Source organism: Nothobranchius furzeri, chromosome 1 (genome assembly GCF_043380555.1).
Source record: "Nothobranchius furzeri strain GRZ-AD chromosome 1, NfurGRZ-RIMD1, whole genome shotgun sequence".
Classification (NCBI taxonomy): Eukaryota; Metazoa; Chordata; class Actinopteri; order Cyprinodontiformes; family Nothobranchiidae; genus Nothobranchius; species Nothobranchius furzeri.
Genome location: NC_091741.1, coordinates 2689597 through 2759700, shown reverse-complemented (window position 1 = coordinate 2759700; position 70104 = coordinate 2689597).

Below are 70104 nucleotides of genomic sequence, written 5' to 3'. Positions count from 1 at the left end.
TTCTCCGGGCGCATCTTGCTTGGGCCTCTCTCCTGGAGGCCCTCAGTAAGACCCATTGTATACATGTGGCAAGACGCTCCTCGGGGCGCGTCTTGCTTGGGCCTCTCTCCAGAAGGCCCTCAATCAGACCCAGTGTTGACATGTGGCAAGACGCTCCTCGGGGCGCGTCTTGCTTGGGCTTCTCTCATGGAGGCCCTCAGTCAGACCCAGTGTTGACATGTGTCAAGACGCTCCTCGGGGCGTGTCTTGCTTGGGCCTCTCTCCTGGAGGCGCTCAAACAGACCGAGTAGTGACATGTGGCAAGACGCTCCTCGGGGCGCGTCTTGCTGGGGCTTCTCTCATGGAGGCACTCAGTCAGATCCAGTGTTGACATGTGGCAAGACGCTCCTCGGGGCGCGTCTTGCTTGGACCTCTCTCCCTGAGGCGCTCAGTCAGACCGAGTAGTGACATGTGGCAAGACGCTCCTCGGGGCGCGTCTTGCTTGGACCTCTCTCCCTGAGGCGCTCAGTCAGACCGAGTAGTGACATGTGGCAAGACGCTCCTCGGGGCGCGTCTTGCTTGGACCTCTCTCCCTGAGGCGCTCAGTCAGACCCAGTGTTGACATTTGGCAAGACACTCCTCGGGGCGCGTCTTGCTTGGGCCTCTCTCATGGAAGCCCTCTGTCAGACCCAGTGTTGACATGTGTCAAGACGCTCCTCGGGGGGCGTCTTGCTTTGGCCTCTCTCCTGGAGGCGCTCAGTCTGACCGAGTGCTGACATGTGGCAAGAAGCTCCTCGGGGCGCGTCTTGCTTGGGCTTCTCACCTGGAGGCCCTCAGTCAGACCCATTGTTGACATGTGGCAAGACGCTCCTCGGGGCGCGTCTTGCTTGGGCCTCTCTCATGGAGGCCCTCTGTCAGACCCAGTGTTGACATGTGGCAAGACGCTCCTCGGGGCGCGTCTTGCTTGGGCCTCTCTCATGGAGGCCCTCTGTCAGACCCAGTGTTGACATGTGTCAAGACGCTCCTCGGGGCGCGTCTTAATTTGGCCTCTCTCCTGGAGGCGCTCAGTCAGACCGAGTGCTGACATGTGGCAAGAAGCTCCTCAGGGCGCGTCTTGCTTGGGCTTCTCTCCTGGAGGCCCTCAGTAAGACCCATTGTTGACATGTGGCAAGACGCTCCTCGGGGCGCGTCTTGCTTGGGCCTCTCTCCTGGAGGCGCTCAGTCAGACTGAGTAGTGACATGTGGCCTGACGCTCCTCGGGGCGCGTGTTGCTTGGGCCTCTCTCCTGGAGGCGCTCAGTCAGACCAAGTGGTGACATGTGGCAAGACGCTCCTCGGGGCGCGTCTTGCTTGGGCTTCTCTCCAGAAGGCCCTCAATCAGACCCAGTGTTGACAAGTGGCAAGACGCTCCTCGGGGCGCGTCTTGCTTGGGCCTCTCTCCTGGAGGCGCTCAGTCAGAATGAGTAGTGACATGCGGTCTGACGCTCCTCGGGGCGCGTGTTGCTTGGGCCTCTCTCCTGGAGGCGCTCAGTCAGACCAAGTGGTGACATGTGGCAAGACACTTCTCGGGGCGCGTCTTGCTTGGGCCTCTCTCCTGGAGGCCCTCTGTCAGACCCAGTGTTGACATGTGGCAAGACACTCCTCGGGGCGCGTCTTGCTTGGGCCTCTCTCATGGAGGCCCTCTGTCAGACTCAGTGTTGACATGTGTCAAGACGCTCCTCGGGGCGCGTCTTGCTTTGGCCTCTCTCCTGGAGGCGCTCAGTCAGACCGAGTGCTGACATGTGGCAAGACGCTCCTCGGGCCGCGTGTTGCTTGGGCTTCTCTCCTGGAGGCCCTCAGTCAGACCCATTGTTGACATGTGGCAAGACGCTCCTCGGGGCGCGTCTTGCTTGGGCCTCTCTCCTGGAGGCGCTCAGTCAGACCGAGTGCTGACATTTGGCAAGACGCTCCTCGGGGCGCGTCTTGCTTGGGCCTCTCTCATGGAGGCCCTCTGTCAGACCCAGTGTTGACATGTGTCAAGACGCTCCACGGGGCGCGTCTTGCTTGGGCTTCTCTCCTGGAGGCCCTCAGTCAGACCCATTGTTGACATGTGGCAAGACGCTCCTCGGGGCACGTCTTGCTTGGGCCTCTCTCCTGGAGGCGCTCAGTCAGACCGAGTTGTGACATGTGGCAAGACGCTCCTCGGGGCGCGTCTTGCTTGGACCTCTCTCCTGGAGGCGCTCAGTTAGACCGAGTAGTGACATGTCGCAAGACGCTCCTCGGGGCGCGTCTTGCTTGGGCCTCTCTCATGGAGGCCCTCTATCAGACCCAGTGTTGACATGTGGCAAGACACTCCTCGGGGCGCGTCTTGCTTGGGCCTCTCTCCTGGAGGCCCTCTGTCAGACCCAGTGTTGACATGTGGCAAAACGCTTCTCCGGGCGCATCTTGCTTGGGCCTCTCTCCTGGAGGCCCTCAGTAAGACCCATTGTATACATGTGGCAAGACGCTCCTCGGGGCGCGTCTTGCTTGGGCCTCTCTCCAGAAGGCCCTCAATCAGACCCAGTGTTGACATGTGGCAAGACGCTCCTCGGGGCGCGTCTTGCTTGGGCTTCTCTCATGGAGGCCCTCAGTCAGACCCAGTGTTGACATGTGTCAAGACGCTCCTCGGGGCGTGTCTTGCTTGGGCCTCTCTCCTGGAGGCGCTCAAACAGACCGAGTAGTGACATGTGGCAAGACGCTCCTCGGGGCGCGTCTTGCTGGGGCTTCTCTCATGGAGGCACTCAGTCAGATCCAGTGTTGACATGTGGCAAGACGCTCCTCGGGGCGCGTCTTGCTTGGACCTCTCTCCCTGAGGCGCTCAGTCAGACCGAGTAGTGACATGTGGCAAGACGCTCCTCGGGGCGCGTCTTGCTTGGACCTCTCTCCCTGAGGCGCTCAGTCAGACCGAGTAGTGACATGTGGCAAGACGCTCCTCGGGGCGCGTCTTGCTTGGACCTCTCTCCCTGAGGCGCTCAGTCAGACCCAGTGTTGACATTTGGCAAGACACTCCTCGGGGCGCGTCTTGCTTGGGCCTCTCTCATGGAGGCCCTCTGTCAGACCCAGTGTTGACATGTGTCAAGACGCTCCTCGGGGGGCGTCTTGCTTTGGCCTCTCTCCTGGAGGCGCTCAGTCTGACCGAGTGCTGACATGTGGCAAGAAGCTCCTCGGGGCGCGTCTTGCTTGGGCTTCTCACCTGGAGGCCCTCAGTAAGAACCATTGTTGACATGTGGCAAGACGCTCCTCGGGGCGCGTCTTGCTTGGGCCTCTCTCCAGAAGGCCCTCAATCAGACCCAGTGTTGACACGTGGCAAGACGCTCCTCGGGGCGCGTCTTGCTTGGGCCTCTCTCCTGGAGGCGCTCAGTCAGACCAAGTGGTGACATGTGGCAAGACACTCCTCGGGGCGCGTCTTGCTTGGGCCTCTCTCCTGGAGGCCCTCTGTCAGACCCAGTGTTGACATGTGGCAAGACACTCCTCGGGGCGCGTCTTGCTTGGGCCTCTCTCATGGAGGCCCTCTGTCAGACCCAGTGTTGACATGTGTCAAGACGCTCCTCGGGGCGCGTCTTAATTTGGCCTCTCTCCTGGAGGCGCTCAGTCAGACCGAGTGCTGACATGTGGCAAGAAGCTCCTCAGGGCGCGTCTTGCTTGGGCTTCTCTCCTGGAGGCCCTCAGTAAGACCCATTGTTGACATGTGGCAAGACGCTCCTCGGGGCGCGTCTTGCTTGGGCCTCTCTCCTGGAGGCGCTCAGTCAGACTGAGTAGTGACATGTGGCCTGACGCTCCTCGGGGCGCGTGTTGCTTGGGCCTCTCTCCTGGAGGCGCTCAGTCAGACCAAGTGGTGACATGTGGCAAGACGCTCCTCGGGGCGCGTCTTGCTTGGGCTTCTCTCCAGAAGGCCCTCAATCAGACCCAGTGTTGACAAGTGGCAAGACGCTCCTCGGGGCGCGTCTTGCTTGGGCCTCTCTCCTGGAGGCGCTCAGTCAGAATGAGTAGTGACATGCGGTCTGACGCTCCTCGGGGCGCGTGTTGCTTGGGCCTCTCTCCTGGAGGCGCTCAGTCAGACCCAGTGTTCACATGTGGCAAGACGCTCCTCGGGGCGCGTCTTGCTTGGGCCTCTCTCCTGGAGGCGCTCAGTCAGACCCAGTGTTGACATGTGGCAAGACGCTCCTCGGGGCGCGTCTTGCTTGGGCCTCCTTCCTGGAGGCGCTCAGTCAGACCGAGTGCTGACATGTGGCAAGACGCTCCTCGGGGCGCATCTTGCTTGGGCTTCTCTCCTGGAGGCCCTCAGTCAGACCCAGTGTTGACATGTGGCAAAACGCTCCTCGGGGCGCGTCTTATTTGGGCCTCTCTCCTGGGGGCCCTCAGTCAGACCCAGTGTTGACATGTGGCAAGACGCTCCTCGGGGCGCGTCTTGCTTGGGCTTCTCTCCTGGAGGCCCTCAGTCAGACCCATTGTTGACATGTGGCAAGACGCTCCTCGGGGCACGTCTTGCTTGGGCCTCTCTCCTGGAGGCGCTCAGTCAGACCTAGTAGTGACATGTGGCAAGACGCTCCTCGGGGCGCGTCTTGCTTGGACCTCCCTCCTGGAGGCGCTCAGTCAGACCGAGTAGTGACATGTGGCAAGACGCTCCTCGGGGCGTGTCTTGCTTGGACCTCTCTCCTGGAGGCGCTCAGTTAGACCGAGTAGTGACATGTGGCAAGACGCTCGTCGGGGCGGGTCTTGCTTGGGCCTCTCTCCTGGAGGCGCTCAGTCAGAACTGGAAGATATGTTGCGTCATAAGCCTCTGATGGTTTACCAGGTGCACGGTCCACTCGAAATCCTAATGCTGTATTTGTAGTACATACACTAAGTCTTCTCTGTTGATGTCAGACTAGAGTTTTATTAGAGTTTTACTTTGCAACAATGGGATTCGAGCAATTGATGTGTATATTTTTAATAGTGCACAATGCTACTATTCCTAGGCTGAATGTATGACATGGCTCTTATGTATCATTATGTATCGTTTCCATTAAGTACTAATTTAAATAAAGTCCCTCTGTCCTCAGTGCTAGGTTGTGGGTTTAATACACATTATTATGATCAACCTGTTGAATAGTATAAGCCCCATACAATGTGACGGTCCGTGTGACGTACCGGTGTGTTACGACCCGACTAACGAAACGTACCAGGTGATAACATTGCATCTGCCCATTACAGCGGAGCGAGCGTTTCGCCACACTCCCAAACCAAGGTTAATAGTTGTAGCGCACGCCTTTTCGGACCTCGGTGCACGCGAAACACTGGTGTACACTCACAACATCACGCTCGAGACAGCTCAAGCGTTACGCGAAACAAAGGACGTGTTCAAATCCATAGAGAATATACGGTCTTTAGCGTATGCGTATATAAAGAAGGTCGATGACATTTACAGACCCGGCGGCGTGGGCACCACAGTAGAACAACAAGGTGCTCTCAAGCGCACACAGATACTGGCCGCATTATCACTCGCGATGTCTATCCTGACATACCCGTTTCTGATTTCTATCTATATTAAATTATGACAAGAGCTACTTTAGGTGGTTACGATTACACTCTGACCACGTGCCTTAGTTTCTGCAAGTGACCTATAAATACATTTGCCCACTTGCTCTCACTGCCAATAAAGCGGCTGTACCCACACGTACAACACCCAAGAAAAAAAATTGATCTCGCTGTCTATACTGGGTGTACTCTCAGTAGTCGCAGTTGCTCAGGCCATGGTGGTACGCTCACATAACGCCTCTGAGATACGTTCCATCACACCACCTCCTAGACTACTCGCGAAGGAGTATTCAACACCCCCTTTGTACGAAGACAACCATTATAACGAGCACAGCACAACGCTTGCCGCACGCGAAGACAACATGCAGGAGACAACGCTACCACCTGTCGTGAGAACAACGGATTCGAGTGACAACGATCGCGACTTTGACGAGCACATTACAACACCCTCTGTGCACGAAGACCAGGTGCAGGAGACAACGCTACCACCTGTTGTGAGAAACAAGAGTTTGGTTAACAATGATCATCGCCGTGTCCCATTGTAAACGGGCGCGCCATCGCACACATCGTACATGTGTGTTAACCCACCTGTATGCGACAGACTTTGTGTGTTGCATGACATCGAGATGTATTGACGTCTGTGTCAATACAGGACTCTCTATAAGCCAGGAGCTGGACGCTAACCACCCGTGCATGCGCCACACAAAAGGTATCGTACATGTGTTAACCCACCTGTATGCGACAGACTTTGTGTGTTGCATGACATCGAGATGTATTGACGTCTGTGTCAATACAGGACTCTCTAAGCTGGGAGCTGGACGCTAACGACCCGTGCATGCGCCACACAAAAGGTAACTCGACTAACTACAAAACGCATATTGTGATGTAGAAAGTTGGCTCGACTGTTTGAATCAGCTGCAGCTGCGGTTTACTCACGAAGTGAATCGCACGCTTGTTAGAAGTCTATTCGGAGCACTTAAAAAATACATCGCTCTCATCGAGTTCCGTCTCAGCATTCACCGGCTGATGGGCAAGAGCGTGACATGGGATCGCCAGGAACTTACTTAAGGACTATCATCTCATTTGGCATTTACTCACGGACCCAAGAAACCAGTTCCGAAAAATGGTCGAGAATTATAACTTGTCTAATAGCAACTGGAAGATATGTTGCGTCATAAGCCTCTGATGGTTCACAAGGTGCATGGTCCACTCGAAATCCTAATGCTGTATTTGTAGTACATACACTAAGTCTTCTCTGTTGATGTCAGACTAGAGTTTTATTAGAGTTTTACTTTGCAACAATGGGATTCGAGCAATTGATGTGTATATTTTTAATAGTGCACAATGCTACTATTCCTAGGCTGAATGTACGACATGGCTCTTATGTATCATTATGTATCGTTTCCATTAAGTACTAATGGCATTTACTCACGGACCCAAGAAACCAGTTCCGAAAAATGGTCGAGAATTATAACTTGTCTAATAGCAACTGGAAGATATGTTGCGTCATAAGCCTCTGATGGTTCACAAGGTGCACGGTCCACTCTAAATCCTAATGCTGTATTTGTAGTACATACACTAAGTCTTCTCTGTTGATGTCAGACTAGAGTTTTATTAGAGTTTTACTTTGCAACAATGGGATTCGAGCAATTGATGTGTATATTTTTAATAGTGCACAATGCTACTATTCCTAGGCTGAATGTGTGACATGGCTCTTATGTATCATTATGTATCGTTTCCATTAAGTACTAATTTAAATAAAGTCCCTCTGTCCTCAGTGCTAGGTTGTGGGTTTAAGTGGCAAGACGCTCCTCGGGGCGCATATTGCTTGGGCCTCTCTCCTGGATGCCCTCTGTCAGACCGAGTGTTGACATGTGGCAAGACTCTCCTCGGGGCGCGTCTTGCTTGGGCTTCTCTCATGGAGGCCGTCAGTCAGACCCAGTGTTGACATATGTCAAGACGCTCCTCGGGGCGTGTCTTGCTTGGGCCTCTCTCCTGGAGGCGCTCAGTCAGACCCAGTGTTGACATGTGGCAAGACGCTCCTCGGGGCGCGTCTTGCTTGGGCTTCTCTCCTGGAGGCCCTCAGTCAGACCCATTGTTGACATGTGGCAAGACGCTCCTCGGGGCACGTCTTGCTTGGGCCTCTCTCCTGGAGGCGCTCAAACAGACCGAGTAGTGACATGTGGCAAGACGCTCCTCTGGGCGCGTCTTGCTGGGGCTTCTCTCATGGAGGCACTCAGTCAGACCCAGTGTTGACATGTGGCAAGACGCTCCTCGGGGCGCGTCTTGCTTGGACCTCTCTCCCTGAGGCGCTCAGTAAGACCGAGTAGTGACATGTGGCAAGACGCTCCTCGGGGCGCGTCTTGCTTGGGCCTCTCTCATGGAGGCCCTCTGTCAGACCCAGTGTTGACATGTGTCAAGACGCTCCTCGGGGGGCGTCTTGCTTTGGCCTCTCTCCTGGAGGCACTCAGTCAGACCGAGTGCTGACATGTGGCAAGAAGCTCCTCGGGGCGCGTCTTGCTTGGACTTCTCTCCCGGAGGCCCTCAGTAAGAACCATTGTTGACATGTGGCAAGACGCTCCTCGGGACGCGTCTTGCTTGGGCCTCTCTCCAGAAGGCCCTCAATCAGACCCAGTGTTGACACGTGGCAAGACGCTCCTCGGGGCGCGTCTTGCTTGGGCCTCTCTCCTGGAGGCGCTCAGTCAGACTGAGTAGTGACATGTGGCCTGACGCTCCTCGGGGCGCGTGTTGCTTGGGCCTCTCTCCTGGAGGCGCTCAGTCAGACCAAGTGGTGACATGTGGCAAGACAATCCTCGGGGCGCATCTTGCTTGGGCCTCTCTCCTGGAGGCTCTCTGTCAGACCCAGTGTTGACATGTGGCAAGACACTCCTCGGGGCGCGTCTTGCTTGGGCCTCTCTCATGGAGGCCCTCTGTCAGACCCAGTGTTGACATGTGTCAAGATGCTCCTCGGGGCGCGTCTTGCTTTGGCCTCTCTCCTGGAGGCGCTCAGTCAGACCCATTGTTGACATGTGGCAAGACGCTCCTCGGGGCACGTCTTGCTTGGGCCTCTCTCCTGGAGGCGCTCAGTCAGACCTAGTAGTGACACGTGGCAAGACGCTCCTCGGGGCGCGTCTTGCTTGGACCTCCCTCCTGGAGGCGCTCAGTCAGACCGAGTAGTGACATGTGGCAAGACGCTCCTCGGGGCGTGTCTTGCTTGGACCTCTCTCCTGGAGGCGCTCAGTTAGACCGAGTAGTGACATGTGGCAAGACGCTCGTCGGGGCGGGTCTTGCTTGGGCCTCTCTCCTGGAGGCGCTCAGTCAGAACTGGAAGATATGTTGCGTCATAAGCCTCTGATGGTTCACCAGGTGCACGGTCCACTCGAAATCCTAATGCTGTATTTGTAGTACATACACTAAGTCTTCTCTGTTGATGTCAGACTAGAGTTTTATTAGAGTTTTACTTTGCAACAATGGGATTCGAGCAATTGATGTGTATATTTTTAATAGTGCACAATGCTACTATTCCTAGGCTGAATGTATGACATGGCTCTTATGTATCATTATGTATCGTTTCCATTAAGTACTAATTTAAATAAAGTCCCTCTGTCCTCAGTGCTAGGTTGTGGGTTTAATACACATTATTATGATCAACCTGTTGAATAGTATAAGCCCCATACAATGTGACGGTCCGTGTGACGGACCGGTGTGTTACGACCCGACTAACGAAACGTACCAGGTGATAACATTGCATCTGCCCATTACAGCGGAGCGAGCGTTTCGCCACACTCCCAAACCAAGGTGATTAGTTGTAGCGCACGCCTTTTCGGACCTCGGTAAACGCGAAACACTGGTGTACACTCACAACATCACGCTCGAGACAGCTCAAGCGTTACGCGAAACAAAGGACGTGTTCAAATCCATAGAGAATATACGGTCTTTAGCGTATGCGTATATAAAGAAGGTCGATGACATTTACAGACCCGGCGGCGTGGGCACCACAGTAGAACAACAAGGTGCTCTCAAGCGCACACAGATACTGGCCGCATTATCACTCGCGATGTCTATCCTGACATACCCGTTTCTGATTTCTATCTATATTAAATTATGACAAGAGCTACTTTAGGTGGTTACGATTACACTCTGACCACGTGCCTTAGTTTCTGCAAGTGACCTATAAATACATTTGCCCACTTGCTCTCACTGCCAATAAAGCGGCTGTACCCACACGTACAACACCCAAGAAAAAAAATTGATCTCGCTGTCTATACTGGGTGTACTCTCAGTAGTCGCAGTTGCTCAGGCCATGGTGGTACGCTCACATAACGCCTCTGAGATACGTTCCATCACACCACCTCCTAGACTACTCGCGAAGGAGTATTCAACACCCCCTTTGTACGAAGACAACCATTATAACGAGCACAGCACAACGCTTGCCGCACGCGAAGACAACATGCAGGAGACAACGCTACCACCTGTCGTGAGAACAACGGATTCGAGTGACAACGATCGCGACTTTGACGAGCACATTACAACACCCTCTGTGCACGAAGACCAGGTGCAGGAGACAACGCTACCACCTGTCGTGAGAAACAAGAGTTTGGTTAACAATGATCATCGCCGTGTCCCATTGTAAACGGGCGCGCCATCGCACACATCGTACATGTGTGTTAACCCACCTGTATGCGACAGACTTTGTGTGTTGCATGACATCGAGATGTATTGACGTCTGTGTCAATACAGGACTCTCTATAAGCCAGGAGCTGGACGCTAACCACCCGTGCATGCGCCACACAAAAGGTATCGTACATGTGTTAACCCACCTGTATGCGACAGACTTTGTGTGTTGCATGACATCGAGATGTATTGACGTCTGTGTCAATACAGGACTCTCTAAGCTGGGAGCTGGACGCTAACGACCCGTGCATGCGCCACACAAAAGGTAACTCGACTAACTACAAAACGCATATTGTGATGTAGAAAGTTGGCTCGACTGTTTGAATCAGCTGCAGCTGCGGTTTACTCACGAAGTGAATCGCACGCTTGTTAGAAGTCTATTCGGAGCACTTAAAAAATACATCGCTCTCATCGAGTTCCGTCTCAGCATTCACCGGCTGATGGGCAAGAGCGTGACATGGGATCGCCAGGAACTTACTTAAGGACTATCATCTCATTTGGCATTTACTCACGGACCCAAGAAACCAGTTCCGAAAAATGGTCGAGAATTATAACTTGTCTAATAGCAACTGGAAGATATGTTGCGTCATAAGCCTCTGATGGTTCACAAGGTGCATGGTCCACTCGAAATCCTAATGCTGTATTTGTAGTACATACACTAAGTCTTCTCTGTTGATGTCAGACTAGAGTTTTATTAGAGTTTTACTTTGCAACAATGGGATTCGAGCAATTGATGTGTATATTTTTAATAGTGCACAATGCTACTATTCCTAGGCTGAATGTACGACATGGCTCTTATGTATCATTATGTATCGTTTCCATTAAGTACTAATGGCATTTACTCACGGACCCAAGAAACCAGTTCCGAAAAATGGTCGAGAATTATAACTTGTCTAATAGCAACTGGAAGATATGTTGCGTCATAAGCCTCTGATGGTTCACAAGGTGCACGGTCCACTCTAAATCCTAATGCTGTATTTGTAGTACATACACTAAGTCTTCTCTGTTGATGTCAGACTAGAGTTTTATTAGAGTTTTACTTTGCAACAATGGGATTCGAGCAATTGATGTGTATATTTTTAATAGTGCACAATGCTACTATTCCTAGGCTGAATGTGTGACATGGCTCTTATGTATCATTATGTATCGTTTCCATTAAGTACTAATTTAAATAAAGTCCCTCTGTCCTCAGTGCTAGGTTGTGGGTTTAAGTGGCAAGACGCTCCTCGGGGCGCATATTGCTTGGGCCTCTCTCCTGGATGCCCTCTGTCAGACCGAGTGTTGACATGTGGCAAGACTCTCCTCGGGGCGCGTCTTGCTTGGGCTTCTCTCATGGAGGCCGTCAGTCAGACCCAGTGTTGACATATGTCAAGACGCTCCTCGGGGCGTGTCTTGCTTGGGCCTCTCTCCTGGAGGCGCTCAGTCAGACCCAGTGTTGACATGTGGCAAGACGCTCCTCGGGGCGCGTCTTGCTTGGGCTTCTCTCCTGGAGGCCCTCAGTCAGACCCATTGTTGACATGTGGCAAGACGCTCCTCGGGGCACGTCTTGCTTGGGCCTCTCTCCTGGAGGCGCTCAAACAGACCGAGTAGTGACATGTGGCAAGACGCTCCTCTGGGCGCGTCTTGCTGGGGCTTCTCTCATGGAGGCACTCAGTCAGACCCAGTGTTGACATGTGGCAAGACGCTCCTCGGGGCGCGTCTTGCTTGGACCTCTCTCCCTGAGGCGCTCAGTAAGACCGAGTAGTGACATGTGGCAAGACGCTCCTCGGGGCGCGTCTTGCTTGGGCCTCTCTCATGGAGGCCCTCTGTCAGACCCAGTGTTGACATGTGTCAAGACGCTCCTCGGGGGGCGTCTTGCTTTGGCCTCTCTCCTGGAGGCACTCAGTCAGACCGAGTGCTGACATGTGGCAAGAAGCTCCTCGGGGCGCGTCTTGCTTGGACTTCTCTCCCGGAGGCCCTCAGTAAGAACCATTGTTGACATGTGGCAAGACGCTCCTCGGGACGCGTCTTGCTTGGGCCTCTCTCCAGAAGGCCCTCAATCAGACCCAGTGTTGACACGTGGCAAGACGCTCCTCGGGGCGCGTCTTGCTTGGGCCTCTCTCCTGGAGGCGCTCAGTCAGACTGAGTAGTGACATGTGGCCTGACGCTCCTCGGGGCGCGTGTTGCTTGGGCCTCTCTCCTGGAGGCGCTCAGTCAGACCAAGTGGTGACATGTGGCAAGACAATCCTCGGGGCACATCTTGCTTGGGCCTCTCTCCTGGAGGCTCTCTGTCAGACCCAGTGTTGACATGTGGCAAGACACTCCTCGGGGCGCGTCTTGCTTGGGCCTCTCTCATGGAGGCCCTCTGTCAGACCCAGTGTTGGCATGTGTCAAGACGCTCCTCGGGGCGCGTCTTGCTTTGGCCTCTCTCCTGGAGGCGCTCAGTCAGACCCATTGTTGACATGTGGCAAGACGCTCCTCGGGGCACGTCTTGCTTGGGCCTCTCTCCTGGAGGCGCTCAGTCAGACCTAGTAGTGACATGTGGCAAGACGCTCCTCGGGGCGCGTCTTGCTTGGACCTCCCTCCTGGAGGCGCTCAGTCAGACCGAGTAGTGACATGTGGCAAGACGCTCCTCGGGGCGTGTCTTGCTTGGACCTCTCTCCTGGAGGCGCTCAGTTAGACCGAGTAGTGACATGTGGCAAGACGCTCGTCGGGGCGGGTCTTGCTAGGGCCTCTCTCCTGGAGGCGCTCAGTCAGAACTGGAAGATATGTTGCGTCATAAGCCTCTGATGGTTCACCAGGTGCACGGTCCACTCGAAATCCTAATGCTGTATTTGTAGTACATACACTAAGTCTTCTCTGTTGATGTCAGACTAGAGTTTTATTAGAGTTTTACTTTGCAACAATGGGATTCGAGCAATTGATGTGTATATTTTTAATAGTGCACAATGCTACTATTCCTAGGCTGAATGTATGACATGGCTCTTATGTATCATTATGTATCGTTTCCATTAAGTACTAATTTAAATAAAGTCCCTCTGTCCTCAGTGCTAGGTTGTGGGTTTAATACACATTATTATGATCAACCTGTTGAATAGTATAAGCCCCATACAATGTGACGGTCCGTGTGACGGACCGGTGTGTTACGACCCGACTAACGAAACGTACCAGGTGATAACATTGCATCTGCCCATTACAGCGGAGCGAGCGTTTCGCCACACTCCCAAACCAAGGTTAATAGTTGTAGCGCACGCCTTTTCGGACCTCGGTAAACGCGAAACACTGGTGTACACTCACAACATCACGCTCGAGACAGCTCAAGCGTTACGCGAAACAAAGGACGTGTTCAAATCCATAGAGAATATACGGTCTTTAGCGTATGCGTATATAAAGAAGGTCGATGACATTTACAGACCCGGCGGCGTGGGCACCACAGTAGAACAACAAGGTGCTCTCAAGCGCACACAGATACTGGCCGCATTATCACTCGCGATGTCTATCCTGACATACCCGTTTCTGATTTCTATCTATATTAAATTATGACAAGAGCTACTTTAGGTGGTTACGATTACACTCTGACCACGTGCCTTAGTTTCTGCAAGTGACCTATAAATACATTTGCCCACTTGCTCTCACTGCCAATAAAGCGGCTGTACCCACACGTACAACACCCAAGAAAAAAAATTGATCTCGCTGTCTATACTGGGTGTACTCTCAGTAGTCGCAGTTGCTCAGGCCATGGTGGTACGCTCACATAACGCCTCTGAGATACGTTCCATCACACCACCTCCTAGACTACTCGCGAAGGAGTATTCAACACCCCCTTTGTACGAAGACAACCATTATAACGAGCACAGCACAACGCTTGCCGCACGCGAAGACAACATGCAGGAGACAACACTACCACCTGTCGTGAGAACAACGGATTCGAGTGACAACGATCGCGACTTTGACGAGCACATTACAACACCCTCTGTGCACGAAGACCAGGTGCAGGAGACAACGCTACCACCTGTCGTGAGAAACAAGAGTTTGGTTAACAATGATCATCGCCGTGTCCCATTGTAAACGGGCGCGCCATCGCACACATCGTACATGTGTGTTAACCCACCTGTATGCGACAGACTTTGTGTGTTGCATGACATCGAGATGTATTGACGTCTGTGTCAATACAGGACTCTCTATAAGCCAGGAGCTGGACGCTAACCACCCGTGCATGCGCCACACAAAAGGTATCGTACATGTGTTAACCCACCTGTATGCGACAGACTTTGTGTGTTGCATGACATCGAGATGTATTGACGTCTGTGTCAATACAGGACTCTCTAAGCTGGGAGCTGGACGCTAACGACCCGTGCATGCGCCACACAAAAGGTAACTCGACTAACTACAAAACGCATATTGTGATGTAGAAAGTTGGCTCGACTGTTTGAATCAGCTGCAGCTGCGGTTTACTCACGAAGTGAATCGCACGCTTGTTAGAAGTCTATTCGGAGCACTTAAAAAATACATCGCTCTCATCGAGTTCCGTCTCAGCATTCACCGGCTGATGGGCAAGAGCGTGACATGGGATCGCCAGGAACTTACTTAAGGACTATCATCTCATTTGGCATTTACTCACGGACCCAAGAAACCAGTTCCGAAAAATGGTCGAGAATTATAACTTGTCTAATAGCAACTGGAAGATATGTTGCGTCATAAGCCTCTGATGGTTCACAAGGTGCATGGTCCACTCGAAATCCTAATGCTGTATTTGTAGTACATACACTAAGTCTTCTCTGTTGATGTCAGACTAGAGTTTTATTAGAGTTTTACTTTGCAACAATGGGATTCGAGCAATTGATGTGTATATTTTTAATAGTGCACAATGCTACTATTCCTAGGCTGAATGTACGACATGGCTCTTATGTATCATTATGTATCGTTTCCATTAAGTACTAATGGCATTTACTCACGGACCCAAGAAACCAGTTCCGAAAAATGGTCGAGAATTATAACTTGTCTAATAGCAACTGGAAGATATGTTGCGTCATAAGCCTCTGATGGTTCACAAGGTGCACGGTCCACTCTAAATCCTAATGCTGTATTTGTAGTACATACACTAAGTCTTCTCTGTTGATGTCAGACTAGAGTTTTATTAGAGTTTTACTTTGCAACAATGGGATTCGAGCAATTGATGTGTATATTTTTAATAGTGCACAATGCTACTATTCCTAGGCTGAATGTGTGACATGGCTCTTATGTATCATTATGTATCGTTTCCATTAAGTACTAATTTAAATAAAGTCCCTCTGTCCTCAGTGCTAGGTTGTGGGTTTAAGTGGCAAGACGCTCCTCGGGGCGCATATTGCTTGGGCCTCTCTCCTGGATGCCCTCTGTCAGACCGAGTGTTGACATGTGGCAAGACTCTCCTCGGGGCGCGTCTTGCTTGGGCTTCTCTCATGGAGGCCGTCAGTCAGACCCAGTGTTGACATATGTCAAGACGCTCCTCGGGGCGTGTCTTGCTTGGGCCTCTCTCCTGGAGGCGCTCAGTCAGACCCAGTGTTGACATGTGGCAAGACGCTCCTCGGGGCGCGTCTTGCTTGGGCCTCTCTCATGGAGGCCCTCTGTCAGACCCAGTGTTGACATGTGTCAAGACGCTCCTCGGGGGGCGTCTTGCTTTGGCCTCTCTCCTGGAGGCACTCAGTCAGACCGAGTGCTGACATGTGGCAAGAAGCTCCTCGGGGCGCGTCTTGCTTGGACTTCTCTCCCGGAGGCCCTCAGTAAGAACCATTGTTGACATGTGGCAAGACGCTCCTCGGGACGCGTCTTGCTTGGGCCTCTCTCCAGAAGGCCCTCAATCAGACCCAGTGTTGACACGTGGCAAGACGCTCCTCGGGGCGCGTCTTGCTTGGGCCTCTCTCCTGGAGGCGCTCAGTCAGACTGAGTAGTGACATGTGGCCTGACGCTCCTCGGGGCGCGTGTTGCTTGGGCCTCTCTCCTGGAGGCGCTCAGTCAGACCAAGTGGTGACATGTGGCAAGACAATCCTCGGGGCGCATCTTGCTTGGGCCTCTCTCCTGGAGGCTCTCTGTCAGACCCAGTGTTGACATGTGGCAAGACACTCCTCGGGGCGCGTCTTGCTTGGGCCTCTCTCATGGAGGCCCTCTGTCAGACCCAGTGTTGACATGTGTCAAGACGCTCCTCGGGGCGCGTCTTGCTTTGGCCTCTCTCCTGGAGGCGCTCAGTCAGACCCATTGTTGACATGTGGCAAGACGCTCCTCGGGGCACGTCTTGCTTGGGCCTCTCTCCTGGAGGCGCTCAGTCAGACCTAGTAGTGACATGTGGCAAGACGCTCCTCGGGGCGCGTCTTGCTTGGACCTCCCTCCTGGAGGCGCTCAGTCAGACCGAGTAGTGACATGTGGCAAGACGCTCCTCGGGGCGTGTCTTGCTTGGACCTCTCTCCTGGAGGCGCTCAATTAGACCGAGTAGTGACATGTGGCAAGACGCTCGTCGGGGCGGGTCTTGCTTGGGCCTCTCTCCTGGAGGCGCTCAGTCAGAACTGGAAGATATGTTGCGTCATAAGCCTCTGAATGGTTCACCAGGTGCACGGTCCACTCGAAATCCTAATGCTGTATTTGTAGTACATACACTAAGTCTTCTCTGTTGATGTCAGACTAGAGTTTTATTAGAGTTTTACTTTGCAACAATGGGATTCGAGCAATTGATGTGTATATTTTTAATAGTGCACAATGCTACTATTCCTAGGCTGAATGTATGACATGGCTCTTATGTATCATTATGTATCGTTTCCATTAAGTACTAATTTAAATAAAGTCCCTCTGTCCTCAGTGCTAGGTTGTGGGTTTAATACACATTATTATGATCAACCTGTTGAATAGTATAAGCCCCATACAATGTGACGGTCCGTGTGACGGACCGGTGTGTTACGACCCGACTAACGAAACGTACCAGGTGATAACATTGCATCTGCCCATTACAGCGGAGCGAGCGTTTCGCCACACTCCCATACCAAGGTTAATAGTTGTAGCGCACGCCTTTTCGGACCTCGGTGCACGCGAAACACTGGTGTACACTCACAACATCACGCTCGAGACAGCTCAAGCGTTACGCGAAACAAAGGACGTGTTCAAATCCATAGAGAATATACGGTCTTTAGCGTATGCGTATATAAAGAAGGTCGATGACATTTACAGACCCGGCGGCGTGGGCACCACAGTAGAAAAACAAGGTGCTCTCAAGCGCACACAGATACTGGCCGCATTATCACTCGCGATGTCTATCCTGACATACCCGTTTCTGATTTCTATCTATATTAAATTATGACAAGAGCTACTTTAGGTGGTTACGATTACACTCTGACCACGTGCCTTAGTTTCTGCAAGTGACCTATAAATACATTTGCCCACTTGCTCTCACTGCCAATAAAGCGGCTGTACCCACACGTACAACACCCAAGAAAAAAAATTGATCTCGCTGTCTATACTGGGTGTACTCTCAGTAGTCGCAGTTGCTCAGGCCATGGTGGTACGCTCACATAACGCCTCTGAGATACGTTCCATCACACCACCTCCTAGACTACTCGCGAAGGAGTATTCAACACCCCCTTTGTACGAAGACAACCATTATAACGAGCACAGCACAACGCTTGCCGCACGCGAAGACAACATGCAGGAGACAACGCTACCACCTGTCGTGAGAACAACGGATTCGAGTGACAACGATCGCGACTTTGACGAGCACATTACAACACCCTCTGTGCACGAAGACCAGGTGCAGGAGACAACGCTACCACCTGTCGTGAGAAACAAGAGTTTGGTTAACAATGATCATCGCCGTGTCCCATTGTAAACGGGCGCGCCATCGCACACATCGTACATGTGTGTTAACCCACCTGTATGCGACAGACTTTGTGTGTTGCATGACATCGAGATGTATTGACGTCTGTGTCAATACAGGACTCTCTATAAGCCAGGAGCTGGACGCTAACCACCCGTGCATGCGCCACACAAAAGGTATCGTACATGTGTTAACCCACCTGTATGCGACAGACTTTGTGTGTTGCATGACATCGAGATGTATTGACGTCTGTGTCAATACAGGACTCTCTAAGCTGGGAGCTGGACGCTAACGACCCGTGCATGCGCCACACAAAAGGTAACTCGACTAACTACAAAACGCATATTGTGATGTAGAAAGTTGGCTCGACTGTTTGAATCAGCTGCAGCTGCGGTTTACTCACGAAGTGAATCGCACGCTTGTTAGAAGTCTATTCGGAGCACTTAAAAAATACATCGCTCTCATCGAGTTCCGTCTCAGCATTCACCGGCTGATGGGCAAGAGCGTGACATGGGATCGCCAGGAACTTACTTAAGGACTATCATCTCATTTGGCATTTACTCACGGACCCAAGAAACCAGTTCCGAAAAATGGTCGAGAATTATAACTTGTCTAATAGCAACTGGAAGATATGTTGCGTCATAAGCCTCTGATGGTTCACAAGGTGCATGGTCCACTCGAAATCCTAATGCTGTATTTGTAGTACATACACTAAGTCTTCTCTGTTGATGTCAGACTAGAGTTTTATTAGAGTTTTACTTTGCAACAATGGGATTCGAGCAATTGATGTGTATATTTTTAATAGTGCACAATGCTACTATTCCTAGGCTGAATGTACGACATGGCTCTTATGTATCATTATGTATCGTTTCCATTAAGTACTAATGGCATTTACTCACGGACCCAAGAAACCAGTTCCGAAAAATGGTCGAGAATTATAACTTGTCTAATAGCAACTGGAAGATATGTTGCGTCATAAGCCTCTGATGGTTCACAAGGTGCACGGTCCTCTCTAAATCCTAATGCTGTATTTGTAGTACATACACTAAGTCTTCTCTGTTGATGTCAGACTAGAGTTTTATTAGAGTTTTACTTTGCAACAATGGGATTCGAGCAATTGATGTGTATATTTTTAATAGTGCACAATGCTACTATTCCTAGGCTGAATGTGTGACATGGCTCTTATGTATCATTATGTATCGTTTCCATTAAGTACTAATTTAAATAAAGTCCCTCTGTCCTCAGTGCTAGGTTGTGGGTTTAAGTGGCAAGACGCTCCTCGGGGCGCATATTGCTTGGGCCTCTCTCCTGGATGCCCTCTGTCAGACCGAGTGTTGACATGTGGCAAGACTCTCCTCGGGGCGCGTCTTGCTTGGGCTTCTCTCATGGAGGCCGTCAGTCAGACCCAGTGTTGACATATGTCAAGACGCTCCTCGGGGCGTGTATTGCTTGGGCCTCTCTCCTGGAGGCGCTCAGTCAGACCCAGTGTTGACATGTGGCAAGATGCTCCTCGGGGCGCGTCTTGCTTGGGCTTCTCTCCTGGAGGCCCTCAGTCAGACCCATTGTTGACATGTGGAAAGACGCTCCTCGGGGCACGTCTTGCTTGGGCCTCTTTCCTGGAGGCGCTCAAACAGACCGAGTAGTGACATGTGGCAAGACGCTCCTCTGGGCGCGTCTTGCTGGGGCTTCTCTCATGGAGGCACTCAGTCAGACCCAGTGTTGACATGTGGCAAGACGCTCCTCGGGGCGCGTCTTGCTTGGACCTCTCTCCCTGAGGCGCTCAGTAAGACCGAGTAGTGACATGTGGCAAGACGCTCCTCGGGGCGCGTCTTGCTTGGGCCTCTCTCATGGAGGCCCTCTGTCAGACCCAGTGTTGACATGTGTCAAGACGCTCCTCGGGGGGCGTCTTGCTTTGGCCTCTCTCCTGGAGGCACTCAGTCAGACCGAGTGCTGACATGTGGCAAGAAGCTCCTCGGGGCGCGTCTTGCTTGGACTTCTCTCCCGGAGGCCCTCAGTAAGAACCATTGTTGACATGTGGCAAGACGCTCCTCGGGACGCGTCTTGCTTGGGCCTCTCTCCAGAAGGCCCTCAATCAGACCCAGTGTTGACACGTGGCAAGACGCTCCTCGGGGCGCGTCTTGCTTGGGCCTCTCTCCTGGAGGCGCTCAGTCAGACTGAGTAGTGACATGTGGCCTGACGCTCCTCGGGGCGCGTGTTGCTTGGGCCTCTCTCCTGGAGGCGCTCAGTCAGACCAAGTGGTGACATGTGGCAAGACAATCCTCGGGGCGCATCTTGCTTGGGCCTCTCTCCTGGAGGCTCTCTGTCAGACCCAGTGTTGACATGTGGCAAGACACTCCTCGGGGCGCGTCTTGCTTGGGCCTCTCTCATGGAGGCCCTCTGTCAGACCCAGTGTTGACATGTGTCAAGACGCTCCTCGGGGCGCGTCTTGCTTTGGCCTCTCTCCTGGAGGCGCTCAGTCAGACCGAGTGCTGACATGTGGCAAGAAGCTCCTCGGGGCGCGTCTTGCTTGGGCTTCTCTCCTGGAGGCCCTCAGTAAGACCCATTGTTGACATGTGGCAAGACGCTCCTCGGGGCGCGTCCTGATTGGGCCTCTCTCCTGGAGGCGCTCAGTCAGACTGAGTAGTGACATGTGGCCTGACGCTCCTCGGGGCGCGTGTTGCTTGGGCCTCTCTCCTGCAGGCGCTCAGTCAGACCAAGTGGTGACATGTGGCAAGACACTCCTCGGGGCGCGTCTTGCTTGGACTTCTCTCCTGGAGGCCCTCTGTCATACCCAGTGTTGACATGTGTCAAGACGCTCCTCGGGGCGTGTCTTGCTTGGGCTTCTCTCCTGGAGGCCCTCAGTCAGACCCATTGTTGGCATGTGGCAAGACGCTCCTCGGGGTGCGTCTTGCTTGGGCCTCTCTCCTGGAGGCGCTCAGTCAGACCGAGTGCTGACATGTGGCAAGACGCTCCTCGGGCCGCGTGTTGCTTGGGCTTCTCTCCTGGAGGCCCTCAGTCAGACCCATTGTTGACATGTGGCCTGACGCTCCTCGGGGCGCGTGTTGCTTGGGCCTCTCTCCTGGAGGCGTTCAGTCAGACCAAGTGGTGACATGTGGCAAGACACTCCTCGGGGCGCGTCTTGCTTGGGCCTCTCTCCTGGAGGCCCTCTGTCATACCCAGTGTTGACATGTGTCAAGACGCTCCTCGGGGCGCGTCTTGCTTGGGCTTCTCTCCTGGAGGCCCTCAGTCAGACCCATTGTTGGCATGTGGCAAGACGCTCCTCGGGGCGCGTCTTGCTTGGGCCTCTCTCCTGGAGGCGCTCAGTCAGACCGAGTGCTGACATGTGGCAAGACGCTCCTCGGGCCGCGTGTTGCTTGGGCTTCTCTCCTGGAGGCCCTCAGTCAGACCCATTGTTGACATGTGGCAAGACGCTCCTCGGGGTGCGTCTTGCTTGGGCCTCTCTCCTGGAGGCGCTCAGTCAGACCGAGTGCTGACATGTGGCAAGACGCTCCTCGGGGCGCGTCTTGCTTGGGCCTCTCTCCTGGAGGCGCTCAGTCAGACTGAGTAGTGACATGTGGCCTGACGATCCTCGGGGCACGTCTTGCTTGGGCCTCTCTCCTGGAGGCACTCAGTCAGACCCAGTGGTGACATGTGGCAAGACACTCCTCGGGGCGCGTCTTGCTTGGGCCTCTCTCGTTGAGGCCCTCTGTCAGACCCAGTTTTGACATGTGTCAAGACGCTCCTCGGGGCGCGTCTTGCTTGGGCTTCTCTCCTGGAGGCCCTCAGTCAGACCCAGTGTTGACATGTGTCAAGACGCTCCTCGGGGCGCGTCTTGCTTTGGCCTCTCTCCTGGAGGCGCTCAGTCAGACCGAGTGCTGACATGTGGCAAGAAGCTCCTCGGGGCGCGTCTTGCTTGGGCTTCTCTCCTGGAGGCCCTCAGTAAGACCCATTGTTGACATGTGGCAAGACGCTCCTCGGGGCGCGTCCTGATTGGGCCTCTCTCCTGGAGGCGCTCAGTAAGACCGAGTGCTGACATGTGGCAAGACGCTCCTCGGGCCGCGTGTTGCTTGGGCTTCTCTCCTGGAGGCCCTCAGTCAGACCCATTGTTGACATGTGGCCTGACGCTCCTCGGGGCGCGTGGTGCTTGGGCCTCTCTCCTGGAGGCGCTCAGTCAGACCAAGTGGTGACATGTGGCAAGACACTCCTCGGGGCGCGTCTTGCTTGGGCCTCTCTCCTGGAGGCCCTCTGTCATACCCAGTGTTGACATGTGTCAAGACACTCCTCGGGGCGCGTCTTGCTTGGGCTTCTCTCCTGGAGGCCCTCAGTCAGACCCATTGTTGGCATGTGGCAAGACGCTCCTCGGGGCGCGTCTTGCTTGGGCCTCTCTCCTGGAGGCGCTCAGTCAGACCGAGTGCTGACATGTGGCAAGACGCTCCTCGGGCCGCGTGTTGCTTGGGCTTCTCTCCTGGAGGCCCTCAGTCAGACCCATTGTTGACATGTGGCAAGACGCTCCTCGGGGCGCGTCTTGCTTGGGCCTCTCTCCTGGAGGCGCTCAGTCAGACTGAGTAGTGACATGTGGCCTGACGATCCTCGGGGCACGTCTTGCTTGGGCCTCTCTCCTGGAGGCGCTCAGTCAGACCCAGTGGTGACATGTGGCAAGACACTCCTCGGGGCGCGTCTTGCTTGGGCCTCTCTCGTGGAGGCCCTCTGTCAGACCCAGTTTTGACATGTGTCAAGACGCTCCTCGGGGCGCGTCTTGCTTGGGCTTCTCTCCTGGAGGCCCTCAGTCAGACCCATTGTTGACATGTGGCAAGACGCTCCTCGGGGCGCGTCTTGCTTGGGCTTCTCTCCTGGAGGCGCTCAGACAGACCCAGTGTTGACATGTGACAAGACGCTCCTCGGGGCGCGTCTTGCTTGGGCCTCTCTCCTGGAGGCGCTCAGTCAGAACCAGAGGTGACATGTGGCAAGACGCTCCTCGGGGCGCGTCTTGCTTGGTCCTATCTAATGGAGGCCCACAGTAAGACCCATTGTTGACATCTGGAAAGAAGCTCCTCGGGGCGCGTCTTGCTTTGGCTTCTCTCCTGGAGGCCCTCAGTCAGACCCATTGTTGACATGTGGCAAGACGCTCCTCGGGGCGCGTCTTGCTGGGGCTTCTCTCATGGAGGCACTCAGTCAGACCCAGTGTTGACATGTGGCAAGACGCTCCTCGGGGCGCGTGTTGCTTGAACCTCTCTCCTGGAGGCGCTTAGTCAGACCGAGTAGTGACATGTGGCAAGACGCTCCTCGGGGCGCGTCTTGCTGGGGCCTCTCTCCTGGAGGCGCTCAGTCAGACCCAGTGTTGACATGTGTCAAGACGCTCCTCGGGCGTTTCTTGCTTGCGCCTCTCTCCTGGAGGCGCTCAGTCAGACCCAGAGGTGACATGTGGCAAGACGCTCCTTGGGCCTCTCTCCTGGAGGCGCTCAGTCAGACCCAGTGTTGACATGTGGCCAGACGCTCCTCGGGGCACGTCTTGCTTGGGCCTCTCTCCTGGAGGTGCTCAGTCAGACCCAGTGTTGACATGTGGCAAGACACTCCTCGGGGCGCGTCTTGCTTGGGCCTCTCTCATGGAGGCCCTCTGTCAGACCCAGTGTTGACATGTGTCAAGACGCTCCTCGGGGCGCGTCTTGCTTTGGCCTCTCTCCTGGAGGCGCTCAGTCAGACCCATTGTTGACATGTGGCAAGACGCTCCTCGGGGCACGTCTTGCTTGGGCCTCTCTCCTGGAGGCGCTCAGTCAGACCTAGTAGTGACATGTGGCAAGACGCTCCTCGGGGCACGTCTTGCTTGGACCTCCCTCCTGGAGGCGCTCAGTCAGACCGAGTAGTGACATGTGGCAAGACGCTCCTCGGGGCGTGTCTTGCTTGGACCTCTCTCCTGGAGGCGCTCAGTTAGACCGAGTAGTGACATGTGGCAAGACGCTCGTCGGGGCGGGTCTTGCTTGGGCCTCTCTCCTGGAGGCGCTCAGTCAGAACTGGAAGATATGTTGCGTCATAAGCCTCTGATGGTTCACCAGGTGCACGGTCCACTCGAAATCCTAATGCTGTATTTGTAGTACATACACTAAGTCTTCTCTGTTGATGTCAGACTAGAGTTTTATTAGAGTTTTACTTTGCAACAATGGGATTCGAGCAATTGATGTGTATATTTTTAATAGTGCACAATGCTACTATTCCTAGGCTGAATGTATGACATGGCTCTTATGTATCATTATGTATCGTTTCCATTAAGTACTAATTTAAATAAAGTCCCTCTGTCCTCAGTGCTAGGTTGTGGGTTTAATACACATTATTATGATCAACCTGTTGAATAGTATAAGCCCCATACAATGTGACGGTCCGTGTGACGGACCGGTGTGTTACGACCCGACTAACGAAACGTACCAGGTGATAACATTGCATCTGCCCATTACAGCGGAGCGAGCGTTTCGCCACACTCCCAAACCAAGGTTAATAGTTGTAGCGCACGCCTTTTCGGACCTCGGTGCACGCGAAACACTGGTGTACACTCACAACATCACGCTCGAGACAGCTCAAGCGTTACGCGAAACAAAGGACGTGTTCAAATCCATAGAGAATATACGGTCTTTAGCGTATGCGTATATAAAGAAGGTCGATGACATTTAAAGACCCGGCGGCGTGGGCACCACAGTAGAACAACAAGGTGCTCTCAAGCGCACACAGATACTGGCCGCATTATCACTCGCGATGTCTATCCTGACATACCCGTTTCTGATTTCTATCTATATTAAATTATGACAAGAGCTACTTTAGGTGGTTACGATTACACTCTGACCACGTGCCTTAGTTTCTGCAAGTGACCTATAAATACATTTGCCCACTTGCTCTCACTGCCAATAAAGCGGCTGTACCCACACGTACAACACCCAAGAAAAAAAATTGATCTCGCTGTCTATACTGGGTGTACTCTCAGTAGTCGCAGTTGCTCAGGCCATGGTGGTACGCTCACATAACGCCTCTGAGATACGTTCCATCACACCACCTCCTAGACTACTCGCGAAGGAGTATTCAACACCCCCTTTGTACGAAGACAACCATTATAACGAGCACAGCACAACGCTTGCCGCACGCGAAGACAACATGCAGGAGACAACGCTACCACCTGTCGTGAGAACAACGGATTCGAGTGACAACGATCGCGACTTTGACGAGCACATTACAACACCCTCTGTGCACGAAGACCAGGTGCAGGAGACAACGCTACCACCTGTCGTGAGAAACAAGAGTTTGGTTAACAATGATCATCGCCGTGTCCCATTGTAAACGGGCGCGCCATCGCACACATCGTACATGTGTGTTAACCCACCTGTATGCGACAGACTTTGTGTGTTGCATGACATCGAGATGTATTGACGTCTGTGTCAATACAGGACTCTCTATAAGCCAGGAGCTGGACGCTAACCACCCGTGCATGCGCCACACAAAAGGTATCGTACATGTGTTAACCCACCTGTATGCGACAGACTTTGTGTGTTGCATGACATCGAGATGTATTGACGTCTGTGTCAATACAGGACTCTCTAAGCTGGGAGCTGGACGCTAACGACCCGTGCATGCGCCACACAAAAGGTAACTCGACTAACTACAAAACGCATATTGTGATGTAGAAAGTTGGCTCGACTGTTTGAATCAGCTGCAGCTGCGGTTTACTCACGAAGTGAATCGCACGCTTGTTAGAAGTCTATTCGGAGCACTTAAAAAATACATCGCTCTCATCGAGTTCCGTCTCAGCATTCACCGGCTGATGGGCAAGAGCGTGACATGGGATCGCCAGGAACTTACTTAAGGACTATCATCTCATTTGGCATTTACTCACGGACCCAAGAAACCAGTTCCGAAAAATGGTCGAGAATTATAACTTGTCTAATAGCAACTGGAAGATATGTTGCGTCATAAGCCTCTGATGGTTCACAAGGTGCATGGTCCACTCGAAATCCTAATGCTGTATTTGTAGTACATACACTAAGTCTTCTCTGTTGATGTCAGACTAGAGTTTTATTAGAGTTTTACTTTGCAACAATGGGATTCGAGCAATTGATGTGTATATTTTTAATAGTGCACAATGCTACTATTCCTAGGCTGAATGTACGACATGGCTCTTATGTATCATTATGTATCGTTTCCATTAAGTACTAATGGCATTTACTCACGGACCCAAGAAACCAGTTCCGAAAAATGGTCGAGAATTATAACTTGTCTAATAGCAACTGGAAGATATGTTGCGTCATAAGCCTCTGATGGTTCACAAGGTGCACGGTCCACTCTAAATCCTAATGCTGTATTTGTAGTACATACACTAAGTCTTCTCTGTTGATGTCAGACTAGAGTTTTATTAGAGTTTTACTTTGCAACAATGGGATTCGAGCAATTGATGTGTATATTTTTAATAGTGCACAATGCTACTATTCCTAGGCTGAATGTGTGACATGGCTCTTATGTATCATTATGTATCGTTTCCATTAAGTACTAATTTAAATAAAGTCCCTCTGTCCTCAGTGCTAGGTTGTGGGTTTAAGTGGCAAGACGCTCCTCGGGGCGCATATTGCTTGGGCCTCTCTCCTGGATGCCCTCTGTCAGACCGAGTGTTGACATGTGGCAAGACTCTCCTCGGGGCGCGTCTTGCTTGGGCTTCTCTCATGGAGGCCGTCAGTCAGACCCAGTGTTGACATGTGGCAAGATGCTCCTCGGGGCGCGTCTTGCTTGGGCTTCTCTCCTGGAGGCCCTCAGTCAGACCCATTGTTGACATGTGGAAAGACGCTCCTCGGGGCACGTCTTGCTTGGGCCTCTCTCCTGGAGGCGCTCAAACAGACCGAGTAGTGACATGTGGCAAGACGCTCCTCTGGGCGCGTCTTGCTGGGGCTTCTCTCATGGAGGCACTCAGTCAGACCCAGTGTTGACATGTGGCAAGACGCTCCTCGGGGCGCGTCTTGCTTGGACCTCTCTCCCTGAGGCGCTCAGTAAGACCGAGTAGTGACATGTGGCAAGACGCTCCTCGGGGCGCGTCTTGCTTGGGCCTCTCTCATGGAGGCCCTCTGTCAGACCCAGTGTTGACATGTGTCAAGACGCTCCTCGGGGGGCGTCTTGCTTTGGCCTCTCTCCTGGAGGCACTCAGTCAGACCGAGTGCTGACATGTGGCAAGAAGCTCCTCGGGGCGCGTCTTGCTTGGACTTCTCTCCCGGAGGCCCTCAGTAAGAACCATTGTTGACATGTGGCAAGACGCTCCTCGGGACGCGTCTTGCTTGGGCCCCTCTCCAGAAGGCCCTCAATCAGACCCAGTGTTGACACGTGGCAAGACGCTCCTCGGGGCGCGTCTTGCTTGGGCTTCTCTCCTGGAGGCCCTCAGTCAGACCCATTGTTGACATGTGGAAAGACGCTCCTCGGGGCACGTCTTGCTTGGGCCTCTCTCCTGGAGGCGCTCAAACAGACCGAGTAGTGACATGTGGCAAGACGCTCCTCTGGGCGCGTCTTGCTGGGGCTTCTCTCATGGAGGCACTCAGTCAGACCCAGTGTTGACATGTGGCAAGACGCTCCTCGGGGCGCGTCTTGCTTGGACCTCTCTCCCTGAGGCGCTCAGTAAGACCGAGTAGTGACATGTGGCAAGACGCTCCTCGGGGCGCGTCTTGCTTGGGCCTCTCTCATGGAGGCCCTCTGTCAGACCCAGTGTTGACATGTGTCAAGACGCTCCTCGGGGGGCGTCTTGCTTTGGCCTCTCTCCTGGAGGCACTCAGTCAGACCGAGTGCTGACATGTGGCAAGAAGCTCCTCGGGGCGCGTCTTGCTTGGACTTCTCTCCCGGAGGCCCTCAGTAAGAACCATTGTTGACATGTGGCAAGACGCTCCTCGGGACGCGTCTTGCTTGGGCCTCTCTCCAGAAGGCCCTCAATCAGACCCAGTGTTGACACGTGGCAAGACGCTCCTCGGGGCGCGTCTTGCTTGGGCCTCTCTCCTGGAGGCGCTCAGTCAGACTGAGTAGTGACATGTGGCCTGACGCTCCTCGGGGCGCGTGTTGCTTGGGCCTCTCTCCTGGAGGCGCTCAGTCAGACCAAGTGGTGACATGTGGCAAGACAATCCTCGGGGCGCATCTTGCTTGGGCCTCTCTCCTGGAGGCTCTCTGTCAGACCCAGTGTTGACATGTGGCAAGACACTCCTCGGGGCGCGTCTTGCTTGGGCCTCTCTCATGGAGGCCCTCTGTCAGACCCAGTGTTGACATGTGTCAAGACGCTCCTCGGGGCGCGTCTTGCTTTGGCCTCTCTCCTGGAGGCGCTCAGTCAGACCGAGTGCTGACATGTGGCAAGAAGCTCCTCGGGGCGCGTCTTGCTTGGGCTTCTCTCCTGGAGGCCCTCAGTCAGACCCATTGTTGACATGTGGCAAGACGCTCCTCGGGGTGCGTCTTGCTTGGGCCTCTCTCCTGGAGGCGCTCAGTCAGACCGAGTGCTGACATGTGGCAAGACGCTCCTCGGGGCGCGTCTTGCTTGGGCCTCTCTCCTGGAGGCGCTCAGTCAGACTGAGTAGTGACATGTGGCCTGACGATCCTCGGGGCACGTCTTGCTTGGGCCTCTCTCCTGGAGGCGCTCAGTCAGACCCAGTGGTGACATGTGGCAAGACACTCCTCGGGGCGCGTCTTGCTTGGGCCTCTCTCGTTGAGGCCCTCTGTCAGACCCAGTTTTGACATGTGTCAAGACGCTCCTCGGGGCGCGTCTTGCTTGGGCTTCTCTCCTGGAGGCCCTCAGTCAGACCCAGTGTTGACATGTGTCAAGACGCTCCTCGGGGCGCGTCTTGCTTTGGCCTCTCTCCTGGAGGCGCTCAGTCAGACCGAGTGCTGACATGTGGCAAGAAGCTCCTCGGGGCGCGTCTTGCTTGGGCTTCTCTCCTGGAGGCCCTCAGTAAGACCCATTGTTGACGTGTGGCAAGACGCTCCTCGGGGCGCGTCCTGATTGGGCCTCTCTCCTGGAGGCGCTCAGTCAGACCGAGTGCTGACATGTGGCAAGACGCTCCTCGGGCCGCGTGTTGCTTGGGCTTCTCTCCTGGAGGCCCTCAGTCAGACCCATTGTTGACATGTGGCCTGACGCTCCTCGGGGCGCGTGGTGCTTGGGCCTCTCTCCTGGAGGCGCTCAGTCAGACCAAGTGGTGACATGTGGCAAGACACTCCTCGGGGCGCGTCTTGCTTGGGCCTCTCTCCTGGAGGCCCTCTGTCATACCCAGTGTTGACATGTGTCAAGACACTCCTCGGGGCGCGTCTTGCTTGGGCTTCTCTCCTGGAGGCCCTCAGTCAGACCCATTGTTGGCATGTGGCAAGACGCTCCTCGGGGCGCGTCTTGCTTGGGCCTCTCTCCTGGAGGCGCTCAGTCAGACCGAGTGCTGACATGTGGCAAGACGCTCCTCGGGCCGCGTGTTGCTTGGGCTTCTCTCCTGGAGGCCCTCAGTCAGACCCATTGTTGACATGTGGCAAGACGCTCCTCGGGGCGCGTCTTGCTTGGGCCTCTCTCCTGGAGGCGCTCAGTCAGACTGAGTAGTGACATGTGGCCTGACGATCCTCGGGGCACGTCTTGCTTGGGCCTCTCTCCTGGAGGCGCTCAGTCAGACCCAGTGGTGACATGTGGCAAGACACTCCTCGGGGCGCGTCTTGCTTGGGCCTCTCTCGTGGAGGCCCTCTGTCAGACCCAGTTTTGACATGTGTCAAGACGCTCCTCGGGGCGCGTCTTGCTTGGGCTTCTCTCCTGGAGGCCCTCAGTCAGACCCATTGTTGACATGTGGCAAGACGCTCCTCGGGGCGCGTCTTGCTTGGGCTTCTCTCCTGGAGGCGCTCAGACAGACCCAGTGTTGACATGTGACAAGACGCTCCTCGGGGCGCGTCTTGCTTGGGCCTCTCTCCTGGAGGCGCTCAGTCAGAACCAGAGGTGACATGTGGCAAGACGCTCCTCGGGGCGCGTCTTGCTTGGTCCTATCTAATGGAGGCCCACAGTAAGACCCATTGTTGACATCTGGAAAGAAGCTCCTCGGGGCGCGTCTTGCTTGGGCCTCTCTCCTTGAGGCGTTCAGTCAGACTGAGTAGTGACATGTGGCCTGACGCTCCTCGGGGCGCGTCTTGCCTGGGCCTCTCTCCTGGAGGCGCTCAGTCAGACCCAGTGGTGACATGTGGCAAGACACTCCTCGGGGCGCGTCTTTCTTGGGCCCCTCTCCTGGAGGCCCTCTGTCAGACCCAGTGTTGACATGTGTCAAGACGCTCCACGGGGCGCGTCTTGCTTGGGCTTCTCTCCTGGAGGCCCTCAGTCAGACCCATTGTTGACATGTGGCAAGACGCTCCTCGGGGCGCGTCTTGCTTGGGCCTCTCTCCTGGAGGCGCTCAGTCAGAACCAGAGGTGACATGTGGCAAGACGCTCCTCGGGGCGCGTCTTGCTTGGGCCTCTCTCCTGGAGGCCCTCTGTCAGACCCAGTGTTGACATGTGGCAAGACGCTCCTCCGGGCGCATCTTGCTTGGGCCTCTCTCCTGGAGGCCCTCAGTAAGACCCATTGTTGACATGTGGCAAGACACTCCTCGGGGCGCGTATTGCTTGGGCCTCTCTCCAGAAGGCCCTCAATAAGACCCAGTGTTGACATGTGGCAAGACGCTCCACGGGGCGCGTCTTGCTTGGGCTTCTCTCCTGGAGGCCCTCAGTCAGACCCATTGTTGACATGTGGCAAGACGCTCCTCGGGGCGCGTCTTGCTTGGGCCTCTCTCCTGGAGGCGCTCAGTCAGACCCAGTGTTGACATGTGGCAAGACGCTCCACGGGGCGCGTCTTGCTTGGGCTTCTCTCCTGGAGGCCCTCAGTCAGACCCATTGTTGACATGTGGCAAGACGCTCCTCGGGGCACGTCTTGCTTGGGCCTCTCTCCTGGAGGCGCTCAGTCAGACCGAGTAGTGACATGTGGCAAGACGCTCCTCGGGGCGCGTCTTGCTTGGACCTCTCTCCTGGAGGCGCTCAGTTAGACCGAGTAGTGACATGTCGCAAGACGCTCCTCGGGGCGCGTCTTGCTTGGGCCTCTCTCATGGAGGCCCTCTGTCAGACCCAGTGTTGACATGTGGCAAGACGGTCCTCGGGGCGCGTCTTGCTTGGGCCTCTCTCCTGGAGGCGCTCAGTCAGAACCAGAGGTGACATGTGGCAAGACGCTCCTCGGGGTGCGTCTTGCTTGGGCCTCTCTCCTGGAGGCCCTCTGTCAGACACAGTGTTGACATGTGGCAAAACGCTCCTCCGGGCGCATCTTGCTTGGGCCTCTCTCCTGGAGGCCCTCAGTAAGACCCATTGTATACATGTGGCAAGACGCTCCTCGGGGCGCGTCTTGCTTGGGCCTCTCTCCAGAAGGCCCTCAATCAGACCCAGTGTTGACATGTGGCAAGACGCTCCTCGGGGCGCGTCTTGCTTGGGCTTCTCTCATGGAGGCACTCAGTCAGACCCAGTGTTGACATGTGTCAAGACGCTCCTCGGGGCGTGTCTTGCTTGGGCCTCTCTCCTGGAGGCGCTCAAACAGACCGAGTAGTGACATGTGGCAAGACGCTCCTCGGGGCGCGTCTTGCTGGGGCTTCTCTCATGGAGGCCCTCTGTCAGACCCAGTGTTGACATGTGGCAAGACACTCCTCGGGGCGCGTCTTGCTTGGGCCTCTCTCATGGAGGCCCTCTGTCAGACCCAGTGTTGACATGTGTCAAGACGCTCCTCGTGGCGCGTCTTGCTTTGGCCTCTCTCCTGGAGGCGCTCAGTCAGACCGAGTGCTGACATGCGACAAGAAGCTCCTCGGAGCGCGTCTTGCTTGGGCTTCTCTCCTGGAGGCCCTCAGTAAGACCCATTGTTGACATGTGGCAAGACGCTCCTCGTGGTGCGTCTTGCTTGGGCCTCTCTCCAGAAGGCCCTCAATCAGACCCAGTGTTGACACGTGGCAAGACGCTCCTCGGGGCGCGTCTTGCTTGGGCCTCTCTCCTTGAGGCGTTCAGTCAGACTGAGTAGTGACATGTGGCCTGACGCTCCTCGGGGCGCGTCTTGCCTGGGCCTCTCTCCTGGAGGCGCTCAGTCAGACCCAGTGGTGACATGTGGCAAGACACTCCTCGGGGCGCGTCTTTCTTGGGCCCCTCTCCTGGAGGCCCTCTGTCAGACCCAGTGTTGACATGTGTCAAGACGCTCCTCGGGGCGCGTCTTGCTTGGGTCTCTCTCCTGGAGGCGCTCAGTCAGAACCAGAGGTGACATGTGGCAAGACGCTCCTCGGGGCGCGTCTTGCTTGGGCCTCTCTCCTGGAGGCCCTCTGTCAGACCCAGTGTTGACATGTGGCAAGACGCTCCTCCGGGCGCATCTTGCTTGGGCCTCTCTCCTGGAGGCCCTCAGTAAGACCCATTGTTGACATGTGGCAAGACGCTCCTCGGGGCGCGTATTGCTTGGGCCTCTCTCCAGAAGGCCCTCAATAAGACCCAGTGTTGACATGTGGCAAGACGCTCCACGGAGCGCGTCTTGCTTGGGCTTCTCTCCTGGAGGCCCTCAGTCAGACCCATTGTTGACATGTGGCAAGACGCTCCTCGGGGCGCGTCTTGCTTGGGCCTCTCTCCTGGAGGCGCTCAGTCAGACCCAGTGTTGACATGTGGCAAGACGCTCCACGGGGCGCGTCTTGCTTGGGCTTCTCTCCTGGAGGCCCTCAGTCAGACCCATTGTTGACATGTGGCAAGACGCTCCTCGGGGCACGTCTTGCTTGGGCCTCTCTCCTGGAGGCGCTCAGTCAGACCGAGTAGTGACATGTGGCAAGACGCTCCTCGGGGCGCGTCTTGCTTGGACCTCTCTCCTGGAGGCGCTCAGTTAGACCGAGTAGTGACATGTCGCAAGACGCTCCTCGGGGCGCGTCTTGCTTGGGCCTCTCTCATGGAGGCCCTCTGTCAGACCCAGTGTTGACATGTGGCAAGACGCTCCTCGGGGCGCGTCTTGCTTGGGCCTCTCTCCTGGAGGCGCTCAGTCAGAACCAGAGGTGACATGTGGCAAGACGCTCCTCGGGGTGCGTCTTGCTTGGGCCTCTCTCCTGGAGGCCCTCTGTCAGACAAAGTGTTGACATGTGGCAAAACGCTCCTCTGAGCGCATCTTGCTTGGGCCTCTCTCCTGGAGGCCCTCAGTAAGACCCATTGTATACATGTGGCAAGACGCTCCTCGGGGCGCGTCTTGCTTGGGCCTCTCTCCAGAAGGCCCTCAATCAGACCCAGTGTTGACATGTGGCAAGACGCTCCTCGGGGCGCGTCTTTCTTGGGCTTCTCTCATGGAGGCCCTCAGTCAGACCCAGTGTTGACATGTGTCAAGACGCTCCTCGGGGCGTGTCTTGCTTGGGCCTCTCTCCTGGAGGCGCTCAAACAGACCGAGTAGTGACATGTGGCAAGACGCTCCTCGGGGCGCTTCTTGCTGGGGCTTCTCTCATGGAGGCACTCAGTCAGATCCAGTGTTGACATGTGGCAAGACTCTCCTCGGGGCGCGTCTTGCTTGGACCTCTCTCCCTGAGGCGCTCAGTCAGACCGATTAGTGACATGTGGCAAGACGCTCCTCGGGGCGCGTCTTGCTTGGACCTCTCTCCCTGAGGCGCTCAGTCAGACCCAGTGTTGACATTTGGCAAGACACTCCTCGGGGCGCGTCTTGCTTGGGCCTCTCTCATGGAGGCCCTCTGTCAGACCCAGTGTTGACATGTGTCAAGACGCTCCTCGGGGGGCGTCTTGCTTTGGCCTCTCTCCTGGAGGCGCTCAGTCTGACCGAGTGCTGACATGTGGCAAGAAGCTCCTCGGGGCGCGTCTTGCTTGGGCTTCTCACCTGGAGGCCCTCAGTTAGAACCATTGTTGACATGTGGCAAGACGCTCCTCGGGGCGCGTCTTGCTTGGGCCTCTCTCCAGAAGGCCCTCAATCAGACCCAGTGTTGACACGTGGCAAGACGCTCCTCGGGGCGCGTCTTGCTTGGGCCTCTCTCCTGGAGGCGCTCAGTCAGACCAAGTGGTGACATAGGGCAAGACACTCCTCGGGGCGTGTCTTGCTTGGGCCTCTCTCATGGAGGCCCTCTGTCAGACCCAGTGTTGACATGTGTCAAGACGCTCCTCGGGGCGCGTCTTGCTTTGGCCTCTCTCCTGGAGGCGCTCAGTCAGACCCAGTGCTGACAGGTGGCAAGAAGCTCCTCGGAGCGCGTCTTGCTTGGGCTTCTCTCCTGGAGGCCCTCAGTAAGACCCATTGTTGACATGTGGCAAGACGCTCCTCGGGGCGCGTCTTGCTTGGGCCTCTCTCCTGGAGGCGCTCAGTCAGACTGAGTAGTGAAATGTGGCCTGACGCTCCTCGGGGCGCGTGTTGCTTGGGCCTCTCTCCTGGAGGCGCTCAGTCAGACCAAGTGGTGACATGTGGCAAGACGCTCCTCGGGGCGCGTCTTGCTTGGGCCTCTCTCCAGAAGGCCCTCAATCAGACCCAGTGTTGACAAGTGGCAAGACGCTCCTCGGGGCGCGTCTTGCTTGGGCCTCTCTCCTGGAGGCGCTCAGTCAGAATGAGTAGTGACATGCGGTCTGACGCTCCTCGGGGCGCGTGTTGCTTGGGCCTCTCTCCTGGAGGCGCTCAGTCAGACCAAGTGGTGACATGTGGCAAGACACTTCTCGGGGCGCGTCTTGCTTGGGCCTCTCTCCTGGAGGCCCTCTGTCAGACCCAGTGTTGACATGTGGCAAGACACTCCTCGGGGCGCGTCTTGCTTGGGCCTCTCTCATGGAGGCCCTCTGTCAGACCCAGTGTTGACATGTGTCAAGACGCTCCTCGGGGCGCGTCTTGCTTTGGCCTCTCTCCTGGAGGCGCTCAGTCAGACCGAGTGCTGACATGTGGCAAGACGCTCCTCGGGCCGCGTGTTGCTTGGGCTTCTCTCCTGGAGGCCCTCAGTCAGACCCATTGTTGACATGTGGCAAGACGCTCCTCGGGGCGCGTCTTGCTTGGGCCTCTCTCCTGGAGGCGCTCAGTCAGACCGAGTGCTGACATTTGGCAAGACGCTCCTCGGGGCGCGTCTTGCTTGGGCTTCTCTCCTGGAGGCGCTCAGACAGACCCAGTGTTGACATGTGACAAGACGCTCCTCGGGGCGCGTCTTGCTTGGGCCTCTCTCCTGGAGGCGCTCAGTCAGAACCAGAGGTGACATGTGGCAAGACGCTCCTCGGGGCGCGTCTTGCTTGGGCCTCTCTCCTGGAGGCCCTCTGTCAGACCCAGTGTTGACATGTGGCAAGACGCTCCTCCGGGCGCATCTTGCTTGGGCCTCTCTCCTGGAGGCCCTCAGTCAGACCCATTGTTGACATGTGGCAAGACGCTCCTCGGGGCGCGTCTTGCTTGGGCCTCTCTCCTGGAGGCGCACAGTAAGACCGAGTGCTGACAGAAGGCAAGACGCTCCTCGGGGCGCTCATTGCTTGGGCCTCTCTCCTGAATGCCCTCTGTCAGACCGAGTGTTGACATGTGGCAAGACTCTCCTCGGGGCGCGTCTTGCTTGGGCTTCTCTCATGGAGGCCCTCAGTCCGACCCAGTGTTGACATGTGTCAAGACGCTCCTCGGGGCGTGTCTTGCTTGGGCCTCTCTCCTGGAGGCGCTCAGTCAGACCCAGTGTTGACATGTGGCAAGACGCTCCTCTGGGCGCGTCTTGCTTGGGCTTCTCTCCTGGAGGCCCTCAGTCAGACCCATTGTTGACATGTGGCAAGACGCTCCTCGGGGCACGTCTTGCTTGGGCCTCTATCCTGGAGGCGCTCAGTCAGACCGAGTAGTGAAATGTGGCAAGACGCTCCTCGGGGCGCGTCTTGCTTGGGCCTCTCTCCTGGAGGAGCTCAGTCAGACCCAGTGGTGACACGTGGCAAGACGCTCCTCGAGGCGCATCTTGCTTGGGCCTCTCTCCTGGAGGCGCTAAGTCAGACCCAGTGTTGACACGTGGCAAGACGCTCCTCGGGGCGCGTCTTGCTTGGGCCTCTCTCCTGGAGGCGCTCAGTCAGACACAGTGTTGACATGTGGCAAGACACTCCTCGGGGCGCGTCTTGCTTGGGCTTCTCTCATGGAGGCCCTCAGTAAGACCCATTGTTGACATGTGGAAAGAAGCTCCTCGGGGCGCGTCTTGCTTTGGCTTCTCTCCTGGAGGCCCTCAGTCAGACCCATTGTAGACATGTGGCAAGACGCTCCTCGGGGCGCGTATTGCTTGGGCCTCTCTCCTGGATGCCCTCTGTCAGACCCAGTGTTGACATGTGGCAAATTACTCCTCGGGGCGCGTCTTGCTTGGGCTTCTCTCATGGAGGCCCTCAGTCAGACCCAGTGTTGACATGTGTCAAGACGCTCCTCGGGGCGTGTCTTGCTTGGGCCTCTCTCCTGGAGGCGCTCAGTCAGACCCAGTGTTGACATGTGGCAAGACGCTCCTCGGGGCGCTTCTTGCTTGGGCTTCTCTCCTGGAGGCCCTCAGTCAGACCCATTTTTGACATGTGGCAAGACGCTCCTCGGGGCGCGTCTTGCTTGGACCTCTCTCCTGGAGGCGCTCAGTTAGACCGAGTAGTGACATGTCGCAAGACGCTCCTCGGGGCGCGTCTTGCTTGGGCCTCTCTCATGGAGGCCCTCTGTCAGACCCAGTGTTGACATGTGGCAAGACGCTCCACGGGGCGCGTCTTGCTTGGGCTTCTCTCCTGGAGGCCCTCAGTCAGACCCATTGTTGACATGTGGCAATACGCTCCTCGGGGCGCGTCTTGCTTGGGCCTCTCTCCTGGAGGCGCTCAGTCAGACCCAGTGTTGACATGTGGCAAGACGCTCCACGGGGCGCGTCTTGCTTGGGCTGCTCTCCTGGAGGCCCTCAGTCAGACCCATTGTTGACATGTGGCAAGACGCTCCTCGGGGCACGTCTTGCTTGGGCCTCTCTCCTGGAGGCGCTCAGTCAAACCGAGTAGTGACATGTGGCAAGACGCTCCTCGGGGCGCGTCTTGCTTGGACCTCTCTCCTGAAGGCGCTCAGTTAGACCGAGTAGTGGCATGTCGCAAGACGCTCCTCGGGGCGCGTCTTGCTTGGGCCTCTCTCATGGAGGCCCTCTGTCAGACCCAGTGTTGACATGTGGCAAGACGCTCCTCGGGGCGCGTCTTGCTTGGGCCTCTCTCCTGGAGGCGCTCAGTCAGAACCAGAGGTGACATGTGGCAAGACGCTCCTCGGGGTGCGTCTTGCTTGGGCCTCTCTCCTGGAGGCCCTCTGTCAGACCCAGTGTTGACATGTGGCAAAACGCTCCTCCGGGCGCATCTTGCTTGGGCCTCTCTCCTGGAGGCCCTCAGTAAGACCCATTGTATACATGTGGCAAGACGCTCCTCGGGGCGCGTCTTGCTTGGGCCTCTCTCCAGAAGGCCCTCAATCAGACCCAGTGTTGACATGTGGCAAGACGCTCCTCGGAGCGCGTCTTGCTTGGGCTTCTCTCATGGAGGCCCTCAGTCAGACCCAGTGTTGACATGTGTCAAGACGCTCCTCGGGGCGTGTCTTGCTTGGGCCTCTCTCCTGGAGGCGCTCAAACAGACTGACTAGTGACATGTGGCAAGACGCTCCTCGGGGCGCGTCTTGCTGGGGCTTCTCTCATGGAGGCACTCAGTCAGATCCAGTGTTGACATGTGGCAAGACGCTCCTCGGGGCGCGTCTTGCTTGGACCTCTCTCCCTGAGGCGGTCAGTCAGACCGAGTAGTGACATGTGGCAAGACGCTCCTCGGGGCGCGTCTTGCTTGGACCTCTCTCCCTGAGGCGCTCAGTCAGACCCAGTGTTGACATTTGGCAAGACACTCGGGGCGCGTCTTGCTTGGGCCTCTCTCATGGAGGCCCTCTGTCAGACCCAGTGTTGACATGTGTCAAGACGCTCCTCGGGGGGCGTCTTGCTTGGGCCTCTCTCCAGAAGGCCCTCAATCAGACCGAGTGTTGACACGTGGCAAGACGCTCCTCGGGGAGCGTCTTGCTTGGGCCTCTCTCCTGGAGGCGCTCAGTCAGACCAAGTGGTGACATGTGGCAAGACACTCCTCGGGGCGCGTCTTGCTTGGGCCTCTCTCCTGGAGGCCCTCTGTCAGACCAAGTGTTGACATGTGGCAAGACACTCCTCGGGGCGCCTCTTGCTTGGGCCTCTCTCATGGAGGCCCTCTGTCAGACCCAGTGTTGACATGTGTCAAGACGCTCCTCGGGGCGCGTCTTGCTTTGGCCTCTCTCCTGGAGGCGCTCAGTCAGACCGAGTGCTGACATGTGGCAAGAAGCTCCTCGGGGCGCGTCTTGCTTGGGCTTCTCTCCTGGAGGCCCTCAGTAAGACCCATTGTTGACATGTGGCAAGACGCTCCTCGTGGTGCGTCTTGCTTGGGCCTCTCTCCAGAAGTCCCTCAATCAGACCCAGTGTTGACACGTGGCAAGACGCTCCTCGGGGCGCGTCTTGCTTGGGCCTCTCTCCTGGAGGCGCTCAGTCAGACTGAGTAGTGACATGTGGCCTGACGCTCCTCGGGGCGCGTCTTGCCTGGGCCTCTCTCCTGGAGGCGCTCAGTCAGACCCAGTGGTGACATGTGGCAAGACACTCCTCGGGGCGCGTCTTTCTTGGGCCCCTCTCCTGGAGGCCCTCTGTCAGACCCAGTGTTGACATGTGTCAAGACGCTCCACGGGGCGCGTCTTGCTTGGGCTTCTCTCCTGGAGGCCCTCAGTCAGACCCATTGTTGACTTGTGGCAAGACGCTCCTCGGGGCGCGTCTTGCTTGGGCCTCTCTCCTGGAGGCGCTCAGTCAGACACAGTGTTGACATGTGGCAAGACACTCCTCGGGGCGCGTCTTGCTTGGGCTTCTCTCATGGAGGCCCTCAGTAAGACCCATTGTTGACATGTGGAAAGAAGCTCCTCGGGGCGCGTCTTGCTTTGGCTTCTCTCCTGGAGGCCCTCAGTCAGACCCATTGTTGACATGTGGCAAGACGCTCCTCGGGGCGCGTATTGCTTGGGCCTCTCTCCTGGATGCCCTCTGTCAGACCCAGTGTTGACATGTGGCAAATTACTCCTCGGGGCGCGTCTTGCTTGGGCTTCTCTCATGGAGGCCCTCAGTCAGACCCAGTGTTGACATGTGTCAAGACGCTCCTCGGGGCGTGTCTTGCTTGGGCCTCTCTCCTGGAGGCGCTCAGTCAGACCCAGTGTTGACATGTGGCAAGACGCTCCTCGGGGCGCTTCTTGCTTGGGCTTCTCTCCTGGAGGCCCTCAGTCAGACCCATTTTTGACATGTGGCAAGACGCTCCTCGGGGCGCGTCTTGCTTGGACCTCTCTCCTGGAGGCGCTCAGTTAGACCGAGTAGTGACATGCCGCAAGACGCTCCTCGGGGCGCGTCCTGCTTGGGCCTCTCTCATGGAGGCCCTCTGTCAGACCCAGTGTTGACATGTGGCAAGACGCTCCACGGGGCGCGTCTTGCTTGGGCTTCTCTCCTGGAGGCCCTCAGTCAGACCCATTGTTGACATGTGGCAAGACGCTCCTCGGGGCGCGTCTTGCTTGGGCCTCTCTCCTGGAGGCGCTCAGTCAGACCCAGTGTTGACATGTGGCAAGACGCTCCACGGGGCGCGTCTTGCTTGGGCTGCTCTCCTGGAGGCCCTCAGTCAGACCCATTGTTGACATGTGGCAAGACGCTCCTCGGGGCACGTCTTGCTTGGGCCTCTCTCCTGGAGGCGCTCAGTCAAACCGAGTAGTGACATGTGGCAAGACGCTCCTCGGGGCGCGTCTTGCTTGGACCTCTCTCCTGGAGGCGCTCAGTTAGACCGAGTAGTGACATGTCGCATGACGCTCCTCGGGGCGCGTCTTGCTTGGGCCTCTCTCATGGAGGCCCTCTGTCAGACCCAGTGTTGACATGTGGCAAGACGCTCCTCGGGGCGCGTCTTGCCTGGGCCTCTCTCCTGGAGGCGCTCAGTCAGAACCAGAGGTGACATGTGGCAAGACGCTCCTCGGGGTGCGTCTTGCTTGGGCCTCTCTCCTGGAGGCCCTCTGTCAGACCCAGTGTTGACATGTGGCAAAACGCTCCTCCGGGCGCATCTTGCTTGGGCCTCTCTCCTGGGGGCCCTCAGTAAGACCCATTGTATACATGTGGCAAGACGCTCCTCGGGGCGCGTCTTGCTTGGGCCTCTCTCCAGAAGGCCCTCAATCAGACCCAGTGTTGACATGTGGCAAGACGCTCCTCGGGGCGCGTCTTGCTTGGGCTTCTCTCATGGAGGCCCTCAGTCAGACCCAGTGTTGACATGTGTGAAGACGCTCCTCGGGGCGTGTCTTGCTTGGGCCTCTCTCCTGGAGGCGCTCAAACAGACTGACTAGTGACATGTGGCAAGACGCTCCTCGGGGCGCGTCTTGCTGGGGCTTCTCTCATGGAGGCACTCAGTCAGATCCAGTGTTGACATGTGGCAAGACGCTCCTCGGGGCGCGTCTTGCTTGGACCTCTCTCCCTGAGGCGCTCAGTCAGACCGAGTAGTGACATGTGGCAAGACGCTCCTCGGGGCGCGTCTTGCTTGGACCTCTGTCCCTGAGGCGCTCAGTCAGACCCAGTGTTGACATTTGGCAAGACACTCCTCGGGGCGCGTCTTGCTTGGGCCTCTCTCATGGAGGCCCTCTGTCAGACCCAGTGTTGACATGTGTCAAGACGCTCCTCGGGGGGCGTCTTGCTTGGGCCTCTCTCCAGAAGGCCCTCAATCAGACCGAGTGTTGACACGTGGCAAGACGCTCCTCGGGGCGCGTCTTGCTTGGGCCTCTCTCCTGGAGGCGCTCAGTCAGACCCAGTGTTGACATGTGGCAAGACAATCCTCGGGGCGTGTCTTGCTTGGGCCTCTCTCCTGGAGGCGCTCAGTCAGACCCAGTGTTGACATGTGGCAAGACGCTCCTCGGGGCGCTTCTTGCTTGGGCTTCTCTCCTGGAGGCCCTCAGTCAGACCCATTTTTGACATGTGGCAAGACGCTCCTCGGGGCGCGTCTTGCTTGGACCTCTCTCCTGGAGGCGCTCAGTTAGACCGAGTAGTGACATGTCGCAAGACGCTCCTCGGGGCGCGTCTTGCTTGGGCCTCTCTCATGGAGGCCCTCTGTCAGACCCAGTGTTGACATGTGGCAAGACGCTCCACGGGGTGCGTCTTGCTTGGGCTTCTCTCCTGGAGGCTCTCAGTCAGACCCATTGTTGACATGTGGCAAGACGCTCCTCGGGGCGCGTCTTGCTTGGGCCTCTCTCCTGGAGGCGCTCAGTCAGACCCAGTGTTGACATGTGGCAAGACGCTCCACGGGGCGCGTCTTGCTTGGGCTGCTCTCCTGGAGGCCCTCAGTCAGACCCATTGTTGACATGTGGCAAGACGCTCCTCGGGGCACGTCTTGCTTGGGCCTCTCTCCTGGAGGCGCTCAGTCAAACCGAGTAGTGACATGTGGCAAGACGCTCCTCGGGGCGCGTCTTGCTTGGACCTCTCTCCTGGAGGCGCTCAGTTAGACCGAGTAGTGACATGTCGCAAGACGCTCCTCGGGGCGCGTCTTGCTTGGGCCTCTCTCATGGAGGCCCTCTGTCAGACCCAGTGTTCACATGTGGCAAGACGCTCCTCGGGGCGCGTCTTGCTTGGGCCTCTCTCCTGGAGGCGCTCAGTCAGAACCAGAGGTGACATGTGGCAAGACGCTCCTCGGGGTGCGTCTTGCTTGGGCCTCTCTCCTGGAGGCCCTCTGTCAGACCCAGTGTTGACATGTGGCAAGACGCTCCTCGGGGCGCGTCTTGCTTGGGCTTCTCTCATGGAGGCCCTCAGTCAGACCCAGTGTTGACATGTGTCAAGACGCTCCTCGGGGCGTGTCTTGCTTGGGCCTCTCTCCTGGAGGCGCTCAAACAGACTGACTAGTGACATGTGGCAAGACGCTCCTCGGGGCGCGTCTTGCTTGGGCTTCTCTCATGGAGGCCCTCAGTCAGACCCAGTGTTGACATGTGGCAAGACGCTCCACGGGGCGCGTCTTGCTTGGGCTTCTCTCCTGGAGGCCCTCAGTCAGACCCATTGTTGACATGTGGCAAGACGCTCCTCGGGGCGCGTCTTGCTTGGACCTCTCTCCCTGAGGCGCTCAGTCAGACCGAGTAGTGACATGTGGCAAGACGCTCCTCGGGGCGCGTCTTGCTTGGACCTCTCTCCCTGAGGCGCTCAGTCAGACCCAGTGTTGACATTTGGCAAGACACTCCTCGGGGCGCGTCTTGCTTGGGCCTCTCTCATGGAGGCCCTCTGTCAGACCCAGTGTTGACATGTGTCAAGACGCTCCTCGGGGGGCGTCTTGCTTGGGCCTCTCTCCAGAAGGCCCTCAATCAGACCGAGTGTTGACACGTGGCAAGACGCTCCTCGGGGCGCGTCTTGCTTGGGCCTCTCTCCTGGAGGCGCTCAGTCAGACCAAGTGGTGACATGTGGCAAGACACTCCTCGGGGCGCGTCTTGCTTGGGCCTCTCTCCTGGAGGCCCTCTGTCAGACCCAGTGTTGACATGTGGCAAGACACTCCTCGGGGCGCGTCTTGCTTGGGCCTCTCTCATGGAGGCCCTCTGTCAGACCCAGTGTTGACATGTGTCAAGACGCTTCTCGGGGCGCGTCTTGCTTTGGCCTCTCTCCTGGAGGCGCTCAGTCAGACCGAGTGCTGACATGTGGCAAGAAGCTCCTCGGGGCGCGTCTTGCTTGGGCTCCTCTCCTGGAGGCCCTCAGTAAGACCCATTGTTGACATGTGGCAAGACGCTCCTCGTGGTGCGTCTTGCTTGGGCCTCTCTCCAGAAGTCCCTCAATCAGACCCAGTGTTGACACGTGGCAAGACGCTCCTCGGGGCGCGTCTTGCTTGGGCCTCTCTCCTGGAGGCGCTCAGTCAGACTGAGTAGTGACATGTGGCCTGACGCTCCTCGGGGCGCGTCTTGCCTGGGCCTCTCTCCTGGAGGCGCTCAGTCAGACCCAGTGGTGACATGTGGCAAGACACTCCTCGGGGCGCGTCTTTCTTGGGCCACTCTCCTGGAGGCCCTCTGTCAGACCCAGTGTTGACATGTGTCAAGACGCTCCACGGGGCGCGTCTTGCTTGGGCTTCTCTCCTGGAGGCCCTCAGTCAGACCCATTGTTGACTTGTGGCAAGACGCTCCTCGGGGCGCGTCTTGCTTGGGCTTCTCTCCTGGAGGCGCTCAGTCAGAACCAGAGGTGACATGTGGCAAGACGCTCCTCGGGGCGCGTCTTGCTTGGGCCTCTCTCCTGGAGGCCCTCTGTCAGACCCAGTGTTGACATGTGGCAAGACGCTCCTCCTGGCGCATCTTGCTTGGGCCTCTCTCCTGGAGGCCCTCAGTAAGACCCATTGTTGACATGTGGCAAGACGCTTCTCGGGGCGCGTATTGCTTGGGCCTCTCTCCAGAAGGCCCTCAATAAGACCCAGTGTTGACATGTGGCAAGACGCTCCACGGGGCGCGTCTTGCTTGGGCTTCTCTCCTGGAGGCCCTCAGTCAGACCCATTGTTGACATGTGGCAAGACGCTCCTCGGGGCGCGTCTTGCTTGGGCCTCTCTCCTGGAGGCGCTCAGTCAGACCCAGTGTTGACATGTGGCAAGACGCTCCACGGGGCGCGTCTTGCTTGGGCTTCTCTCCTGGAGGCCCTCAGTCAGACCCATTGTTGACATGTGGCAAGACGCTCCTCGGGGCACGTCTTGCTTGGGCCTCTCTCCTGGAGGCGCTCAGTCAGACCGAGTAGTGACATGTGGCAAGACGCTCCTCGGGGCGCGTCTTGCTTGGACCTCTCTCCTGGAGGCGCTCAGTTAGACCGAGTAGTGACATGTCGCAAGACGCTCCTCGGGGCGCGTCTTGCTTGGGCCTCTCTCATGGAGGCCCTGTGTCAGACCCAGTGTTGACATGTGGCAAGACGCTCCTCGGGGCGCGTCTTGCCTGGGCCTCTCTCCTGGAGGCGCTCAGTCAGACCCAGTGGTGACATGTGGCAAGACACTCCTCGGGGCGCGTCTTTCTTGGGCCCCTCTCCTGGAGGCCCTCTGTCAGACCCAGTGTTGACATGTGTCAAGACGCTCCACGGGGCGCGTCTTGCTTGGGCTTCTCTCCTGGAGGCCCTCAGTCAGACCCATTGTTGACTTGTGGCAAGACGCTCCTCGGGGCGCGTCTTGCTTGGGCCTCTCTCCTGGAGGCGCTCAGTCAGACACAGTGTTGACATGTGGCAAGACACTCCTCGGGGCGCGTCTTGCTTGGGCTTCTCTCATGGAGGCCCTCAGTAAGACCCATTGTTGACATGTGGAAAGAAGCTCCTCGGGGCGCGTCTTGCTTTGGCTTCTCTCCTGGAGGCCCTCAGTCAGACCCATTGTTGACATGTGGCAAGACGCTCCTCGGGGCGCGTATTGCTTGGGCCTCTCTCCTGGATGCCCTCTGTCAGACCCAGTGTTGACATGTGGCAAATTACTCCTCGGGGCGCGTCTTGCTTGGGCTTCTCTCATGGAGGCCCTCAGTCAGACCCAGTGTTGACATGTGTCAAGACGCTCCTCGGGGCGTGTCTTGCTTGGGCCTCTCTCCTGGAGGCGCTCAGTCAGACCCAGTGTTGACATGTGGCAAGACGCTCCTCGGGGCGCTTCTTGCTTGGGCTTCTCTCCTGGAGGCCCTCAGTCAGACCCATTTTTGACATGTGGCAAGACGCTCCTCGGGGCGCGTCTTGCTTGGACCTCTCTCCTGGAGGCGCTCAGTTAGACCGAGTAGTGACATGCCGCAAGACGCTCCTCGGGGCGCGTCCTGCTTGGGCCTCTCTCATGGAGGCCCTCTGTCAGACCCAGTGTTGACATGTGGCAAGACGCTCCACGGGGCGCGTCTTGCTTGGGCTTCTCTCCTGGAGGCCCTCAGTCAGACCCATTGTTGACATGTGGCAAGACGCTCCTCGGGGCGCGTCTTGCTTGGGCCTCTCTCCTGGAGGCCCTCTGTCAGACCCAGTGTTGACATGTGGCAAAACGCTCCTCCGGGCGCATCTTGCTTGGGCCTCTCTCCTGGGGGCCCTCAGTAAGACCCATTGTATACATGTGGCAAGACGCTCCTCGGGGCGCGTCTTGCTTGGGCCTCTCTCCAGAAGGCCCTCAATCAGACCCAGTGTTGACATGTGGCAAGACGCTCCTCGGGGCGCGTCTTGCTTGGGCTTCTCTCATGGAGGCCCTCAGTCAGACCCAGTGTTGACATGTGTGAAGACGCTCCTCGGGGCGTGTCTTGCTTGGGCCTCTCTCCTGGAGGCGCTCAAACAGACTGACTAGTGACATGTGGCAAGACGCTCCTCGGGGCGCGTCTTGCTGGGGCTTCTCTCATGGAGGCACTCAGTCAGATCCAGTGTTGACATGTGGCAAGACGCTCCTCGGGGCGCGTCTTGCTTGGACCTCTCTCCCTGAGGCGCTCAGTCAGACCGAGTAGTGACATGTGGCAAGACGCTCCTCGGGGCGCGTCTTGCTTGGACCTCTGTCCCTGAGGCGCTCAGTCAGACCCAGTGTTGACATTTGGCAAGACACTCCTCGGGGCGCGTCTTGCTTGGGCCTCTCTCATGGAGGCCCTCTGTCAGACCCAGTGTTGACATGTGTCAAGACGCTCCTCGGGGGGCGTCTTGCTTGGGCCTCTCTCCAGAAGGCCCTCAATCAGACCGAGTGTTGACACGTGGCAAGACGCTCCTCGGGGCGCGTCTTGCTTGGGCCTCTCTCCTGGAGGCGCTCAGTCAGACCCAGTGTTGACATGTGGCAAGACAATCCTCGGGGCGTGTCTTGCTTGGGCCTCTCTCCTGGAGGCGCTCAGTCAGACCCAGTGTTGACATGTGGCAAGACGCTCCTCGGGGCGCTTCTTGCTTGGGCTTCTCTCCTGGAGGCCCTCAGTCAGACCCATTTTTGACATGTGGCAAGACGCTCCTCGGGGCGCGTCTTGCTTGGACCTCTCTCCTGGAGGCGCTCAGTTAGACCGAGTAGTGACATGTCGCAAGACGCTCCTCGGGGCGCGTCTTGCTTGGGCCTCTCTCATGGAGGCCCTCTGTCAGACCCAGTGTTGACATGTGGCAAGACGCTCCACGGGGTGCGTCTTGCTTGGGCTTCTCTCCTGGAGGCTCTCAGTCAGACCCATTGTTGACATGTGGCAAGACGCTCCTCGGGGCGCGTCTTGCTTGGGCCTCTCTCCTGGAGGCGCTCAGTCAGACCCAGTGTTGACATGTGGCAAGACGCTCCACGGGGCGCGTCTTGCTTGGGCTGCTCTCCTTGAGGCCCTCAGTCAGACCCATTGTTGACATGTGGCAAGACGCTCCTCGGGGCACGTCTTGCTTGGGCCTCTCTCCTGGAGGCGCTCAGTCAAACCGAGTAGTGACATGTGGCAAGACGCTCCTCGGGGCGCGTCTTGCTTGGACCTCTCTCCTGGAGGCGCTCAGTTAGACCGAGTAGTGACATGTCGCAAGACGCTCCTCGGGGCGCGTCTTGCTTGGGCCTCTCTCATGGAGGCCCTCTGTCAGACCCAGTGTTCACATGTGGCAAGACGCTCCTCGGGGCGCGTCTTGCTTGGGCCTCTCTCCTGGAGGCGCTCAGTCAGAACCAGAGGTGACATGTGGCAAGACGCTCCTCGGGGTGCGTCTTGCTTGGGCCTCTCTCCTGGAGGCCCTCTGTCAGACCCAGTGTTGACATGTGGCAAGACGCTCCTCGGGGCGCGTCTTGCTTGGGCTTCTCTCATGGAGGCCCTCAGTCAGACCCAGTGTTGACATGTGTCAAGACGCTCCTCGGGGCGTGTCTTGCTTGGGCCTCTCTCCTGGAGGCGCTCAAACAGACTGACTAGTGACATGTGGCAAGACGCTCCTCGGGGCGCGTCTTGCTTGGGCTTCTCTCATGGAGGCCCTCAGTCAGACCCAGTGTTGACATGTGGCAAGACGCTCCACGGGGCGCGTCTTGCTTGGGCTTCTCTCCTGGAGGCCCTCAGTCAGACCCATTGTTGACATGTGGCAAGACGCTCCTCGGGGCGCGTCTTGCTTGGACCTCTCTCCCTGAGGCGCTCAGTCAGACCGAGTAGTGACATGTGGCAAGACGCTCCTCGGGGCGCGTCTTGCTTGGACCTCTCTCCCTGAGGCGCTCAGTCAGACCCAGTGTTGACATTTGGCAAGACACTCCTCGGGGCGCGTCTTGCTTGGGCCTCTCTCATGGAGGCCCTCTGTCAGACCCAGTGTTGACATGTGTCAAGACGCTCCTCGGGGGGCGTCTTGCTTGGGCCTCTCTCCAGAAGGCCCTCAATCAGACCGAGTGTTGACACGTGGCAAGACGCTCCTCGGGGCGCGTCTTGCTTGGGCCTCTCTCCTGGAGGCGCTCAGTCAGACCAAGTGGTGACATGTGGCAAGACACTCCTCGGGGCGCGTCTTGCTTGGGCCTCTCTCCTGGAGGCCCTCTGTCAGACCCAGTGTTGACATGTGGCAAGACACTCCTCGGGGCGCGTCTTGCTTGGGCCTCTCTCATGGAGGCCCTCTGTCAGACCCAGTGTTGACATGTGTCAAGACGCTTCTCGGGGCGCGTCTTGCTTTGGCCTCTCTCCTGGAGGCGCTCAGTCAGACCGAGTGCTGACATGTGGCAAGAAGCTCCTCGGGGCGCGTCTTGCTTGGGCTCCTCTCCTGGAGGCCCTCAGTAAGACCCATTGTTGACATGTGGCAAGACGCTCCTCGTGGTGCGTCTTGCTTGGGCCTCTCTCCAGAAGTCCCTCAATCAGACCCAGTGTTGACACGTGGCAAGACGCTCCTCGGGGCGCGTCTTGCTTGGGCCTCTCTCCTGGAGGCGCTCAGTCAGACTGAGTAGTGACATGTGGCCTGACGCTCCTCGGGGCGCGTCTTGCCTGGGCCTCTCTCCTGGAGGCGCTCAGTCAGACCCAGTGGTGACATGTGGCAAGACACTCCTCGGGGCGCGTCTTTCTTGGGCCACTCTCCTGGAGGCCCTCTGTCAGACCCAGTGTTGACATGTGTCAAGACGCTCCACGGGGCGCGTCTTGCTTGGGCTTCTCTCCTGGAGGCCCTCAGTCAGACCCATTGTTGACTTGTGGCAAGACGCTCCTCGGGGCGCGTCTTGCTTGGGCTTCTCTCCTGGAGGCGCTCAGTCAGAACCAGAGGTGACATGTGGCAAGACGCTCCTCGGGGCGCGTCTTGCTTGGGCCTCTCTCCTGGAGGCCCTCTGTCAGACCCAGTGTTGACATGTGGCAAGACGCTCCTCCTGGCGCATCTTGCTTGGGCCTCTCTCCTGGAGGCCCTCAGTAAGACCCATTGTTGACATGTGGCAAGACGCTTCTCGGGGCGCGTATTGCTTGGGCCTCTCTCCAGAAGGCCCTCAATAAGACCCAGTGTTGACATGTGGCAAGACGCTCCACGGGGCGCGTCTTGCTTGGGCTTCTCTCCTGGAGGCCCTCAGTCAGACCCATTGTTGACATGTGGCAAGACGCTCCTCGGGGCGCGTCTTGCTTGGGCCTCTCTCCTGGAGGCGCTCAGTCAGACCCAGTGTTGACATGTGGCAAGACGCTCCACGGGGCGCGTCTTGCTTGGGCTTCTCTCCTGGAGGCCCTCAGTCAGACCCATTGTTGACATGTGGCAAGACGCTCCTCGGGGCACGTCTTGCTTGGGCCTCTCTCCTGGAGGCGCTCAGTCAGACCGAGTAGTGACATGTGGCAAGACGCTCCTCGGGGCGCGTCTTGCTTGGACCTCTCTCCTGGAGGCGCTCAGTTAGACCGAGTAGTGACATGTCGCAAGACGCTCCTCGGGGCGCGTCTTGCTTGGGCCTCTCTCATGGAGGCCCTGTGTCAGACCCAGTGTTGACATGTGGCAAGACGCTCCTCGGGGCACGTCTTGCTTGGGCCTCTCTCCTGGAGGCGCTCAGTCAGAACCAGAGGTGACATGTGGCAAGACGCTCCACGGGGCGCGTCTTGCTTGGGCTTCTCTCCTGGAGGCCCTCAGTCAGACCCATTGTATACATGTGGCAAGACGCTCCTCGGGGCGCATCTTGCTTGGGCCTCTCTCCAGAAGGCCCTCAATTAGACCCAGTGTTGACATGTGGCAAGACGCTCCTCGGGGCGCGTCTTGCTTGGGCTTCTCTCATGGAGGCCCTCAGTCAGACCCAGTGTTGACATGTGTCAAGACGCTCCTCGGGGCGTGTCTTGCTTGGGCCTCTCTCCTGGAGGCGCTCAAACAGACCGAGTAGTGACATGTGGCAAGACGCTCCTCGGGGCGCGTCTTGCTGGGGCTTCTCTCATGGAGGCACTCAGTCAGATCCAGTGTTGACATGTGGCAAGACGCTCCTCGGGGCGCGTCTTGCTTGGACCTCTCTCCCTGAGGCGCTCAGTCAGACCGAGTAGTGACATGTGGCAAGACGCTCCTCGGGGCGCGTCTTGCTTGGACCTCTCTCCCTGAGATGCTCAGTCAGACCCAGTGTTGACATTTGGCAAGACACTCCTCGGGGCACGTCTTGCTTGGGCCTCTCTCATGGAGGCCCTCTGTCAGACCCAGTGTTGACATGTGTCAAGACGCTCCTTGGGGGGCGTCTTGCTTTGGCCTCTCTCCTGGAGGCGCTAAGTCTGACCGAGTGCTGACATGTGGCAAGAAGCTCCTCGGGGCGCGTCTTGCTTGGGCTTCTCACCTGGAGGCCCTCAGTAAGAACCATTGTTGACATGTGGCAAGACGCTCCTCGGGGCGCGTCTTGCTTGGGCCTCTCTCCAGAAGGCCCTCAATCAGACTCATTGTTGACACGTGGCAAGACGCTCCTCGGGGCGCGTCTTGCTTGGGCCTCTCTCCTGGAGGCGCTCAGTCAGACCAAGTGGTGACATGTGGCAAGACACTCCTCGGGGCGCGTCTTGCTTGGGCCTCTCTCCTGGAGGCCCTCTGTCAGACCCAGTGTTGACATGTGGCAAGACACTCCTCGGGGCGCGTCTTGCTTGGGCCTCTCTCCAGAAGGCCCTCAATCAGACCCAGTGTTGACATGTGGCAAGACGCTCCTCGGGGCGCGTCTTGCTTGGGCCTCTCTCCTGGAGGCGCTCAGTCAGAATGAGTAGTGACATGCGGTCTGACGCTCCTCGGGGCGCGTGTTGCTTGGGCCTCTCTCCTGGAGGCGCTCAGTCAGACCAAGTGGTGACATGTGGCAAGACACTTCTCGGGGCGCGTCTTCCTTGGGCCTCTCTCCTGGAGGCCCTCTGTCAGACCCAGTGTTGACATGTGGCAAGACACTCCTCGGGGCGCGTCTTGCTTGGGCCTCTCTCATGGAGGCCCTCTGTCAGACCCAGTGTTGACATGTGTCAAGACGCTCCTCGGGGCGCGTCTTGCTTTGGCCTCTCTCCTGGAGGCGCTCAGTCAGACCGAGTGCTGACATGTGGCAAGACGCTCCTCGGGCCGCGTGTTGCTTGGGCTTCTCTCCTGGAGGCCCTCAGTCAGACCCATTGTTGACATGTGGCAAGACGCTCCTCGGGGCGCGTCTTACTTGGGCCTCTCTCCTGGAGGCGCTCAGTCAGACCGAGTGCTGACATTTGGCAAGACACTCCTCGGGGCGCGTCTTGCTTGGGCTTCTCTCCTGGAGGCGCTCAGACAGACCCAGTGTTGACATGTGACAAGACGCTCCTCGGGGCGCGTCTTGCTTGGGCTTCTCTCCTGGAGGCCCTCAGTCAGACCCATTGTTGACATGTGGCAAGACGCTCCTCGGGGCGCGTCTTGCTTGGGCCTCTCTCCTGGAGAAGCTCAGTCAGACCGAGTGCTGACATTTGGCAAGACACTCCTCGGGGCGCGTCTTGCTTGGGCTTCTCTCCTGGAGGCGCTCAGACAGACCCAGTGTTGACATGTGACAAGACGCTCCTCGGGGTGCGTCTTGCTTGGGCCTCTCTCCTGGAGGCGCTCAGTCAGAACCAGAGGTGACATGTGGCAAGACGCTCCTCGGGGCGCGTCTTGCTTGGGCCTCTCTCATGGAGGCCCTCTGTCAGACCCAGTGTTGACATGTGTCAAGACGCTCCTCGGGGCGCGTCTTGCTTTGGCCTCTCTCCTGGAGGCGCTCAGTCAGACCGAGTGCTGACATGTGGCAAGACGCTCCTCGGGCCGCGTGTTGCTTGGGCTTCTCTCCTGAAGGCCCTCAGTCAGACCCATTGTTGACATGTGGCAAGACGCTCCTCGGGGCGCGTCTTGCTTGGGCCTCTCTCCTGGAGGCGCTCAGTCAGACCGAATGCTGACATTTGGCAAGACACTCCTCGGGGCGCGTCTTGCTTGGGCTTCTCTCCTGGAGGCGCTCAGACAGACCCAGTGTTGACATGTGACAAGACGCTCCTCGGGGCGCGTCTTGCTTGGGCCTCTCTCCTGGAGGCGCTCAGTCAGAACCAGAGGTGACATGTGGCATGATGCTCCTCGGGGCGCGTCTTGCTTGGGCCTCTCTCCTGGAGGCCCTCTGTCAGACCCAGTGTTGACATGTGGCAAGACGCTCCTCCGGGCGCATCTTGCTTGGGCCTCTCTCCTGGAGGCCCTCAGTCAGACCCATTGTTGACATGTGGCAAGACGCTCCTCGGGGTGCGTCTTGCTTGGGCCTCTCTCCTGGAGGCGCTCAGTAAGACCGAGTGCTGACATAAGGCAAGACGCTCCTCGGGGCGCTCATTGCTTGGGCCTCTCTCCTGAATTCCCTCTGTCAGACCGAGTGTTGACATGTGGCAAGACTCTCCTCGGGGCGCGTCTTGCTTGGGCTTCTCTCATGGAGGCCCTCAGTCCGACCCAGTGTTGACATGTGTCAAGACGCTCCTCGGGGCGTGTCTTGCTTGGGCCTCTCTCCTGGAGGCGCTCAGTCAGACCCAGTGTAGACATGTGGCAAGACGCTCATCTGGGCGCGTCTTGCTTGGGCTTCTCTCCTGGAGGCTCTCAGTCAGACCCATTGTTGACATGTGGCAAGACGCTCCTCGGGGCACGTCTTGCTTGGGCCTCTCTCCTGGAGGCGCTCAGTCAGACCGAGTAGTGACATGTGGCAAGACGCTCCTCGGGGCGCGTCTTGCTTGGACCTCCCTCCTGGAGGCGCTCAGTCAGACCGAGTAGTGACATTTGGCAAGACGCTCCTCGGGGCGCGTCTTGCTTGGGCCTCTCTCCTGGAGGCGCTCAGTCAGACTGAGTGCTGACATAAGGCAAAACGCTCCTCGGGGCGCGTATTGCTGGGGCCTCTCTCCTGGAGGTGCTCAATCAGACCCAGTGGTGACACGTGGCAAGACGCTCCTCTGGGCGCGTCTTGCTTGGGCCTCTCTCCCGGAGGAGCTCAGTCAGACCCAGTGGTGACACGTGGCAAGACGCTCCTCGAGGCGCATCTTGCTTGGGCCTCTCTCCTGGAGGCGCTAAGTCAGACCCAGTGTTGACACGTGGCAAGACGCTCCTCGGGGCGCGTCTTGCTTGGGCCTCTCTCCTGGAGGCGCTCAGTCAGACACAGTGTTGACATGTGGCAAGACACTCCTCGGGGCGCGTCTTGCTTGGGCTTCTCTCATGGAGGCCCTCTGTCAGACCCAGGTTTGACATGTGGCAAGACGCTCCTCGGGGCGCTTCTTGCTTGGGCTTCTCTCCTGGAGGCCCTCAGTCAGACCCATTGTTGACATGTGGCAAGACGCTCCTCGGGGCGCGTCTTGCTTGGGCCTCTCTCCTGGAGGCGCTCAGTAAGACCGAGTGCTGACATGTGGCAAGACGCTCCTCGGGGCGCGTCTTGCTTGGGCTTCTCTCCTGGAGGCGCTCAGAAAGACCCAGTGTTGACATGTGACAAGACGCTCCTCGGGGCGCGTCTTGCTTGGGCCTCTCTCCTGGAGGCGCTCAGTCAGAACCAGAGGTGACATGTGGCAAGACGCTCCTCGGGGCGCGTCTTGCTTGGGCCTCTCTCCTGGAGGCCCTCTGTCAGACCCAGTGTTGACATGTGGCAAGACGCTCCTCCGGGCGCATCTTGCTTGGGCCTCTCCCCTGGAGGCCCTCAGTCAGACCCATTGTTGACATGTGGCAAGATGCTCCTCGGGGCGCGTCTTGCTTGGGCCTCTCTCCTGGAGACGCTCAGTCAGACCGGGTGCTGACATAAGGCAAGACGCTCCTCGGGGCGCGTCTTGCTGGGGCCTCTCTCCTGGAGGCGCTCAGTCAGACACAGTGCTGACATGTGGCAAGACGCTCCTCGGGGCGCGTCTTGCTTGGGCCTCTCTCCTGGAGGCGCTCAGTCAGACTGAGTAGTGACATGTGGCCTGACGATCCTCGGGGCACGTCTTGCTTGGGCCTCTCTCCTGGAGGCGCTCAGTCAGACCCAGTGGTGACATGTGGCAAGACACTCCTCGGGGCGCGTCTTGCTTGGGCCTCTCTCGTGGAGGCCCTCTGTCAGACCCAGTGTTGACATGTGTCAAGACGCTCCTCGGGGCGCGTCTTGCTTGGGCTTCTCTCCTGGAGGCCCTCAGTCAGACCCATTGTTGACATGTGGCAAGACGCTCCTCGGGGCGCGTCTTGCTTGGGCTTCTCTCCTGGAGGCGCTCAGACAGACCCAGTGTTGACATGTGGCAAGACACTCCTCGGGGCGCGTCTTGCTTGGGCCTCTCTCATGGAGGCCCTCTGTCAGACCCATTGTTGACATGTGGCAAGACGCTCCTCGGGGCGCGTCTTGCTTGGGCCTCTCTCCTGGAGGCGCTCAGTCAGAACCAGAGGTGACATGTGGCAAGACGCTCCTCGGGGCGCGTCTTGCTTGGGCCTCTCTCCTGGAGGCCCTCTGTCAGACCCAGTGTTGACATGTGGCAAGACGCTCCTCCGGGCGCATCTTGCTTGGGCCTCTCTCCTGGAGGCGCTCAGTCAGACTGAGTAGTGACATGTGGCAAGACACTCCTCGGGGCGCGTCTTGGTTGGGCCTCTCTCCTGGAGGCGCTCATTCAGACCCAGTGGTGACATGTGGCAAGACGCTCCTCGGGGCGCGTATTGCTTGGGCCTCTCTCCTGAATGCCCTCTGTGAGACCGAGTGTTGACATGTGGCAAGACTCTCCTCGGGGCACGTCTTGCTTGGGCTTATCTCATGGAGGCCCTCAGTCCGACCCAGTGTTGACATGTGTCAAGACGCTCCTCGGGGCGTGTCTTGCTTGGGCCTCTCTCCTGGAGGCGCTCAGTCAGACACAGTGCTGACATAAGGCAAGACGCTCCTCGGGGTGCGTCTTGCTGGGGCCTCTCTCCAGAAGGCCCTCAATCAGACCCAACGTGGCAAGACGCTCCTCGGGGCGCGTCTTGCTTTGGCCTCTCTCCTGGAGGCGCTCAGTCAGACCAAGTGGTGACATGTGGCAAGACACTCCTCGGTGCGCGTCTTGCTTGGGCCTCTCTCCTGGAGGCGCTCAGTCAGACCCAGTGTTGACATGTGGCAAGACACTCCTCGGGGCGCGTCTTGCTTGGGCCTCTCTCATGGAGGCCCTCTGTCAGACCCAGTGTTGACATGTGTCAAGACGCTCCTCGGGGTGCGTCTTGCTTTGGCCTCTCTCCTGGAGGCGCTCAGTCAGACCGAGTGCTGACATGTGGCAAGAAGCTCCTCGGGGCGCGTCTTGCTTGGGCTTCACTCCTGGAGGCCCTCAGTAAGACCCATTGTTGACATGTGGCAAGACGCTCCTCGGGGCGCGTCTTGCTTGGGCCTCTCTCCTGGAGGCGCTCAGTCAGACTGAGTAGTGACATGTGGCCTGACGCTCCTCGGGGCGCGTGTTGCTTGGGCCTCTCTCCTGGAGGCGCTCAGTCAGACCAAGTGGTGACATGTGGCAAGACGCTCCTCGGGGCGCGTCTTGCTTGGGCCTCTCTCCTGGAGGCGCTCAGTCAGACTGAGTAGTGACATGTGGCCTGACGCTCCACGGGGCGCGTCTTGCTTGGGCCTTTCTCCTGGAGGCGCTCAGTCAGACCCAGTGGTGACATGTGGCAAGACACTCCTCGGGGCGCGTCTTGCTTGGGCCTCTCTCCTGGAGGCCCTCTGTCAGACCCAGTGTTGACATGTGTCAAGACGCTCCTCGGGGCGCATCTTGCTTTTGCTTCTCTCCTGGAGGCCCTCAGTCAGACCCATTGTTGACATGTGGCAAGACGCTCCTCGGGGCGCGTCTTGCTTGGACCTCCCTCCTGGAGGCGCTCAGTCAGACCGAGTAGTGACATTTGGCAAGACGCTCCTCGGGGCGCGTCTTGCTTGGGCCTCTCTCCTGCAGGCGCTCAGTCAGACCGAGTGCTGACATAAGGCAAGACGCTCCTCGGGGCGCATCTTGCTGGGGCCTCTCTCCTGGAGGTGCTCAATCAGACCCAGTGTTGACACGTGGCAAGACGCTCCTCGAGGCGCATCTTGCTTGGGCCTCTCTCCTGGAGGAGCTCAGTCAGACCCAGTGGTGACACGTGGCAAGACGCTCCTCGAGGCGCATCTTGCTTGGGCCTCTCTCCTGGAGGCGCTAAGTCAGACCCAGTGTTGACACGTGGCAAGACGCTCCTCGGGGCGCGTCTTGCTTGGGCTTCTCTCATGGAGGCCCTCAGTAAGACCCATTGTTGACATGTGGAAAGAAGCTCCTCGGGGCGCGTCTTGCTTTGGCTTCTCTCCTGGAGGCCCTCAGTTAGACCCATTGTTGACATGTGGCAAGACGCTCCTCGGGGAGCGTATTGCTTGGGCCTCTCTCCTGGATGCCCTCTGTCAGACCCAGGTTTGACATGTGGCAAGATGCTCCTCGGGGCGCTTCTTGCTTGGGCTTCTCTCCTGGAGACCCTCAGTCAGACCCATTGTTGACATGTGGCAAGACGCTCCTCGGGGCACGTGTTGCTTGGACCTCTCTCCTGGAGGCGCTCAGTCAGACCGAGTAGTGACCTGTGGCAAGACGCTCCTCGGGGTATGTCTTAATTGGGCCTCTCTCCTGGAGGCGCTCAATTAGACCCAGTGTTGACATGTGGCAAGACGCTCCTCGGGGCGCGTCTTGCTTGGGCTTCTCTCCTGGAGGCCCTCAGTGAGACCCATTGTTGACATGTGGCAAGAAGCTCTTCGGGGCGCTTCTTGCTTGGGCCTCTCTCCTGGAGGCGCTCAGTCAGACCGAGTGCTGACATGTGGCAAGACGCTCCTCGGGGCGCGTCTTGCTGGGGCCTCTCTCCTGGAGGCGCTCAGTCAGACCCAGTGTTGACATGTGGCCTGACGCTCCTCGGGGCGCGTCTTGCTTGGGCTTCTCTCCTGGAGGCCCTCAGTCAGACCCATTGTTGACATGTGGCAAGACGCTCCTCGGGGCACGTCTTGCTTGGGCCTCTCTCCTGGAGGCGCTCAGTCAGACCGAGTAGTGACATGTGGCAAGACGCTCCTCGGGGTGCGTCTTGCTTGGACCTCTCTCCTGGAGGCGCTCAGTTAGACCGAGTAGTGACATGTCGCAAGAAGCTCCTCGGTGCGCGTCTTGCTTGGGCCTCTCTCCTGGAGGCGCTCAGTCAGACCGAGTGCTGACATACGGCAAGACGCTCCTCGGGGCGTGTCTTGCTTGGACCTCTCTCCTGGAGGCGCTCAGTTATACCGAGTAGTGACATGTCGCAAGACGCTCCTCGGTGCGCGTCTTGCTTGGGCCTCTCTCCTGGAGGCGTTCAGTCAGACCCAGTGTTGACCCGTGGCAAGACGCTCCTCGGGGCGCGTCTTGCTTGGGCCTCTCTCCTGGAGCCGCTCAGTCAGACCCAGTGTTGACATATGGCAAGACACTCCTCGGGGCACGTCTTGCTTGGGCCTCTCTCCTGGAGGCGCTCAGTCAGACCGAGTAGTGACATGTGGCAAGACGCTCCTCGGGGTGCGTCTTGCTTGGACCTCTCTCCTGGAGGCGCTCAGTTAGACCGAGTAGTGACATGTCGCAAGACGCTCCTCGGTGCGCGTCTTGCTTGGGCCTCTCTCCTGGAGGCGCTCAGTCAGACCGAGTGCTGACATAAGGCAAGACGCTCCTCGGGGCGCGTCTTGCTTGGACCTCTTTCCTGGAGGCGCTCAGTTAGACCGAGTAGTGACATGTGGCAAGACGCTCCTCGGGGTGCGTCTTGCTTGGACCTCTCTCCTGGAGGCGCTCAGTTAGACCGAGTAGTGACATGTCGCAAGACGCTCCTCGGTGCGCGTCTTGCTTGGGCCTCTCTCCTGGAGGCGCTCAGTAAGACCGAGTGCTGACATAAGGCAAGACGCTCCTCGGGGCGCGTCTTGCTTGGACCTCTCTCCTGGAGGCGCTCAGTTAGACCGAGTAGTGACATGTCGCAAGACGCTCCTCGGTGCGCGTCTTGCTTGGGCCTCTCTCCTGGAGGCGCTCAGTCAGACCCAGTGTTGACCCGTGGCAAGACGCTCCTCGGGGCGTGTCTTGCTTGGGCCTCTCTCCTGGAGCCGCTCAGTCAGACCCAGTGTTGACATATGGCAAGACACTCCTCGGGGCGCGTCTTGCTTGGGCCTCTCTCATGGAGGCCCGCTGTCAGACCCAGTGTTGACATGTGTCAAGACGCTCCTCGGGGCGCGTCTTGCTTTGGCCTCTCTCCTGGAGGCGCTCAGTCAGACCGAGTGCTGACATGTGGCAAGAAGCTCCTCGGGGCGCGTGTTGCTTGGGCTTCTCTCCTGGAGGCCCTCAGTAAGACCCATTGTTGACATGTGGCAAGACGCTCCTCGGGGCGCGTCTTGCTTGGGCCTCTCTCCAGAAGGCCCTCAATCAGACCCAGTGTTGACACGTGGCAAGACGCTCCTCGGGGCGCGTCTTGCTTGGGCCTCTCTCCTGGAGGCGCTCAGTCAGACTGAGTAGTGACATGTGGCCTGACGCTCCTCGGGGCGCGTGTTGCTTGGGCCTCTCTCCTGGAGGCGCTCAGTCAGACCCATTGTTGACATGTTGCAAGACGCTCCTTTGGGCGCGTCTTGCTTGGGCCTCTCTCCTGGAGGCGCTCAGTCAGACCGAGTGCTGACATGTGGAAAGACGCTCCTCGGGGCGCGTCTTGCTTGGGCCTCTCTCCTGGAGGCCCTCTGTCAGACCCAGTGTTGACATGTGGCAAGACGCTCCTCCGGGCGCATCTTGCTTGGGCCTCTCTCCTGGAGGCGCTCAGTCAGACTGAGTAGTGACATGTGGCAAGACACTCCTCGGGGCGCGTCTTGGTTGGGCCTCTCTCCTGGAGGCGCTCATTCAGACCCAGTGGTGACATGTGGCAAGACGCTCCTCGGGGCGCGTATTGCTTGGGCCTCTCTCCTGAATGCCCTCTGTGAGACCGAGTGTTGACATGTGGCAAGACTCTCCTCGGGGCGCGTCTTGCTTGGGCTTATCTCATGGAGGCCCTCAGTCCGACCCAGTGTTGACATGTGTCAAGACGCTCCTCGGGGCGTGTCTTGCTTGGGCCTCTCTCCTGGAGGCGCTCAGTCAGACACAGTGCTGACATAAGGCAAGACGCTCCTCGGGGTGCGTCTTGCTGGGGCCTCTCTCCAGAAGGCCCTCAATCAGACCCAACGTGGCAAGACGCTCCTCGGGGCGCGTCTTGCTTTGGCCTCTCTCCTGGAGGCGCTCAGTCAGACCAAGTGGTGACATGTGGCAAGACACTCCTCGGTGCGCGTCTTGCTTGGGCCTCTCTCCTGGAGGCGCTCAGTCAGACCCAGTGTTGACATGTGGCAAGACACTCCTCGGGGCGCGTCTTGCTTGGGCCTCTCTCATGGAGGCCCTCTGTCAGACCCAGTGTTGACATGTGTCAAGACGCTCCTCGGGGTGCGTCTTGCTTTGGCCTCTCTCCTGGAGGCGCTCAGTCAGACCGAGTGCTGACATGTGGCAAGAAGCTCCTCGGGGCGCGTCTTGCTTGGGCTTCACTCCTGGAGGCCCTCAGTAAGACCCATTGTTGACATGTGGCAAGACGCTCCTCGGGGCGCGTCTTGCTTGGGCCTCTCTCCTGGAGGCGCTCAGTCAGACTGAGTAGTGACATGTGGCCTGACGCTCCTCGGGGCGCGTGTTGCTTGGGCCTCTCTCCTGGAGGCGCTCAGTCAGACCAAGTGGTGACATGTGGCAAGACGCTCCTCGGGGCGCGTCTTGCTTGGGCCTCTCTCCTGGAGGCGCTCAGTCAGACTGAGTAGTGACATGTGGCCTGACGCTCCACGGGGCGCGTCTTGCTTGGGCCTTTCTCCTGGAGGCGCTCAGTCAGACCCAGTGGTGACATGTGGCAAGACACTCCTCGGGGCGCGTCTTGCTTGGGCCTCTCTCCTGGAGGCCCTCTGTCAGACCCAGTGTTGACATGTGTCAAGACGCTCCTCGGGGCGCGTCTTGCTTTTGCTTCTCTCCCTGAGGCCCTCAGTCAGACCCATTGTTGACATGTGGCAAGACGCTCCTCGGGGCGCGTCTTGCTTGGACCTCCCTCCTGGAGGCGCTCAGTCAGACCGAGTAGTGACATTTGGCAAGACGCTCCTCGGGGCGCGTCTTGCTTGGGCCTCTCTCCTGCAGGCGCTCAGTCAGACCGAGTGCTGACATAAGGCAAGACGCTCCTCGGGGCGCATCTTGCTGGGGCCTCTCTCCTGGAGGTGCTCAATCAGACCCAGTGGTGACACGTGGCAAGACGCTCCTCGGGGCGCGTCTTGCTTGGGCTTCTCTCATGGAGGCCCTCAGTAAGACCCATTGTTGACATGTGGAAAGAAGCTCCTCGGGGCGCGTCTTGCTTTGGCTTCTCTCCTGGAGGCCCTCAGTTAGACCCATTGTTGACATGTGGCAAGACGCTCCTCGGGGCGCGTATTGCTTGGGCCTCTCTCCTGGATGCCCTCTGTCAGACCCAGGTTTGACATGTGGCAAGACGCTCCTCGGGGCGCTTCTTGCTTGGGCTTCTCTCCTGGAGACCTTCAGTCAGACCCATTGTTGACATGTGGCAAGACGCTCCTCGGGGCACGTGTTGCTTGGACCTCTCTCCTGGAGGCGCTCAGTCAGACCGAGTAGTGACCTGTGGCAAGACGCTCCTCGGGGTATGTCTTAATTGGGCCTCTCTCCTGGAGGCGCTCAATTAGACCCAGTGTTGACATGTGGCAAGACGCTCCTCGGGGCGCGTCTTGCTTGGGCTTCTCTCCTGGAGGCCCTCAGTGAGACCCATTGTTGACATGTGGCAAGAAGCTCTTCGGGGCGCTTCTTGCTTGGGCCTCTCTCCTGGAGGCGCTCAGTCAGACCGAGTGCTGACATGTGGCAAGACGCTCCTCGGGGCGCGTCTTGCTGGGGCCTCTCTCCTGGAGGCGCTCAGTCAGACCCAGTGTTGACATGTGGCCTGACGCTCCTCGGGGTGCGTCTTGCTTGGGCTTCTCTCCTGGAGGCCCTCAGTCAGACCCATTGTTGACATGTGGCAAGACGCTCCTCGGGGCACGTCTTGCTTGGGCCTCTCTCCTGGAGGCGCTCAGTCAGACCGAGTAGTGACATGTGGCAAGACGCTCCTCGGGGTGCGTCTTGCTTGGACCCCTCTCCTGGAGGCGCTCAGTTAGACCGAGTAGTGACATGTCGCAAGATGCTCCTCGGTGCGCGTCTTGCTTGGGCCTCTCTCCTGGAGGCGCTCAGTCAGACCGAGTGCTGACATACGGCAAGACGCTCCTCGGGGCGCGTCTTGCTTGGACCTCTCTCCTGGAGGCGCTCAGTTATACCGAGTAGTGACATGTCGCAAGACGCTCCTCGGTGCGCGTCTTGCTTGGGCCTCTCTCCTGGAGGCGTTCAGTCAGACCCAGTGTTGACCCGTGGCAAGACGCTCCTCGGGGCGCGTCTTGCTTGGGCCTCTCTCCTGGAGCCGCTCAGTCAGACCCAGTGTTGACATATGGCAAGACACTCCTCGGGGCACGTCTTGCTTGGGCCTCTCTCCTGGAGGCGCTCAGTCAGACCGAGTAGTGACATGTGGCAAGACGCTCCTCGGGGTGCGTCTTGCTTGGACCTCTCTCCTGGAGGCGCTCAGTTAGACCGAGTAGTGACATGTCGCAAGACGCTCCTCGGTGCGCGTCTTGCTTGGGCCTCTCTCCTGGAGGCGCTCAGTCAGACCGAGTGCTGACATAAGGCAAGACGCTCCTCGGGGCGCGTCTTGCTTGGACCTCTTTCCTGGAGGCGCTCAGTTAGACCGAGTAGTGACATGTGGCAAGACGCTCCTCGGGGTGCGTCTTGCTTGGACCTCTCTCCTGGAGGCGCTCAGTTAGACCGAGTAGTGACATGTCGCAAGACGCTCCTCGGTGCGCGTCTTGCTTGGGCCTCTCTCCTGGAGGCGCTCAGTCAGACCGAGTGCTGACATAAGGCAAGACGCTCCTCGGGGCGCGTCTTGCTTGGACCTCTCTCCTGGAGGCGCTCAGTTAGACCGAGTAGTGACATGTCGCAAGACGCTCCTCGGTGCGCGTCTTGCTTGGGCCTCTCTCCTGGAGGCGCTCAGTCAGACCCAGTGTTGACCCGTGGCAAGACGCTCCTCGGGGCGTGTCTTGCTTGGGCCTCTCTCCTGGAGCCGCTCAGTCAGACCCAGTGTTGACATATGGCAAGACACTCCTCGGGGCGCGTCTTGCTTGGGCCTCTCTCATGGAGGCCCGCTGTCAGACCCAGTGTTGACATGTGTCAAGACGCTCCTCGGGGCGCGTCTTGCTTTGGCCTCTCTCCTGGAGGCGCTCAGTCAGACCGAGTGCTGACATGTGGCAAGAAGCTCCTCGGGGCGCGTGTTGCTTGGGCTTCTCTCCTGGAGGCCCTCAGTAAGACCCATTGTTGACATGTGGCAAGACGCTCCTCGGGGCGCGTCTTGCTTGGGCCTCTCTCCAGAAGGCCCTCAATCAGACCCAGTGTTGACACGTGGCAAGACGCTCCTCGGGGCGCGTCTTGCTTGGGCCTCTCTCCTGGAGGCGCTCAGTCAGACTGAGTAGTGACATGTGGCCTGACGCTCCTCGGGGCGCGTGTTGCTTGGGCCTCTCTCCTGGAGGCGCTCAGTCAGACCCATTGTTGACATGTTGCAAGACGCTCCTTTGGGCGCGTCTTGCTTGGGCCTCTCTCCTGGAGGCGCTCAGTCAGACCGAGTGCTGACATGTGGAAAGACGCTCCTCGGGGCGTGTCTTGCTTGGGCCTCTCTCCTGGAGGCCCTCTGTCAGACCCAGTGTTGACATGTGGCAAGACGCTCCTCCGGGCGCATCTTGCTTGGGCCTCTCTCCTGGAGGCCCTCAGTCAGACCCATTGTTGACATGTGGCAAGACGCTCCTCAGGGCGCGTCTTGCTTGGGCCTTTCTCCTGGAGGCGCTCAGTCAGACCGAGTGCTGACATGTGGCAAGATGCTCTTCGGGGCGCGTCTTGCTTGGGCCTCTCCCCTGGAGGCGCTCAGTCAGACTGAGTAGTGACATGTGGCCTGACGCTCCCCGGGGCGCGTCTTGCTTGGGCCTCTCTCCTGGAGGCGCTCAGTCAGACCCAGTGGTGACATGTGGCAAGACACTCCTCGGGGCGCGTCTTGCTTGGGCCTCTCTCCTGGAGGCCCTCAGTCATACCCAGTGTTGACATGTGTCAAGACGCTCCTCGGGGCGCGTCTTGCTTGGGCCTCTCTCCTGGTGGCCCTCAGTCAGACCCATTGTTGACATGTGGCAAGACGCTCCTCGGGCCGCGTCTTGCTTGGGCTTCTCTCCTGGAGGCGCTGAGACAGACCCAGTGTTGACATGTGACAAGACGCTCCTCGGGGCGCGTCTTGCTTGGGCCTCTCCCCTGGAGGCGCTCAGTCAGAACCAGAGGTGACATGTGGCAAGACGCTCCTCGGGGCGCGTCTTGCTTGGGCCTCTCTCCTGGAGGCCCTCTGTCAGACCCAGTGTTGACATGTGGCAAGACGCTCCTCCGGGCGCATCTTGCTTGGGCCTCTCTCCTGGAGGCCCTCAGTCAGACACATTGTTGACATGTGGCAAGACGCTCCTCAGGGCGCGTCTTGCTTGGGCCTCTCTCCTGGAGGCGCTCAGTCAGACCCAGTGTTGACATGTGGCAAGACGCTCCTCGGGGCGCGTCTTGCTTGGGCCTCTCTCCTGGAGGCGCTCAGTCAGACCCAGTGTTGACATGTGGCAAGACGCTCCTCGGGGCGTGTCTTGCTTGGGCCTCTCTCCTGGAGGCGCTCAGTCAGACCCAGTGTTGGCATGTGGCAAGACACTCCTCGGGGCGCGTCTTGGTTGGGCCTCTCTCCTGGAGGCGCTCATTCAGACCCAGTGGTGACATGTGGCAAGACGCTCCCCGGGGCGCGTATTGCTTCGGCCTCTCTCCTGAATGCCCTCTGTCAGACCGAGTGTTGACATGTGGCAAGACTCTCCTCGGGGCGCGTCTTGCTTGGGCTTCTCTCATGGAGGCCCTCAGTCCGACCCAGTGTTGACATGTGTCAAGACGCTCCTCGGTGCGTGTCTTGCTTGGGCCTCTCTCCTGGAGGCGCTCAGTCAGACCGAGTAGTGACCTGTGGCAAGACGCTCCTCGGGGTGCGTCTTGCTTGGACCTCTCTCCTGGAGGCGCTCAGTTAGACCGAGTAGTGACATGTCGCAAGACGCTCCTCGGTGCGCGTCTTGCTTGGGCCTCTCTCCTGGAGCCGCTCAGTCAGACCCAGTGTTGACATATGGCAAGACACTCCTCGGGGCGCGTCTTGCTTGGGCCTCTCTCATGGAGGCCCGCTGTCAGACCCAGTGTTGACATGTGTCAAGACGCTCCTCGGGGCGCGTCTTGCTTTGGCCTCTCTCCTGGAGGCGCTCAGTCAGACCGAGTGCTGACATGTGGCAAGAAGCTCCTCGGGGCGCGTGTTGCTTGGGCTTCTCTCCTGGAGGCCCTCAGTAAGACCCATTGTTGACATGTGGCAAGACGCTCCTCGGGGCGCGTCTTGCTTGGGCCTCTCTCCAGAAGGCCCTCAATCAGACCCAGTGTTGACACGTGGCAAGACGCTCCTCGGGGCGCGTCTTGCTTGGGCCTCTCTCCTGGAGGCGCTCAGTCAGACTGAGTAGTGACATGTGGCCTGACGCTCCTCGGGGCGCGTGTTGCTTGGGCCTCTCTCCTGGAGGCGCTCAGTCAGACCCATTGTTGCCATGTTGCAAGACGCTACTTTGGGCGCGTCTTGCTTGGGCCTCTCTCCTGGAGGCGCTCAGTCAGACCGAGTGCTGACATGTGGAAAGACGCTCCTCGGGGCGCGTCTTGCTTGGGCCTCTCTCCTGGAGGCCCTCTGTCAGACCCAGTGTTGACATGTGGCAAGACGCTCCTCCGGGCGCATCTTGCTTGGGCCTCTCTCCTGGAGGCCCTCAGTCAGACCCATTGTTGACATGTGGCAAGACGCTCCTCAGGGCGCGTCTTGCTTGGGCCTTTCTCCTGGAGGCGCTCAGTCAGACCGAGTGCTGACATGTGGCAAGATGCTCTTCGGGGCGCGTCTTGCTTGGGCCTCTCCCCTGGAGGCGCTCAGTCAGACTGAGTAGTGACATGTGGCCTGACGCTCCCCGGGGCGCGTCTTGCTTGGGCCTCTCTCCTGGAGGCGCTCAGTCAGACCCAGTGGTGACATGTGGCAAGACACTCCTCGGGGCGCGTCTTGCTTGAGCCTCTCTCCTGGAGGCCCTCAGTCATACCCAGTGTTGACATGTGTCAAGACGCTCCTCGGGGCGCGTCTTGCTTGGGCCTCTCTCCTGGTGGCCCTCAGTCAGACCCATTGTTGACATGTGGCAAGACGCTCCTCGGGCCGCGTCTTGCTTGGGCTTCTCTCCTGGAGGCGCTGAGACAGACCCAGTGTTGACATGTGACAAGACGCTCCTCGGGGCGCGTCTTGCTTGGGCCTCTCTCCTGGAGGCGCTCAGTCAGAACCAGAGGTGACATGTGGCAAGACGCTCCTCGGGGCGCGTCTTGCTTGGGCCTCTCTCCTGGAGGCCCTCTGTCAGACCCAGTGTTGACATGTGGCAAGACGCTCCTCCGGGCGCATCTTGCTTGGGCCTCTCTCCTGGAGGCCCTCAGTCAGACACATTGTTGACATGTGGCAAGACGCTCCTCAGGGCGCGTCTTGCTTGGGCCTCTCTCCTGGAGGCGCTCAGTCAGACCCAGTGTTGACATGTGGCAAGACGCTCCTCGGGGCGCGTCTTGCTTGGGCCTCTCTCCTGGAGGCGCTCAGTCAGACCCAGTGTTGACATGTGGCAAGACGCTCCTCGGGGCGTGTCTTGCTTGGGCCTCTCTCCTGGAGGCGCTCAGTCAGACCCAGTGTTGGCATGTGGCAAGACACTCCTCGGGGCGCGTCTTGGTTGGGCCTCTCTCCTGGAGGCGCTCATTCAGACCCAGTGGTGACATGTGGCAAGACGCTCCCCGGGGCGCGTATTGCTTCGGCCTCTCTCCTGAATGCCCTCTGTCAGACCGAGTGTTGACATGTGGCAAGACTCTCCTCGGGGCGCGTCTTGCTTGGGCTTCTCTCATGGAGGCCCTCAGTTCGACCCAGTGTTGACATGTGTCAAGACGCTCCTCGGTGCGTGTCTTGCTTGGGCCTCTCTCCTGGAGGCGCTCAGTCAGACCGAGTAGTGACCTGTGGCAAGACGCTCCTCGGGGTATGTCTTGCTTGGGCCTCTCTCCTGGAGGCGCTCAATTAGACCCAGTGTTGACATGTGGCAAGACGCTCCTCGGGGCGCGTCTTGCTTGGGCTTCTCTCCTGGAGGCCCTCAGTGAGACCCATTGTTGACATGTGGCAAGAAGCTCCTCGGGGCGCTTCTTGCTTGGGCCTCTCTCCTGGAGGCGCTCAGTCAGACCGAGTGCTGACATGTGGCAAGACGCTCCTCGGGGTGCGTCTTGCTGGGGCCTCTCTCCTGGAGGCGCTCAGTCAGACCCAGTGTTGACATGTGGCCTGACGCTCCTCGGGGCGCGTCTTGCTTGGGCTTCTCTCCTGGAGGCCCTCAGTCAGACCCATTGTTGACATGTGGCAAGACGCTCCTCGGGGCACGTCTTGCTTGGGCCTCTCTCCTGGAGGCGCTCAGTCAGACCGAGTAGTGACATGTGGCAAGACGCTCCTCGGGGTGCGTCTTGCTTGGACCTCTCTCCTGGAGGCGCTCAGTTAGACCGAGTAGTGACATGTCGCAAGACGCTCCTCGGTGCGCGTCTTGCTTGGGCCTCTCTCCTGGAGGCGCTCAGTCAGACCGAGTGCTGACATACGGCAAGACGCTCCTCGGGGCGCGTCTTGCTTGGACCTCTCTCCTGGAGGCGCTCAGTTAGACCGAGTAGTGACATGTCGCAAGACGCTCCTCGGTGCGCGTCTTGCTTGGGCCTCTCTCCTGGAGGCGTTCAGTCAGACCCAGTGTTGACCCGTGGCAAGACGCTCCTCGGGGCGCGTCTTGCTTGGGCCTCTCTCCTGGAGCCGCTCAGTCAGACCCAGTGTTGACATATGGCAAGACACTCCTCGGGGCACGTCTTGCTTGGGCCTCTCTCCTGGAGGCGCTCAGTCAGACCGAGTAGTGACATGTGGCAAGACGCTCCTCGGGGTGCGTCTTGCTTGGACCTCTCTCCTGGAGGCGCTCAGTTAGACCGAGTAGTGACATGTCGCAAGACGCTCCTCGGTGCGCGTCTTGCTTGGGCCTCTCTCCTGGAGGCGCTCAGTCAGACCGAGTGCTGACATAAGGCAAGACGCTCCTCGGGGCGCGTCTTGCTTGGACCTCTTTCCTGGAGGCGCTCAGTTAGACCGAGTAGTGACATGTGGCAAGACGCTCCTCGGGGTGCGTCTTGCTTGGACCTCTCTCCTGGAGGCGCTCAGTTAGACCGAGTAGTGACATGTCGCAAGACGCTCCTCGGTGCGCGTCTTGCTTGGGCCTCTCTCCTGGAGGCGCTCAGTCAGACCGAGTGCTGACATAAGGCAAGACGCTCCTCGGGGCGCGTCTTGCTTGGACCTCTCTCCTGGAGGCGCTCAGTTAGACCGAGTAGTGACATGTCGCAAGACGCTCCTCGGTGCGCGTCTTGCTTGGGCCTCTCTCCTGGAGGCGCTCAGTCAGACCCAGTGTTGACCCGTGGCAAGACGCTCCTCGGGGCGTGTCTTGCTTGGGCCTCTCTCCTGGAGCCGCTCAGTCAGACCCAGTGTTGACATATGGCAAGACACTCCTCGGGGCGCGTCTTGCTTGGGCCTCTCTCATGGAGGCCCGCTGTCAGACCCAGTGTTGACATGTGTCAAGACGCTCCTCGGGGCGCGTCTTGCTTGGGCCTCTCTCCAGAAGGCCCTCAATCAGACCCAGTGTTGACACGTGGCAAGACGCTCCTCGGGGCGCGTCTTGCTTGGGCCTCTCTCCTGGAGGCGCTCAGTCAGACTGAGTAGTGACATGTGGCCTGACGCTCCTCGGGGCGCGTGTTGCTTGGGCCTCTCTCCTGGAGGCGCTCAGTCAGACCCATTGTTGACATGTTGCAAGACGCTCCTTTGGGCGCGTCTTGCTTGGGCCTCTCTCCTGGAGGCGCTCAGTCAGACCGAGTGCTGACCACAACCTAGCACTGAGGACAGAGGGACTTTATTTAAATTAGTACTTAATGGAAACAATACATAATGATACATAAGAGCCATGTCATACATTCAGCCTAGGAATAGTAGCATTGTGCACTATTAAAAATATACACATCAATTGCTCGAATCCCATTGTTGCAAAGTAAAACTCTAATAAAACTCTAGTCTGACATCAACAGAGAAGACTTAGTGTATGTACTACAAATACAGCATTAGGATTTCGAGTGGACCGTGCACCTGGTGAACCATCAGAGGCTTATGACGCAACATATCTTCCAGTTCTGACTGAGCGCCTCCAGGAGAGAGGCCCAAGCAAGACACGCCCCGAGGAGCGTCTTGCCACATGTCACTACTCGGTCTGACTGAGCGCCTCCAGGAGAGAGGTCCAAGCAAGACACGCCCCGAGGAGCGTCTTGCCACATGTCACTACTCGGTCTGACTGAGCGCCTCCAGGAGGGAGGTCCAAGCAAGACGCGCCCCGAGGAGCGTCTTGCCACATGTCACTACTCGGTCTGACTGAGCACCTCCAGGAGAGAGGCCCAAGCAAGACGTGCCCCGAGGAGCGTCTTGCCACATGTCAACAATGGGTCTGACTGAGGGCCTCCAGGAGAGAAGCCCAAGCAAGACGCGCCCCGAGGAGCGTCTTGCCACATGTCAACACTGGGTCTGACTGAGGGCCCCCAGGAGAGAGGCCCAAATAAGACGCGCCCCGAGGAGCGTCTTGCCACATGTCAACACTGGGTCTGACTGAGGGCCTCCAGGAGAGAAGCCCAAGCAAGATGCGCCCCGAGGAGCGTCTTGACACATGTCAACACTGGGTATGACAGAGGGCCTCCAGGAGAGAGGCCCAAGCAAGACGCGCCCCGAGGAGTGTCTTGCCACATGTCACCACTTGGACCCAGTGTTGACATGTGGCAAGACGCTCCTCGGGGCGCGTCTTGCTTGGACCTCTCTCCCTGAGGCGCTCAGTAAGACCGAGTAGTGACATGTGGCAAGACGCTCCTCGGGGCGCATCTTGCTTGGGCCTCTCTCATGGAGGCCCTCTGTCAGACCCAGTGTTGACATGTGTCAAGACGCTCCTCGGGGGGCGTCTTGCTTTGGCCTCTCTCCTGGAGGCACTCAGTCTGACCGAGTGCTGACATGTGGCAAGAAGCTCCTCGGGGCGCGTCTTGCTTGGACTTCTCTCCCGGAGGCCCTCATTAAGAACCATTGTTGACATGTGGCAAGACGCTCCTCGGGGCGCGTCTTGCTTGGGCCTCTCTCCAGAAGGCCCTCAATCAGACCCAGTGTTGACACGTGGCAAGACACTCCTCGGGGCGCGTCTTGCTTGGGCCTCTCTCCTGCAGGCCCTCTGTCATACCCAGTGTTGACATGTGTCAAGACGCTCCTCGGGGCGCATCTTGCTTGGGCTTCTCTCCTGGAGGCCCTCAGTCAGACCCATTGTTGGCATGTGGCAAGACGCTCCTCGGGGCGCGTCTTGCTTGGGCCTCTCTCCTGGAGGCGCTCAGTCAGACCGAGTGCTGACATGTGGTAAGACGTTCCTCGGGGCGCGTCTTGCTTGGGCTTCTCTCCTGGAGGCGCTCAGAAAGACCCAGTGTTGACATGTGACAAGACGCTCCTCGGGGCGCGTCTTGCTTGGGCCTCTCTCCTGGAGGCGCTCAGTCAGAACCAGAGGTTACATGTGGCAAGACGCTCCTCGGGGCGCGTCTTGCTTGGGCCTCTCTCCTGGAGGCCCTCTGTCAGACCCAGTGTTGACATGTGGCAAGACGCTCCTCCGGGCGCATCTTGCTTGGGCCTCTCTCCTGGAGGCCCTCAGTCAGACCCATTGTTGACATGTGGCAAGACGCTCCTCGGGGCGCGTCTTGCTTGGGCCTCTCTCCTGGAGGCGCTCAGTCAGACCGAGTGCTGACCTAAGGCAAGACGCTCCTCGGGGCGCGTCTTGCTGGGGCCTCTCTCCTGGAGGCGCTCAGTCAGACCCAGTGCTGACATGTGGCAAGACGCTCCTCGGGGCGCGTCTTGCTTGGGCCTCTCTCCTGGAGGCGCTCAGTCAGACTGAGTAGTGACATGTGGCCTGACGATCCTTGGGGCACGTCTTGCTTGGGCCTCTCTCCAGGAGGCGCTCAGTCAGACCCAGTGGTGACATGTGGCAAGACACTCCTCGGGGCGCGTCTTGCTTGGGCCTCTCTCGTGGAGGCCCTCTGTCAGACCCAGTGTTGACATGTGTCAAGACGCTCCTCGGGGCGCGTCTTGCTTGGGCTTCTCTCCTGGAGGCCCTCAGTGAGACCCATTGTTGACATGTGGCAAGACGCTCCTCGGGGCGCGTCTTGCTTGGGCTTCTCTCCTGGAGGCGCTCAGACAGACCCAGTGTTGACATGTGACAAGACGCTCCTCGGGGCGCGTCTTGCTTGGGCCTCTCTCCTGGAGGCGCTCAGTCAGAACCAGAGGTGACATGTGGCAAGACGCTCCTCGGGGCGCGTCTTGCTTGGGCCTCTCTCCTGGAGGCCCTCTGTCAGACCCAGTGTTGACATGTGGCAAGACGCTCCTCCGAGCGCATCTTGCTTGGGCCTCTCTCCTGGAGGCGCTCAGTCAGACTGAGTAGTGACATGTTGCAAGACGCTGCTCGGGGCGCGTCTTGCTTGGGCCTCTCTCCTGGAGGCGCTCAGTCAGACTGAGTAGTGACATGTGGCCTGACGCTCCTCGGGGCGCGTGTTGCTTGGGCCT